General features: G+C 38.0%; 1 protein-coding gene across 4 annotated transcripts; it reads left to right on the top strand.

Annotated features, from left to right (window-relative positions):
• Positions 1 to 29,255: 29,255 nt before the first annotated feature.
• Vstm2a (V-set and transmembrane domain containing 2A) lies at positions 29,256 to 55,758 on the top strand. 4 transcript variants are annotated; one of them, XM_052734795.1, is made up of 5 exons: positions 29,256 to 29,608; positions 31,426 to 31,592; positions 32,990 to 33,040; positions 34,575 to 34,911; positions 53,235 to 53,365. In XM_052734795.1, the coding sequence occupies exons 1-5, from the start codon at positions 29,530 to 29,532 to the stop codon at positions 53,279 to 53,281; spliced, it is 681 nt and encodes a 226-aa protein (XP_052590755.1). In that variant the 5' UTR covers positions 29,256 to 29,529; the 3' UTR covers positions 53,282 to 53,365. The 4 variants fall into 4 exon arrangements, with proteins under 4 accessions (XP_052590755.1, XP_052590756.1, XP_052590754.1 ...); XM_052734796.1 differs by lacking the exon at positions 53,235 to 53,365 and adding an exon at positions 52,755 to 53,202; XM_052734794.1 differs by lacking the exon at positions 53,235 to 53,365 and adding an exon at positions 53,375 to 53,613 and having other exon boundaries at positions 29,257 to 29,608.
• Positions 55,759 to 72,089: the final 16,331 nt, after the last annotated feature.

The following is a 72,089-nucleotide window of genomic DNA, read 5'->3' as shown; positions in this document are numbered from 1 at the left end:
TCATACACTGTATTTTGATCATATTCAGAACTGTCCCCCAACTTCTCATAGGTCTCCCCTCCTCTCCTTACCAAAGAAACTCTGTGTCCCTTTCTTTTTTCCAGTCTACAAGTACAATTTGAGCTGCTCGTATACTCTTGAGTGTGTGGCCATTCAGGAGGATATGGTTGACCTTCCAGGGGCCACACCCTCAAATAAAAATGATTTTTGTTCTTCCACCATCTCAGTTTCCAATAGTTTCTCATCTGAGGATAAGACTTTGTGCCAACCATCCTGCCGTATTACTGGCATTTCCTCTGTCTTGTGTTTGTACAGGTCTTGTGCACACTGTCACAACTACTCTGGGTCCATATGCACAACTGCCCTTTTGTGTTCAGAAAACATTATTACATTGTAGTCATTCATTGCCACTATCTCTCACAACCCCCAACCCTTCTACAGATAGGTCAAACTGGGTAGGAAGGGGTGTGATAGATGTTACCCATTTAATATGATGCTTCCATGTCTCAGTCTCTGTACCTTAACTGGCTGTGGATTTCTATGTTAATCACCATACCTGTAAGCAGAACCTTCTCTGATGAGTGTTGAGAAATTCACTAACCTATGGGCACAATTATTTCATAAGGATGCAGTTGAACAATATGTCCATTTAGGAGAATAATAGCAGTAGATTCTCCCACACATAGAGCCCAATACTTATGTAGCCACTGGCTCTTGGCCTTGATAAACAATGTCAGGTATTAGTTTCATCTTGTGAAGCAGGCCTTAAATATAACCAGATAGTGGTGAATTACTCTCATAAAAGTTTCCCACTGCTGGACCAGTAGGCATGTCTTTCCAGTCTGGTTGTTACTATAGCTTTCAGAGGACATGGCTAAGTAAAGTTGCTAATTAAACTCTCTCCACTAATAGAATATGTAGCACCTTCCATCAATATAAAAGCTAGCCAGTAGAGCTGAAGCTTCCAGATTAGTACCAGCATTATTTCTCCATGTTGTGCCACTCAAAAACATGTCTTCACAATAGGAGCTTACAGCCATGTTTTGAAGGTAATCTAGAGAAATGGCAATAGCTTGTAATGTTTAGGTATATATGAGACCTAACAATAAAGCTCTGTTTAAAAAGTCAGATGAAAACTTACTACTGTAGAAGCTTCCTAAAATATATACACATACACATATTTTAAAAGCTTAAGTGGAGTTACCCTGTAATAGCATATGATGCCCCTCCTTGGCACCACAGAGAGAGAAATAAAAGGACCCTTTTTTACCTCTTTAGAGCAGAAGCTCTAAAGCAGAGTGTGGTTTATTATATCGCAGCTTGCAGCTGGTGAATTGGAATACACAAAATTCCACCACATGTTCAAAAACAGCTAGGAAAAGGCTGGGGGCATTTATTTGGAAATCAAAAATTCATCTGACCACGAGACAAATTGGAATGTGTGAAAATGAGGATCAATTTAATTTTTCCTTTAATTGGAAATAGATTTTTTTCTCAATACTACATCCTTATGACAGTTTTCCCTCCCTCTACTCCTTCCAGTTCCTGCCCACCTCCCATCCCATTCGGATCCACTTCCTTTCTATCTCTCCTTAAAAAGCAAAGAGGCTTCTAAGAGATAAAAATAAAATAGAATAAAACAAATCTAACACATAAGAATTGGACAAAATAAATAAACAAGAGAAAAAAAACAAGAGAAGACACAAAAAAAACAGAGACCCACTCTTTTATACAATCAGGAAACCCCTAAAAACACTAAACTGGAAGCCATAAAGCATACACAAAGAACCTGTGTGGCAAAAAGAGAGAAGAAAAATGTGTGTAAATAAAATAAAAATAAAATTAAGATAATTAAAAAAAAAAAAGGTAAAGCCCTGACATGACATAATGAGACAAGAAACTCCCAAAGATTTCATTGAGTTAATTTCTGTTGACCATTTACTGCTGGGCATGCAACTTACCCTTAAGTGTAGTTATTTTCCCCAATAAAACTCCCCTGAAGGACACTATTCATCTGCAAGTGGTTATCTATTAGTGATTGCTTCTGGGTTAGGAATATGTCTACCACTCCTTTGAGCTCTAGGGCTCCAGCTGCTGCAAACCCATTCAGGCCGTGTGCATGCTGCCTCGATGTCTCTGAGTTCATATGTGGATCTATGGAGTTGATTCAGAGGGCCTTGTTTTTTCATGTCCAGTATATCCTCTAGCTCTTAGACTCATTCTTCTTCCTCTTCCATGGGGTCCCCTAAGCTCTGAGGGAAGGGCCATGATGGAGACATCCCATTTGTGGCTGAACAATTTAAGATCTATCACTGTCTGCATAATGTCTGGCTGTAGGTCTCTGCACTTGTTCCCATCTGCTCCAGAAGGAAGCTCCTCTGATGATGGACTGGCACGACACTCATCTATGAGTATGGCAGAATGTCATTAGGAGTAATTTATTGCTACATTTTGTTTGTTTGTTTCTTTTAGTTAGTTTGTTGGGTTTTGTTTGTTTGATTTTCTTTTTTTTAAGAACAGTAGTATTAGGTTTTATCCTATTCCCTGAGCTATCTAGACTCAGGTTCTTGGTGCCCAAGCAGTGTTGGGTATGGCTTCAATTTCCTGGAGTGGGGCTTACGCCAAATCACATACTGGTTGGTTACTCCCACAAGTTTTGTGCCACCATTGCCCTACTATGTTTTACAAGCAGGACACAACTCTAGAACAACAATGGGTTTGTGGCCAGCTTGGTGTTTATGTTTCTCTTTTGGTAGTATGCATAGTACCTTCCCGTATCAGAGACTCGAGAATGTAGGCGTGAAGGTTCTAGCTAGGAACGAGCTTGACTTCTCTATATTCAGTGGGATGTGTACATGTTATCTTCAGCAATGGGACCTTGCTTTCAGTATGTAGAGAGCAACCTATATATAGTCTTGGAAATAGCCAAGGTTGTTCAAAGATTGCCATGGGATCCCTTTGGCCAACAACTCAATTAGATATAATCCAATCCTGGACTGGGATTTTTATTTGGTGACAAAGGATATTCAGTTGGGACTGTATCTCCCCATTATTTAGTAATTTTTCTCCAGCTATATATCTTAGGAAGATTCTACTGTGATAGGTTTTCTTAATACCCTTCATATATCCTATAAGCTTAGGTATGTTATATATTCTTTTTCATTCATTTCCAGAAAGTCTTTGATATTAGTTTGTAAGCTTTCTATTGTTTCTGTTGTTGTTTATATCCAGTTTTAATCCATGGTGGCCAGACAGGATTCAGGATGTTATTTCAATTTTCTTGTACTTATTGAGACTTGTTTCGTTTCTACATATGTAATCAGTTTTGAAGAAAGTTCCATGAGGTGCTGAGAAGAAGGTCTGTCTATTCTTTTGTGTTTGGGTGAAATGTTCTGTAAGTATGTTAGATCCATTTGGTTTATAACACCACTTATCTCTAGCATTTCTCTGTTTAGTTTTTGTCTGGATGACCCTTCTATTAGTGAGAGCTGAATACTGAAGCCTTCCACTGACAGTGTGTGAGGGTCAATATATGATTTAAGCTATAGTAGTGTTTCTTTTATGAACTGAGGATCAACTTTACTATAATTTAAACCCCACCTATTTACTTATATCAAAAGTCTAAATCTTTGAAACAATGGATAATTCACTCTTCTTTTCATTTCTGTTCAGAAAATTTTATCTGACAGTAGAAATATTTAATTCACTTGAAATTCATGTAATTACCCATGTAACTCTTTTATTCTACTCTTTTTATGTCCATTTTCTAATTATTCTCTTCAGATTATCTACTTTTCTTGCCTTGCCTTCTTTTGTATATTTACTATTTGTTTGACATTATATTTTTAACTACTGTTCTATTGATATTGTATAAGATTTCTGTGTTATTTCTTCCTTATTCCAAAAGTCATAAATGATTATAGCCATACATGACAGAGATGTACCCAGTGGGACATTTTATCATTCTGTGGACACTATAGAGTACTTTGAACAAATTAACACAAGGAAGATTTTTCAAGGTGATGCAATCTTTTGAGACCATTGTCTAAAATATCATATAGCTCATAATTGTGACTTTTCTTTGGTTGGCACACAAAGAACCTGGGTTCAATCCCCAGTAACATAGAAAGAAAGAAAGAAAGAAAGAAAGAAAGAAAGAAAGAAAGAAAGAAAGAAAGAAAGAAAGAAAGAAAGAAAGAAAGAGAGAGAGAAAAAGAAAGGAAGGAAGGAAGGAAGAAAGGAAGGAAGGGTAGCTGGAGAGTTTTTCTCTCTGGGTCCCACCAAGTCCCGCCAGTCCTGGAGCCCACTTATAAAATAAACACACAGAAGCTTACATTATTTAAACTGCTTGGCCATTAGCTTAGGCCTATCATTGTCTAGCTCTTACTTTTATATTTAGCCCATTTCTATTAATCTATACTTTGCCACGTGGCTCGTGGCTTACTGGTACCTTACATCTTGCTTGTCCTGGCGGTGGCTCCAGACAGTCTCCCTCTCTGCCTTCCTGTTCCCTCAATTCTCCTCTCTGTTAGTCCCGCCTATACTTCCTGTCTGGCTACTATCAGTGTTTATTTATACAGAGCAATATCCACAGCAAGGAAGGAAGGAAGGAAAGAAGGAAGGAAGGAAGGAAGGAAGGAAGGAAGGAAGGAAGGAAGGAAGGAAGGAAGGAAGGGGAAGGGAAGGGAAGGGAAAGAAAGGGAAGGGAAGAGAAAGGAAGGGAAAGGGGAGGGAGGGAGGAAGGGAGGGAGATGGAGGAGAAAGAGGGAAGGAAAGAAAACAAAAAAACTTTGAAAGCAGTGAAAATTGTGCCAATCACTTTGTGAAAGAAGATCCTGCAATATATATATATATATATATATATATATATATATATATATATATATATATATATATATAGTGTAAATAGCATAAACTTCACTAAATGTTGAATCTCTTTGCCATCCTTTTCTAGTTCATTTTACATCCGTCAGCCAATGTGTGATCATTTCAAGGCAGAATGTGTCTTAGAGGGATCAAACAAACTCATCTACATCCCTCCTTTTATAAGAGGATACTCACACTTGCCTTTCTTATCTTCCAGCATCAAATTATCAAATATCAAGTATATCTTAACATGACACAGGATCTACCAGACCAGTTTGCAATGTTTAAATATCCCCCTATACTTTAATTATAAAAATAAGTTACAAAGTGGATTTTATAAGATTGTAGAAGTATAAAAGTGGACAATTTCTGTAATTATTAAAGTCTCATAATTTGTTATTAATTACATTGATACAGGTTTTATGACAGCTTTAAAAAATGATTTGAAGGCTATTTGACTCTTCAAAAGATGTTGAATATTGACTAGTTCCATTTATTTTATTCAATTATCTGTTGTATATTTTCATATTTGTTACTCTCTAGAATTATCAAAATTATGCTCAAAAAACCCAAATCACTGTACAAAAAGTTGAAATTTTCACACAGAACTCTACTGTAAAGTTTCAAATCATGCAATTTTGTAAACCCCACATTTATAACTAATAATCAGAGGATAAAGCCACTGGGAGTTCTCCCTAGAAACTCCCTTATCCACAATAAACTGGGTCCTCTGTTTTCCACATCCTCAGTTGCACTGTCAAACCATTTCAGTATTTCTGGGGTGCCATCGGTGAGGTGAAATTGTTACAAGAAAAACTAAGGCAAAACAAATCATTCCATGCTCCTCAGTTTGTCATTCTCCATGAAAAGCATGGAGGTTATTCCTTCAACGTATCTAAATAGCTTTCAAATTTAAATGATCCTATAACTGTTCAGGCAGACTCAACATTGAATTTTTATACTGTTATTCATCCCAACCATAAAAACAAAAGGAAAAAAATCTCACTGAATTTGTTTCATACAGAAATGAATTTTATGTAACTAACCACCCAATCTAAAGGAAATAAGCCTGAAGGTTAGAGGGGACATGCAAAGAGAATTATATAAGTATCAAATTATCAAATACACTTTCCATTGGTATAGGATATTCTGCAGCATCACATTCAGCTGTCACTCTTCTGCATATACATGTTTTGTATGCAAAACATCAGCTATTGAAGAGCCTCCTTCCCTGCTGTTACTGTAGATACATAGACGTAAAGACAAGGGTTTATTTCTGAGTTTTCTGTACTGTAACTAATCTCCATATTTGGGATGAGTGTTGTTGTTGTTGTTAATTCATGTGTTTTGTCATAATTTCATCCACATAAAATATATTGACAATATACTTTGGTCATTTTTCCTGATTCTCCCCTCATATTCCTTTCTCCCTCTAACCAACCACCCTGTTCTTCCAAACAAGTCCCCCTCCAACTTAAATATCGGGTTTTTATTTTTATTTTTTGGTAACCCATTACACTTCACTAGAGTTGGTTTTGTGAGAATTCAGGGTGGGTTACAAGGACCTGTCCAGTGGCTATGCCACTCACTCCTCAAGCAAAAAAATGTTTGGTTTTTAATACCAAAATTATATTGCTTTACTTTGAAATCAGGTAATGTGATGTCCTTGGTTTTGTTATTGCTCTAGGTTGTTTTCGTTATTTAGGGATTCTGTGATACTATGTTATGGACTTTTTTTTTCCCGTACCATCACTTCTCACAGAAGTGACAAACCAAGGGCCATGGCATGACTTTCTCCTCTCAAAAAATTATGGTCTCTTCACACACACACACACACACACACACACACACACACACACACACACACACACACATTCTCATATACACATACACATACATACACACATTCTCATACACACACACATTCACACATACACACACACATTCTCATACACACACACACACATGCATACATTCTCATACACACACACACACACACACACACACACACACACACACACACACACACTGTTCAGTTTGTTTAATGTTACTTGCATGTATTTGATTTCAGGGCTGACCATTTATAACTAGATAACCAATCCCTAGGGTCTCTTACCTAAAGAAGACTACCCTGCTCCCTGCATTCCTTAGTTGCCTATGGTTCTTTGCCTATGATAGGGGTCCCATGAGAGTCCCCTTCTCAAGTTAGCATGTCTACTGGTGGTGTACTTCTCTAGTCTTGTTTAGCAGCCATGTTGTTGAGGTATCATGTATAGCTTCCCTATCATTTCTAGAAGACACATTCTCACATCAGATGTCCTGTTCTCTGGCTCTTACACTCTGCCGCCTCTCTCAAGATGTTCCCCGAGCCTTAGGTGGAGGAGTTGTGTTGCCAATGTATCATTTGGGGCTGGGTACCCCAGTTCACTTGTTTTCTGCTTTTTGACCAGTTGTGGTTTTCTATAATGATCATCTTCTTTTACAAATATTTAATGAGTGGTGAGAGCTAGTAACACTAAATGTCTGTTAAAAGCTACAAGGAATAATATTATTTATTTACCTAAAAATACATACAATAAAAAGAAGTCCATGTGTACCCATATTTAGTTTAAATGAAATTACACCACTTGAACTAACAAAGCTTCCCCTAAGAGTCATAGACAAACAAATATCCCAGTACCAGGCTTGAGAAACTTAATTTTGAATTGTCGGGCAGGGGAGTCCATGTGACCCCCAAAACTATATATGTGATTGCTATTGCCCTTAGTTGCCTCACAGAGGTTGAAGATAAGTCTCTATAGCTGAGGACACCATGCGCTTCTGGTACAAGACCCAGAGGATGCTGTGCTGGATCTAACCTGGATGCTTCCTCCCTGGGGACTAGCTTTCATAATACCAGAAGGTGTTGTGCAAGTTTCCAAAGGGAGGAAGCAACCAAAAATAGTATCTATGAATCTCACTGACCATCATGGCATGATAACCCTAAGACACAATAGTGGCACTAATATCTTAGGAATAGCCAACAGCTCTCTAATTGCATTTTAGTTCCATATTATTTTTAGCTTCTAATTTTGTTTATGTATCACTTTCCTGCTGTTATTTCTTGTCTGAATGCTGTGTTTCAACTCACAGAATTTCTTTGAGTGATTCTTTTAATTCTTTGTCAGGCAATTTTCAGGCCTCCATATTGTTCATTGAATAGTATGATGTTTTCACAATTATTTGTTGTCCTTGAGGCCTTGTGCTACTTCCATGCACTTATATACTTTTATAAATGCACTTATTGCTTCACACATTGATTTAAAAGAGGAAGTATATCAGCAGCACACCCACAGACCCTCACTAAGCTGGCTGAAAGAAAATGTGAATACACTTAACGGTTGGAAGTTCTTGGCTTTCTCTCCCAGCGTTTGGACCTATGGGTAAAGAATATGAAACTTGGGTCCATGTGGGTTTATCTAGTAACGAGTCCCATTAGTGTTACTGGTACCTGTCCCTGAAAGGGAAATTCTATATCATGGATTTGTGAGGAAATCCTGGAGGCTGGATCTGTGGAGACATCTTGGTGCTGCAGAAATCCTGCAGCATGATCGTAAAGCCAGATGAACAGAAGGCCTACATCCTAGCTCATCAAGAACTGGCCTATGGCAAGGAAAGTCCTTGAGTCTAAATCTGTAGACATGAACCTAACTGGGAGTTAGGAGATGGTGTGGAAGCTCAGTCTCTAAGGTTTTTTGTTGCAATTTATAGATAGATATTGGTAAATTACTGCCTGATATACTTTATCCAGATTGCTGGTTTTGCTTAATATCTTTTACTGTTACATATACCTTAATACATTCAGTTTTATCAAATTTTTCCAGGTCCTTTTTAGCCACAGCAATTTCTCAGATTTTCCATGTTTTAAATGGCCTTGGGAATTCTGAAGTGTACTTACCTGGTAAGTATGAAATATTTCACTCATATTTTATAAATAGCTTTCTCATGATTATGCTTAAGTTGTGGGTTTAAGGAAACAAAGCTCCAGGGATTTAACAAGGAGGAAAAGCAAAAGGAAATGAGGTGGGGGTTGTACCAGGTGAGTGTGCATTTAGTTTCAATATATTTATTTTACTCTTTGGTTTCTAAAACAATTCCCCCTATTTTTTGTTGTATTTGTTCAACTTTGATCATTGAGAATTCTTTCAATTAGTTCCTGCTACTGTGGCATGTCACCAATATTGTCTGTTGTTGCTTCACTGTCTTTACTTTGGGTACTGCAAGATACTCCAGACTCATCGTGTGTACCTTATGCTCTGTCCTAGCATTTCTCCAGGGACCCTGGTTACTCTTACTGGAGAAGGATATGAAAATCTGAGTTCTGTGAGGTAGAGAGTCTCATTGTTACTATGTTTTCTTTGTCCATTTGTGTCTTCTTAGCTGTAAAGTAAAGGTGTAAGCATTCTAACTCATGCAAGCATAAAAACCAATTTCTACATTAAACATAAAGTAATTACAATCCATTACTGCAAGGGTCATCCCTGCTTTCTCTCTTCAAATTGCAATTCTTCCACTCCAACAATGAGAAGCCTCGCTCCCCATTATCTTCCAATTAAACAATTAAATTTGTTCAATTTCAGTATGCATGTAATACTTTCAGGATTCTTCTCTCCTATTCTGTGGAAACAATTTTATTAAATAGGGAATAGTTTATGTCTATTTCTTTCCTTTTGATCTTGTAGACTCCAGTAATCTCCAAGGTTACCACAAGTCAACTGCTATTCGTCCACCTACTCAGTGAGATTATTTCATACTTGTGTATTGCATTATTATGTTCAGTATTGAATATGGACGGTTAAGGTTTGAATCTGAGATGTGCCTATTGGCTTATATTTTGGTTTCTCTGTCTGGTCATGTTGTTTGGAGAGGCAATGAAAATTTCATTCTTCTCCTTTGAATTCTTGGCATCTACTCACATAATTGGAATCATGATATCAATATTTACAGTTTGATTTCACTCAGTAACATTGATTTTAGATTCATCCATGCTGTTGTGTATATTAACAGTTCCTTTTTTGTCCTGCTGAAGAGCAACCAGTTTTATGAGTGTTCCTTGGTTTATTACTTATTCCACTACTGAAAGACATCCCGGGTGCTCCGGGCTCATACTAATGAATTTTCTGCTAGCATTTGTGTTGTTCATTGTGTAGAAGTGTATGTTCTCAAACATGCTAGTTAAGACAATGATTGACTGTGGGTCTCTACATCTGCTCCCATCAGTTGCTGGATGATCCCTTTCTGATGACAATTGGGCTAGGCACCAATCTGAGTATAGCAGACTATCATTAGGAATCATTTGATGCCAGTCATGTTTGGGTTATCCTGGGTCTCTGGTTCCTGGCCATCCAGGCAGTATTGGGGTATGGGCTCTCTCTTGTAGCATGGGCCTCAAGTTGGATCAGTCATGGTTGGCCACTCCCACAAGTTCTATGCCACCATTATCCCAGCACATCTTGCAGGCAGAACAGATTGTAGGTTGAAGGTTTTGCAGAGACTCATAGCCAAACACTAGGTGGAGACAGGGGAACCCTGAAGAAGAGGTGGAGAAAGGGTTGTAGGAGCCAGAAGGGTTGAGGACACCACAAGAACACAGACCACAGAATCAACTAAGCAGGGGGTATAGGGACTCACAGAGACTGAAGCAACAATCACAGACCCAATGTGGGTCTGAGGTAGGTCCTCTACATATACATTATACTTGTGTAGCTGGATGTTCTTATGGAACTCCCAAAAAAAGGAGTGGGGGCGGGTGTCTCCTACTCTTCTGCCTGCTCTTGGGACCCTAGTGGGTTGCTTCAACCAGCCTTGATGTGAGGGTTTGTGCCTAGTCTTATTGTAACTTGTTATTCCATGTTCAATTGATATCCCTGGGAGGCCTACTCTTTTATTTGAAGGGAAACAGAGGAGGAGTGGATCTGGGGGAGAGGAGATGTGGGGAGGGGAGGGACTGAGAGGAGTAGGGGGGAAACTGTGGTCAGGATGTAATGTATGAGAGAAAAATTAAAAAACAAAAGCAGAATACGTGCATTGTCTTAGTTTGAGTTTCTATTGCTGTGGAGAGACACCATGACCACCACAACTATTATAGAGGAAAACATTTAATTGGGGCTGACTTACAATTTCAGAGGTTTAATTATCATGGCAGGACATGGCAGCATGTAGGCAGACATGGTACTGGAGAAGTAGCTGATAGTTCTATGTCTTGATCTACAGGCAGCAGAAGGAGAGACTGCCATACTGGGCATGGCTTCAGCATATATGACACCTCAAAGCCTGCCTCCACGGTGACACACTTCCTCCAACAAAGCTACATATACTCCAACAGAGCTACACCTCCTAATGGTGCCACTTCCCATGGGCTAAGCATTCATACACATGAGTCTATGTGGGCCATTCCTATTCAAACTGCCACATACATGTATAGAAAAGTAACAGTGAAACCCATCAAAATTAATTAATTGATAATTATCATAATCAGTAGAAAGGATAAGGCATGTAAAAATAATGGACAATGATTAAGTCTGTAATAAGCTACCAAATTATTTTCCATTATGTACTATATTTTATCTCCACAATGACTGAGAATACCAATTGCCCTGAACACTCATCCAATTGCTATTAAAAAATTTTTAGCATTTAGGCAGCTGGTGAGATGGCTCAGCAGTTGGGAACACACATTGCTCTTCCCAAGGTCCTGAGTTCAATTCCCAGCAACTACATGGTGGCTCAAGATCATTTATGATGGGATCTGTTATCCTCTTCTAGAATGCAGGTATACATGTAGATAGAGCACTAAGACATAAAAAATACATGAATAAGTAAAATTTTTTAAATGTTCTTTAAATTTTTTTATCATTCTTTTATTTTTTGTTTTGGTCAACCTTCAATAATGAGGTACTACCACCCTTTATTCCTTCCAGTTCCTTCTACTTCTCTCCTCTGTACCCATTCCCTTTCTGTCTTGACAAAAGAACAAGCTTCTAAAAGATAATAATCTAACATTAAAAATGAAATATACTAAGATAAAGCAAAAATGATCATATCCAAGTTGGACAAGTCAATCCAACAGAAGGAAAAGAGTCCATGGACAGGCACATGAATCAGAGACATACTCATTCACACACTTAGTCCCACTAGCTAAAAGCTATAATATATACAGAGAAAACCTGGTGAAGATCTATGTAGGCCCTGTGCTTGCTGCTTTGGTCTCTGTGAGCTTGTATGAGCCTTGCTTAGTTGATACAGAAGGTCGTGTTTTTCTGGTGTTCTTCATCCCCTTTGGTCCTTGTATTCTTTCTGTCTCCTCTTATGCAGGGTTCTCTGAGCTCTGAGGGGAGGGATTAGGTAGAAACATCCCATTTAGACTCTTTCTGAGTAATGTCTGGCTGTTCCCATTTGCTGCTGGAAGAAGCTTCTCTGATAATGACTGAATAAGACACTGATGTATGAGTATAGCAAAATACCATTAGAAATCATTTTATTGATATATATTTTTAGATCAGTAGTGTTTGGTTTTACCCTAGGTCTCAGGTTACCTAGTCTCTGCTTCTTGGCTACCAAAACAGAATCAGGTATGGGTTCCGTCTAGTCAAGTTGGCCTTGAGTCAAATCAGACCTTGCTTGGTTACTTCATCAAGTTCTGTGCAACCTTTTCCCTAGCTTACATGCAGACAGGACAGATTGTAGGTCAAAGGTTTTGTGGCTGGGTTGTGTTTACATTTCCCTTTTGATAACCTACAGAGTATCTTCCAACACCAAAGACACTAGAACATAGGGGTGAAGGCTCTATGAAAATACCAGCTGGACTTCTCAGTGTTCACTGAGTTGTACGGGTGTTGTCCTGAACAATGGGGCCCCACTGTCAGTTTGTGGAGAGCAACCCATTGTCTTGGCAATAGCTTGGATTGTTTAAGGATTTTGATGTGACCTCCTTGGCCAACAATTCTATTGAATACAGCTCCGTCTTACTACTAGAACCCCGGTTTGGTAACAAGAGATGACCAGTTGAGACCCTATAGCCTCAGTTAAAATTGCCTTCATATATTTAGGAAGTTTACATGTGGTGGGCCCTGCCCATTTGTCTGTGGGAGGCCCCCCTTTGCATTTTACCCAGGGTACTCCTAAGGAGGGAGAAGTGAGAAATACTTAGATAGAAGGATAGAGGGGAGAGAAATAGATAGAAGCACAGGATAGCCTCAAGAAGGCCTGGATCATTATCCACTGGTCCCTTCTATCTCTTCTAAAGGGCTTTTTATAGGAATGCCAAGGGGTGGAGCAAAAGACCTTTTTCTAGCACAGTCAAGTGCAGACCTTTTTCAATCACCTGATAACCACATATTGGTCAAGCAATCCTCTAATGCAGCCCTGCACTTGGCTGAACAGCCAATAGGTAAGCAGGAGAGAGAAATAGGTCAGGCTGGGGGGCAGAGAGAATAAATAGGAGGAAAAATATAGGAAAGAAGGTGAGGAGCGAGAAAAGGAGGAGAGGAGGATTCCAGGGGCCAGCCACACAGTCACACAGCCAGCCACAAAGTAGGAAGGAAAGAAAGATATATAGAATAAAGAAAGGTAAAAAGTCCAGAAGCAAAACATAGTTAAAGAGAAATGGGATAATTTAAGTTAGAAAAGCTAGTGAGAAACAAGCCAAGATAAGGTCGGGTATTCATAAGAATAACTTTCCATGTATTTATTTGGGAGCTGGGTGACAGGCCCCCAAAGAGTAAAAAAAAAAAAAAAAAAAAAAACTACAGATAAGGATGTTGAACTTTTCTTAAGTGTTTCTCAGCTTTTTGAGTTTCATCTGTTGAGAATTCTCTCTTTAGAAGTGCACCTCATTTTTTTTTCTTTTTTTTTTATTTCTTTTTTTTTATTAATTTATTTTGCAATACAATTCAGTTCTACATATCAGCCACGGATTCCCTTGTTCTCCCCCCTCCCGTCCCCCTCACCTTCCCCCCAACCCCCCCCCCCCCCATTCCCATCTCCTCCAGGGCAAAGCCTTCCCCACAGTTGGGTTGTTTGAGTTTTTTGATATCTAGTTTCTTGAATTCTTTGTATATTTTGGATGTTAGACCACTATCAGATGTAGAGTTGGTAAAAAAAAAAACATAATTTCCCATTCTAAACACTGCCACCTTTTAACAAATGATGGCGTCCTTTGCCTTATAGAAGCTTTTCACTTTTGTGAGGTCCCATTTATTAATTGTTGAACTTAATGCCTTCACTAGTGGTGTTTTCAGGAAGTTGTCTCCTGTGCCAATCCATTCAAGGCTAATCCCCCACTTTCTCCTATATCAGGTTCATTGTAATTGGTTTTATGTTGAGGTCTTTGATTCACTTGGAATTAAGTTTTGTGCAGGGTGATAAATATACATCTATTTGCATTTTTCTACATGTAGAAATCCAGCTTGGCCACCAGCATTTGTTGAAGATCCTGTCTTTTCTCAAGTGTGTATTTCTAGATTCTTTATTTTAAAAAAATCAGGTGTCCGTATGCATGTGGTCTTATACATGGGTCTTCAATTTGATTATATTGATCAACATATCTGTTTCTATGCAAATACCATCTGATTTTTATTGTTATAGCTCTGTAGTATAATTTGAAATCAAAGATGGTAAGACCTCCCACAGTTCTTTTATTGTACAGAGTTGTTTTAGCTATCTCAGTTTTTTGTTTTTATATATGAAGTTAAGAATTGTCCTTTCAAGGTCTGTGAAGAATTGTGTTGGAATTTTGATGGGGATTGCCTTGAATTTGTAGATTGCTTTTGGTAGGACAGCCATTTTTACTATATTAATTCTACTGATCCACCAGCATGAAACATCTTTCCAACTTCTGATATCTTCTTGAATTTCTTTCTTCAAAGAATTGAAGTTTTTATCATACAAGTCTTCCACTTGCTTGGTTAGAGTTACCCTCAAGATATTTTATATTCTTTGAGGCTATTGTAAAATGTGTTGTTTTCCTGAATTCTTTCTCAATTTATCATTTGTATATAGGAGGGAGGAATACTGATTTTTGTGAGTTAATTTTGTATACTACTAATTTGCTGAAAGTGTTTATCAGCTGTAGGAGTTTTCTGGTAGAATTTTTAGGGTTACTTATGTATATTATCATATCATCAGTAAATAATGATACTTTGACTTCTTCCTCTCTAATTTGTATCCCTTTGATTCCCTTTAATTGTCTTATTGTTCTAACTAAGACTTCAAATAGTAAATTGAATAGCTATTAAGAGAGTGGACAGCCTTGTCATATTCCTGATTTTAGTGAAATCACTTTGAGTTTCTTTCCCTTTAATTTGGTGTTGGCTATGGGCTTCCTGTAAATCGCCTTTACTGTGTTTAGATATGTCTCTAAAATCCTTAATTTCTCTAAGACTTTTTATCCTGAAAGGGTGTTGGATTTTGTCAAAGGTCTTTTCTGCATCTAGTGAGATGAGCATGTGTTTTATTTTCTTTCAGTTTGTTTATATAGTAGATTACATTATATATGGATTTCCACATACTGAACCATCACCATCCCTGCAACTCTGGGATGAAGCCTACTTGATCATGGTGGATGATCTTTTTATATGTTCTTGGATTTGGTTTGAAAGTATGCTATTGAGTATTTTTGCACCCATGTTTATAACAGAAATTGATCTGTAATTTTCTTTCCTTATTGGGTCTTTATGTCACTCATGTATCAGGGTAAATATTACCTCACAAAATGAGCTGGGCAATGTTCCTTCTGTTTCTATTTTGTGGAATAATATGAAAAGTATTGGCTTTAATTCCTCTTTGAAAGTCTGGTAGAAGTTTGTACTAAACTCATCTGGCCCTTGGCTTTTTTTTTTTTTGATTGGTAGACTTTTAATGACTGCTTCTGTTTCATTTTGTTAGTGGCTATAGGTCTATTTAAGTTGTTTATCTGATTATGATTTTACTTTGTTAAGTTGAACTTATTGATAAAATTATCTATCTCTTTTAGATTTTTCAATTTGGTGGAGCACAGGTTTCTAAATTATGTTCTTAGTATTTTTTTGATTTCTTCTGTCTATTGTTATGTCCCTAGTTTCATTTCTGATTTCATTAAAATTGATATTCTTTCTCTGGCTTTCAGTTAGTTTGGACAAGGGTTTGTCCATTATGTTGACTTTCTCAAAGAACCAACTCTTTGTTTCATTAAATCTTTATATTGTTCTCTTCATTTGTATTTTATTGATTTCAGCCCTCATTTTGGTTATTTCTTACCATCCATTCCTTTTGGGTGTGATTACTTATTTTTATTCTAGAGCTTTCAGATGTGCTATTAAGTTGCTAGCATAAGATCTTTCATCTTTTTTATGAAGACTCTTAGTGCTATGACCTTGCCTTTAGAGTTGCTCTCATTGTATCCAGAAGTTTAGGTATGTTGTGTATTCATTTTCATTCATTTCTTGAGAGTCTTATTTTTTTTATTTCTATCTTGACCCATTTTTCATTCAATATAAATTGTTCAGTTTCCATAAGTTTATAAGCTTTCTGTTGTCTCTGTTGTTATTGATATCCAGCTTTAATGTGTGGTGGTTTGATAGGATACAGGGAGTTATTTTCATTTTCTTGTATCTGTTGAAATTTGCTTTGTGTCTAAGAATGTGGTCAATTTTGGAGAAAGTTCCATGAGATGCAGAGAAGAAAGTGTATTCTTTTGTGTTCAAGTGAGATGTGCTCTAAATATCTGTCAGGTTCATTTTGTGTAAAATGTCTCTTAGCTCCAGCATTCCTCTGTTTAGTTCTTGTCTGGATGATCTGCCCATTGGTGATAGTGAAGTATTGAAGTCTCCCACTATTGATGTGTGAAGGCCAATATGTAATTTAAGCTGTAGGAGTGCTTCTTTTACAAACATGGGTGCCCTTGTTGGCACATACATGTGAGACTTAAAATCTCATCTGGGTGAAGTTTTCCTTTGATGAGTGTGTAGTGTCCCTCCCTATCTCTCTTGTTTACTTTTGATTTGAAGTTTATTTTGTTTAGTTATTAAAATGGCAGCACCAGCTTGCTTCTTCGGTCGATTTGCTTGGAATATCTTTTTTTAACCTTTTACCCTGAGGCAATGTCTATCCTTGATGTTGAGGTGTGTTCCTTTGATTCAGCAGAAGAATGGGTTCTTTTTTCATATTCATTCTGTTTCTATTTTTTTATTGGGGAGACCATTTATATTGAGAGATACCAATGATCAATGATTATTGATTCCTGTTATTTTGGTAGTGGTGGTGGTTGGTGGTAGTGGTAATGGTAGTGGTAGTAGTGTTGATAATGGTGTGTTTTGTATGTGAGTGTGTATGTGTGTGTGTGTGTGTTACTTTTGTTTTATTTTACTGGTCTGAGACTATTTGTTACCTGTGTTTTTGTGGGTGTAGTATGGGTGTAGTTAATCTCCTTAGGTTGGAATTTTCATTCTAGCACCTTTTGTAGGGCTGGGTTTGTAGATAGACATTGTTCAAAGTTTTCCTTATCATGGAATATCTTATTTTCTCCATCTATGGTGATTGAAAGTTTTGTTGGATATAGTTTTCTGGACTGATATCTGAGGTCTCTTAGAGTCTGCAGCATATCTGTCCAAGCCCTTCTGGCTTTTAGAGTCTCTACTTAGAAGTCAGGTATAATTAATTCTAATATGTCTGCCATTATATGTTTTGGGTTTTTTTTTTTTTTTGCTTTTTTCCCTTTCTTTCTTTGTTCTGTATGTTTAGTATTTTGATTATTATGTAGTGAGGAGACTTTCTTTTCTGGTCCAGTTTATTTGGTGTTCTAAAAGCTTCTTGTACATTTAGAGGCATGTCCTTCTTTAGGTTAGAAAAATTTTCTTCTATGACTTTATTGAAAATAGTTTCTGGGTCTTTGAGCTGAAATTCTCCTTTCTCTGTTCCTATTATTCTTCAATTTAGTCTTTTCATAATGTCCCATATTTCCTAGATGTTTTGTGTTGGGGGTTTCTTTAGACTTAACATTTTCTTTAACTGATGTATTCATTTCTTCTATCTTTTCCTTAATGCTTGAGATTCTCTCTGTGTTTCTTGTATTTGGTCAGTGAAGCTTGCCTCTGTGGCTCCTCTTTGAATTCCTAAATTTTTTATTTCCAGAATTCCTTCAATTTGGGTTTTTCTTATTGATTCTGTTTCCATTTTCAGGTCTTGAGCAGTTTTATTAATTTCCTTTAACGATTTGTTTGTTGAAATTTTCTTGGATTGCTTTAATGATTTATTCATTTCTTCCCTTTTTTTGTTTGTTTGCTTGTGTTTTCCTGCATTTAACTAAGAGATTTATTCATTTCAACTTAGAAGATTGTGACTTGTAGAGATCAACAGGAAACTGAGGAGTGGGAGGTGGCCATTAAAGACAGTTATATTGAAATGTCTAGTCTAGTTAGGTAAGGAAATTATACATATATATGTATATATATATATATATATATATATATATATATATATATATATACATATATATATCCACTTGTTTTATTTTGAAAGTTTTCTACTCACCTTTTTGAAAAAGTTTTCAGTGAACTTTGTTGGCCCAATCCAGATTACGTTGGGTTAGTAGTGAAAGCAAATGATGCAGTGGGTGGTTTTCCTTGTGGGACCGTGCTGATATGGACACATTGGCTGCAGTGAAGACGGCAGCACCTCACAGAAGCTGTTCCCAGAAGACATATTACAAGGGAGAGAGAAAACAAACTGAAAACTACTTGGTTTTGGGTTTGGTTTGGTTTTGTGTGTGTGGGGGGGTGTTGTTTGTTTGTTTGTTTGTTTGTTCGTTGTTTGAGACAGGGTTTCTTCTGTAGCCCAGGCTTTCCTAGAACTCACTCTGTAGACCAGACTGGCCTCAAACTTTGAAATCCACCTGCCTCTGCCTCCCAAGTACTGGGACTAAAGGCGTGCGTGTGCCACAACATCCTGATGCTTGAAACTTTTCTAAATTGGCCTAATATGATGGTTGTGGAGAACAATGTGACCCATAAATTATCTGTGTGGCATGTGTTATAGAAAATTAGAAAAACTCATATCAGATCTAGATGACACTCTCATATAACACAGGTCTGCTTGCCTCTGTGTTTGTCCTCTGCCCTTTCCTTTCACCTACATGTCTGTCTAGTACTGTGTCCTTATTGAGACATCAGGACAAGGGCCACGCTCAGCCTCTGTTGGGGCTTAAAGAGTCGAATGTCCAGTGAGCCTTGATATATGGACCTCAGGTGCTGTATATGTGAAAGATAGACAGAGAAACAAGCACACTCTTGCTTGAGGCATTGCTATTTGTGGGTTTTATCACACATAAATTTTAATTATTACCAATAAACTTGCCTTCTAAAAATAACAACTTCAACTCTGTAGGCAAGTTTGTGTATTTTGTGACAAAGTGTTAGAAATAGTAACAAGGAAAATGTGAAGCAACCCAATCAGAAAAATGGAATGTTCACCTTTATTACTGTGAAAAAGAACAGCTGTAGGCATGACTGAGAAAACAAGTCAAAATTGATATTCATTGATAAAACTTTACTGATAGTGATTTCTAATTTCTTCTCATTTATTTTGTTTTTTTAATCTACAAAATTGATGTCCAGATCAATAAATGATCATGTAGAACACACCCACATCAAAAATAGAATATGATCATCTTCCTTTAACCCTCTTCTCTCTTCCCATTCTGATGTCTGGCACAGATCAACCAATTGGTTGATCAATCAACTTTATTGGATAGTACTAATCAGTGTGCATTCTTCTGGGTCTGACTTCTAGTGTTCAATGTGTTTATGTGCTTTATCAATTTTTATATATGGCTGTATTTGTTAGTTTTCCTTGCTATTTGATATTTCATTATATTAATACAACATAAACCATTTGCCATTCTACTGTAGATAGAGATCAACTTTATTTTGAGCTATTAAAATTTCTACTGTGAATTCTTAAAGGTAATTATTGTGACATTCTTAAACAAATTTTGTACTACACATATTCCCAAATTCTTCCTGATACGTACCCAGGAGTGAAAGTAGAGTTCTTAGTATAAATGTATGTATATCCAACAAACTATTATAAAGTTTTCTGAAATATCTGCACTTTAATTTGCATTTAGTAACTAATAGAATGACTAAACACCTTTTTAAGTATTCATTGACTAAAAGATAATGTCTTTGTGAACTGACTACAGTCATTTTTAAGTTGTATTTTTTCTTATTGATCTATAGAAAGTCTTTTTGTTTTGGATATGAGATATTTATTGATTATAGGTGTTCCAATTCTCTATGACACTGAACTACTATCATTCTTACTTAATTAATGATGTCTTTTAGTGAACAGAACTTAATAAGCTTAATGAAGTTCAATTTGTTAGCCTTTCCCTTTATTTCCTTTATAAATTATAAATGGTGGGGTTTGCACCATATTAAGTAATGTTTTTCTATGCTAAAATGAAAGATATTGTAGTTTGCATTATTCTCTAGAAATACTGACATTTTGAGTCCTTATTAAATAATGGTAAGCCTGAGTCATTTTCCTGCTCACCATAATTCAAGGATCATATCTTCCTTTATTTTCATACAGATAGTCTATTGATCAATTACCAGTTATACAAAAGGTCTTCTCCTGATCATTTACTTCAAATCTCACCGTTGCCCTATATAAAAGTTCACAAGTACACAAAGAGGTTTCTATATTTTCTATTTTAACATCACACCTGCATTTGTCTGTCTTCATGCTGATGTCACATCTTAACAATTCTTTCTACTAAATCTTATGAATGGAATTTGTATCTGATTTGGTTTGAACCTGTTATATCCTCCATATAACTATATTTTGAGCACTCGATATCCAATTTATACTGTTACTTGATGGCTGTGAAGCCTTTAGAAAGGGAAATTGGATGGTAGAAGTCAGTTACTAAGGGTGGGCTCTTGAAAGTTATGCCATCTCTAACTACTGCTTGAGAGGGCTCAGCAGACACCCCATTCATAGGATATGAAGAAGTGTCTCAGGGAATCAAAACAGCCCTGTGGCAGCAGTGCTGCAGTTCAAAAAGATGTTTCTATTTTTATGAAGATGATTGTTTGATGACAGTACTTAACAACAAAAGGACACTACTAAGCCAAAAGGATGCCTGAATAATTAGGAGAGATGTTGACATACAAGGATCTCGGTTGTAGCACACCAATTACAAAGACACTAGAAATTGAATGGATGATTATTTTTGAAAGTATTACCAGTCTACACAAGTAGAGAAAACAAAGAAAACATTAGCTTTTGCATGACTCAAGGCATTACACACACCAAAACAAACATCTTCTCACTATGCTCAGACACAGAGTATAAAAGACAGGGCCTCGCTCCACACTGGAGCCATTCCAAAGCATTTTGCTCAATGTAACTTTGTTAGAAAAGAGCTAAATCAAATATAAAACTCCAAACTGTTGTCTTGGTCCCTTTCTCATATATATCTCATGAACAAGTATCAAGAACCTACGGTAATTTTTATTTAGGCTTATTTTAAACTCACTCTTGTTTGTCTACAGATGTTAGACCATTTTGCTTCCAATACCCCCCCCCCCGCAAAATTGCAGTTGATCAGAAAGCATGTATGTTGAAAGAATATGTATATCCCCTTGAAATTCTCCAACCAATCAATGCTTAGGGTACAAAAGAGTCACCACCATTCATCATGCTGGAGGATTATGGAGGGCAACTCATAGTTGAAATTTGGTTCTCCTCAGTTCCCACACAAGATTTAACCCTAACTTCTGTGCTACAGGGAACCCATCCCCAGGATAGGTAAACATTCTTCGCCTCTCTCCTACACTATACTTTCACGTTATCTACATAAGGTGAACAAGATTCTCTACTCCATGAAGTTCTCTCTCTTGCATGCATATGCACAAAGAAACACCCACCCATACCCACAAACAGACACACATACATATATATTCCATCCTTAATAAAATGGCATGGTGTCTTTAGGAGCTTTACTCACCATGGCTGCATTCTAACCTCAAAATACTAGATATTAGAACTTCAAATCACGGTGTTCGGACCTTCAGCCACCTGTTGTTATTTGAAACTTATGTAGTTCAGCCTCAAACACAACAGTCTTTACTTTCAGATGATCTTACTTATTTGGTACTTTATCACTGAACAAAATATTCCATGACTCGCCATCATCCAATATTTACTTCAGCCTTCAGATGAGGATGATGCTTTAATAATTCTCAAAGCTCAAAATGTGAGGATGTTTTAATAATCTAAAATGGACATATTTCAACTTTAGACTTCATTGTCTCATTATATATTTTGATGTTTCTTAAAATTGTTGCAAGATAGAACTAACTCACTTAGATACTGTGTCACACTATTTTGTGTTTTCAACATGTTTTACTTATCTATATACCAGTGGTCCTGTGAGGTCCTCTGTTGGGATGACTATGCTGGCTCTCAGTTGTAATTTCTCCATATCTTATTATTACTTCTCTCTCTCCTCTTCCATTACATGTGTAAAGTTGATAGCCGTAGCACACCATGCTCCCTCCCTCTCCCTTTGCCACCACCCCGCACTTTTGAAAAGAGGGTATAACCTTCACTGTTAGCAAATGATGCCCTTCAAATACAGAGAAGACCCCCAGAACTTCTGAAAGTCTCCATTTCTATTTTTTTCCACCAATTTCTTAAATTGCTATGCATTTTTCCAAGGTTTAGTTTCCTGTATTCACATTTCGCTAAATCCGATGTGCTTTTGCTCCTTCTTAGCAATTATCCAGACTAAACTGATGATTCAGCCCAGACATCCACAGCTACTCCCACGTGGCCTAGTGGGCTCTCCAAAGAGAATGTGAACTGACTCTTACTCTCTGAATATAGAATAGTCTTACTGGGATCAAACTTTTCTTTCATCCAACCTCAAATAGCCTCACACTACTGAATCCTGACCTATTAAAGCAGTCTTACATTATCTTTCAGCTTGTACCTTGCAAGTTTCTCTGTCATGATCCTTAATTTAGTTCATCTAAGGCCCTCCCATTCCTCTTCAACTAGTACAGTTATACTATTTTTTTTTTAATCCAAAACAGACTGTACTCTGAAGCAAAGGTTCCGCTTCAATGCCTATGCTGGGGCAGTTGCCATGAATCAGGACCATCCCACTGGGTTCACAATATTTTAATTAACCTGAGATTTCAATGATAGTCCCTTAAGTCCTAGGCTTTTAGGAGTTCAAGCAGTTAAAGTTTTATGAAGCATAGACCCCTTATCCAAGTCACAGTTTTTCCCTACTTATCACTGTGTTAACTTTAGGAAAGCACATTACCAAACAAAATCACTTAATAGCTACTTACTAGCATCTCTGGCATAGCTTACCTGGGGACTAGGGGTAGAGGTTATGCTGCATTTATACTAAAGCCACACTAACACCCCTTCCCAATATAATTCTGTTCTTGAACATGACTAAGCTGAACATACAGCTATATTTTAAGAGTCCTTTTTCATCCACATCTAATGAATACAATTTTAAGACCCAAGTGTATTTTATTTAGTCTTTTGTTTGAGCTAATTTCTGTTTGGTTTTTTTTTCTGTTATGCAAATTCTTAATTACTCCTGTACCAACAGAATATAATTTTCCCTGTGTGCTTCTGGGGGGTCTCAGAATATTCCTATACAACATTCCTAAAGAGATCCCTCTATAAGTGTAGTGAGACTTCTTTAATTTCACATGAGTTTTATAAAACCTCAGCTCCATGAGTATTTACTGGATAGGTGACACTTTGTTTTATTTTTTATTAAAGCAACATAATGTATTATGTATCTTTATAATATCTTTGAACCAAGTGTGTTTTGGCATACCCACCCCACTTCTACTAAAAGAACCTAATTTAAAATCTGAAATGATAAAACTACTAGAGGAAAAGATAGGGAATGAACTTTAAGGAATAGGTTTACACAAGAACATGCTGAATGATACTCTAATAGCACAGGAACTGGCTTCAAGGATGCACAAATGGGGAAGAGAAGCTGTCAGCAGAGCAACCAGACAACCCCAGAACTCTAGGAAAGCTTTACCAGCTATTCTTCAGACAAGGGACTAGTATCCAGAATTTACTCTCTCTCTCTCTCTCTCTCACCAAAACTGTCATTAAACAAATGGGTTAATCTTGTAGGAGGGAATGGGGGGGGGTTGGGAGGGGGAGGCTGGAGGGGTGGGAGGAAGAAAGAGGGGGACCTTTGATTGGTGTGTAAAATGAATAAAAAATTTTCTTAATAAAAAAATTTAAAAAAAGGAAAAAAAAGCTAACCTAAAAAAATGAACAGATAATTCTCAAAAAAATATATAAATGACCAATGATTTTTTAAAAGTGACCAACATTTCTAGTTATTGGATCAATACAAATTAAAAGTACTATAGATGCCATCTCACAAGGGTTAGAACGGCCAGCATCAGGAAATCTGATATTCTCAAGTATGCACTATAATGATAAGTCGTGGTATGCATTTTCCTACTATATGAGCATGAAGTGGGAAACCGGAATTTTCATTTGCTGGAAAAATGGATAATGTCCAGGGAGTTTAAGTTACTCGTTAAGGTTATAAAATAACACATATTAAGAAAAACCTAATGCCAGAACTCTCAAAATGCATATTTAATTAGGAAACATACATACTTAAAATATTAGACCAGTTAAATGTCTACAAATTGCTTTGTCTCTTAAAAGGCTTTCCAAAAGCATAATTAAAACTTATATTTATTTTCATCCAAATTGTAAACATTGACACAGAAACATGGAAAAGCTTGGAAATTATAGATTCTACCAAAAAGTAATGCTTTTGTTCCTTTGCTTTCTTTTTTCAATTTAATTATCTGTTTCTCAAAATTAGGTGCATATTTTGGTTACTCACATCTAATCAAACCCCCTGAATTTGAAATGAAAACTTTAAAAAAAAAGATTGGATCTAGTAAATATTGAGTACAAGTTCTAAGCTGTAACTGAAGCAGAATTCTGAAGCAGGAACTCTCCTGAGAGAGCAACTTCAGAGGCAGAATCCTCAGCTTTTCTTCCTTGGTAGTTAAAGATGCTTTGAAGAGAAGATGTTAATTCTTTGCTAATGAAATTAACAGACATAACCCATGTTCATATAAAAATATTTTAAGGGAAAGAAAGTGAATGGGGGAAGCTAGAAAGAAATAAATTAATCTAAGCATGACAGTGTATGGGGCAGCCATTCAGATAGTGACAGAAACTTTTACAGAAAATGTGACTCTGTTCTTTGCTTTTTCCAGAGGTCGCCTGTAGGCCAGACATTACAGTTCTAAAATGACCTAAGACGACCTCATGAATAATTTGTATTCTAACGTCATGAACTCCAATTGCAAAGTTACACAGAATTTCCCAGCATAAAAGCCATCTCTACATTTTTGTCCCATACAAGAGGATGTACACCATCTGGGGGATCTGAATGAACAGTAGCTGTGCAGTAGGCAGTTGGCATCTTTGGGCCACCTGTGCCAAGCTTTGTCTCTTCCAAAGTCCACCAGCATTCTTGCTTCATAAACTGTTTGCAAAGCACAGTCCACAAGGCAACATGAAGTTGTATTGAAGAAAACTATCCTGAACTTGAATGCAAGTGACTTGCTAACCAATGTTAGGAAAGAATTGTGCTGTTTCAATGGGCCTTTTCTCAGCTGACTTGTAGGACCACACTCACTTCAGACATTCGAGATCTTAGTATCTTGGAGAAATAAAGCATGGGTTTGCTTTTGTAACACAGCCATGTGCTTGGACTGGTCCAGCATGAAGGGTTTGGAATCCCCAGAAGTTCAGAAGTAGACTCAGGTCTAATGATATGATCTTTACATGTGCAGAAAGAGACAGTTCCATCTCTTCTGCCATTACCGTCCATTTTTAACTTTATTATATCTTTCCATTTCTACATGCCAAGAAGACTGAACTGTGACATGACTTGGCTTGTAGTGTCCAGTGGAAGTCAAATTTTTAAAGTTCATTTTTGATAACTCTAAGTTAGTGACTCTCCTCTTGACTCTTACATTCTTCAGCTGAAATAAAATTTCTCTGTAACATTTTTTTTATGACACTTCAACATTTAAGCTTTGTAATACTTCTTTTTATTTTCCCAAGTAAGAAATAAATTAATGCAGGCATAAGATTGTGAGGGAAAATGTTTCTCAATACCCTGAAATATTCTTTCTTAAGCAGTTTTCATTATCTCCAAAGAAAGTGTTCAAGAACACCATAGTGAGCACCATCAGGGGTGCAGACAGGAAAGCATGTATACTCTGTTCAACTAAGTCAGAGAGATGCCAGCAAGGGAGGCAAAGGAAGGAGCTTATCTTCTTGAATCCACAGGGATTAACTTTTGGTTTTCCATGTGGCTATTTTAAATGTTTAAAAAGCTGTTTGTGAAGAAAATGTCTATTTTTCTGTCTTTAAATTATTCCAAACTTTTTTTTTTCAAAATTTCATTTGGTATCCAGGACTCAGTTTAGAAAAAAAAAAGAAAAAGTAAGTACAAAATGGAAAGTGAATGCACTATGTGCATATGAGAGCAGAATGTGAGGAATCCTTTCAAGTTCACTATGGGAAAATACCCCCCACACCTCTTAGGATAAAGAGATTACAATGTCCCTAGCCAGAGGCTGCTTAGGCCTTCCTCTCCCTTTGACTCAGTGATCAATAGCTCTGAAAGCTTATGCAGAAGCTTGCAAAGGAAACTTATTTGAAAGACAAAGTTACGCAACTTTCAATTTGCAAACAGTACATAAATGTAACCTAAATAAAAGGCTAGTGCAAGGCAATGGAAAGACTCGAAGGGACTGAATTATGTTCCAAGGAGGCACAACCATCTGCAGCACAAACTTTGGAGAAAAGGACAATTGTGGTAATACAAATGATTAAATTTTTAGAAAGCAAAATAGTGAATATTAAGTGACATTAAGAAGAAATTTACAGTCATTTCTATAAGACTACACATTATCCATGCTTTGGGAGAGGAAAAATGGAAAGGAAATGTTCCTTCCACATTTTGATGCAGAAAACTGGCCTTTCCTACAGTCTTGTAAAATATAGTGTACTACAATGACTGTTTCAGAATGGCCATTTGCTCTATTGGTTACATTTACTTTTTAACAAACTCATCTCCTTTTGAATCTTTAACATGTATTTAGTCTCTAATAAGGTAAATGCTCTATATTGAGTCATGCAAAGGTGTTTGCCAGCACTATTTGTACTCTTTGAGATGCAGGAATGAATATTTAAGAAAAACTTTGGCCTACATTGGAAAAACTGAAAGTAAAATATCTATGAGGTGATTTTCTCAGAAGAATCAAATGTTTTTCCAGTTTTACCTCCCTTCTGTTCTTTTCACTCCCTCCCTCTTTATATAACATAGATGGTGTAACTTCTTGGTCATGAATTTTGATGGTTTGTCTATCTAATAATAGCTCTTTTCTCTCTTTGCACTTTCAAGCTTTTCCCACTGAATGTTTGCAGCTAGTGATCAGTTTCTCCATTTAAAGCTATGTGCCTTGCTTCCGATGGGTGCTCTTTCTTGGTACTGGAAACTATTTGAACAACAGACAACCTTGAAGTCATTCTCAGGACACATTAAACTGTTTATGCTAAGTGCTGTAAAGAAACTTAAAACCCTGAAGTCCCCATATGACAATGTTAGGTGTAACATTTAAATTAGAAGACGACCTGCCAGATGAACACTTAATGCCTGTAATATATTGTTTGTTTTCCAAGAAATATTGCTTGATATGGAGGAGGTGCCCTGACCTTTGTTGGGTTTTTATATACTGAACACCTTCTCCAAGACAGAATGTTAGAACAAAAAATACCTTTTTTCAAGAATGACAAACTTCACCATCCTCTCCCCACTGACTGCAAAGGCAGATGTAAAGCATGCTTAACTTAACCGTGAACAGGCATAAAGTACTCCCCATGTCTGTCTGTAAATCTCCTATTCTGCATCTACCCACAATGGGAATAACTATATCTTCACAAAATAAATTATATTGTTATGAGGTTTTTGTGCCTTAATTTCTTGACATTTTAAGTTTCTGCTGCATTCAGCTGTAGGAAACAAGTGGTTTTAAAACCCTACAGGCACAGGCACGTTAGGGTTAAGTTTTTGTGGCAGGAAAGGAATCAGCCAAGCACAAACTCCTAACTTCGAAGATGAAAATACATAAGCTTCATTGGGTTTCTGGTAGCATTGTAAGACTAATGCATATTTCCAATTAATACTGAAGAACGGAGGTATATCTGCACAGGAAAAATAATGAAAATATTTTACATTATTCTGTGCTTTCTGTTGAAAAATAAATTTTAAGATGTAAACTCATTGAGTAATAATTAGATTTCACAAGATCTGACAAGTGTTTTGGGGGGTTTGTTTGTTTATTTAAGATCCTTAAATTTTAAAAATACAGTATACATCTCAAGCTTTCCCAAGACAAATGACCAGGCTTGTTCTAAGTTCTGAAACTTACTGGAGTTTTTGCCTTGTTTGGGGGCTTTGTTGTGCTTAAAATAATATTCTTTATTCATATAATCCTACAGACTATTATGTAATTACTGTTATGCAAAAGAAATTAAAAAAACAAAAATAAATCATTAATAGGACCTTAATAATTTGTAAAAACCCCTCCCCCACCAGAAATACTGTGGGAGGGAGGCAAAGCAAGCAATGAGAATAAGAATAAAAAGATGGTTCGCATTGCATGGTAGACTTTTCCTTCTGGAACATTCTCTCAATACATGACTTGAGTACTTTTTGTGCCTTCCATTTGCCAGCTGGAGTGATCCAGTGCCTGCACGAATGGCCTCTCCCGGGTTGCAAGCTGCTCACAATACATTCTGGTGAAATAATAGCATGTGATCGCTCTAGTTGGAGCAGTTAATAACTGGTTAAGCAGCATTTCCCTCCAAGGGCTGTTTTCATCGCCCCGAAGCAGTCACTCCCAACCAACCCATCCATCCCTCCTCTGTCTTTAACAATGCCTCAACTTCCTTCTCAAATTCCTCTCTCCTATCCCTGAACAAACGCCAAGACCCTATATTTGTCCTGTCCTCTTTGCAGAGGCGAAGCCCGAGATGGCTGATGGGGGTAAAGGCGGACCGGTGCATAGAAGTCTGGCAGGGACCCCTGGCCAGCAGGTGCGCAGCCCCGGCGCGCACAGAGTTAAAGGCATCATCGCAGCCATTAGAGGCAAAGTTGGGCTCCTCGCGAGCCCAGTCCGCGCCGCCCCGCGCCCGCTCCACTCGCCGCCGCCGGCTCGCTGGGCGTGGGGAGGGCGGCGAGCACGCAAGCCGAGCGGCTGACGTGGGACGAGCTGCCAGGTAGCGGAAGCAGCCAGCCGCCGGCGGAGACACTTCGCAGCGTGGCAGCCCGGGTCTGCGCCTGAAGCCTCCGGATCCCAGCCAGCTTTGGTCCAGCCCTCGCCAGTCGCAATCCCCAGTGCCCAAGCCAGTCTTCGCCGCGAGCGGCAGCATGCGTGCAGTGTCGCGCCCCGGGCTCTGAAAGCAGCCTGTGGACACGCTTGCTTGCCTGTCTTTTCAGGTTTTGGGGCTCTTGGCTACACGAATGTGCCTCCCTCCCTTGGCATGATGGGGATCTTTTTGGCGTCTGTTGGATTTGTGTTCTTTTCCGTGTTATATGTACAACAAGGGCTTTCTTCTCAAGGTAAGTCCATTGCTTGTAGTGTGTATGTGGTGCTGTGTGTGTGTGTGCGTGTGCTGTACCAACTGGAAGAATGGACAGACAGCTTGAGAGTGGCTCAAATCAAGCCAACAGTGGGTTTAGGTAATATGAATAGTCTTCGGCTTGGCTTTTTTTTTCCTTCAAAGTTTATTAATCACAAGCAAGCCAGGTTTCAAAGAAAATCTAGTAGACGCCAGACTGGCAATGGGCTGAGTTCTTCAGTGACACAGGTGTGGTGTGGTGTGGTGTGGTGTGGTGTGTGTGTCTGTCTGTCTGTCTTTCTGTCTGTCTGTGTGTGTGTCTGTGTCTGTGTGTGTTCCATGTGCATGAACAGGGCAACCACTCATGCACATGCAATCATTAGGAATACAGAGCTGATGGTTGGAAGGGATTTCTCTCTGCCAGTATTCCCTGTATGCAGAAAGCTTTAGTCTCCTTCTCTGGTCCCTGTGACTTCTTCCCCATGTGTGTTTACCAAAGAACCCACAAGCAGGTACTAATTGCATCATAAGCAGCAGCTGCCTGCTGGGCCCAGTTGTTCAGGACTTTGCAGGCTGCAGTGGATGCCTCGGCACCATGAGCAGATCACAGTGTTTGCCTCCTGAAGACTGCATCACTTCTGCAAGCAGAAATGCCCCATTCCGCTGGCTGATGTGAGCAGAAACCCTACTCAGATAGGCTGCCTTCTCATAGTGTCCATTTCCTTGAAACATAATCAGTTCCTTTGAGACTTCATAAATAGTGAAAAGAGCCACCCAGATTCACCATCTGTAAGAAATGAGCAGAAAGTAGCTGTAATCAGTCCTGCCATCCTTTCAACGACCCTCCTTTCCTATGTGTGATTGTGCCCTTCTATCAGCCACAAATAGAAGGTTTCTTCTAGAGGGCCATCAGCTCTTTGCAAAGTGCCCCTTAGAAAGGCTAAGAACAATCATCTAGTTAGCAAGAAAAACATCATCCCATGTTCAAGGAATGCCTCTAAGGAGGAAAGGGCATTTAATTTTTATGACTTTCACATGGATCTATTAATCTTACGAGCTGGCAGTGTCAAGGTTAACAAAAGGGCTAGACAGAGTCTCTGTATTGTCTTTCAAATAATCTTTGATCTGAACAAAACATGGATGTATGATTTTTTTTATATCCCCTGACATATGTCAATGTATAATGGCTTGAAGGGAACAAACGTGAAGGTTAACTTGTAGGGATGAAGCATATGCCTCTTAGGTAGTATACAACTTGTTTCACTACTTGGGCTCCAGAACAAAATTGCTAACCACTGTTTTGACAGATTAAGAATGTGGGTTGTACGAATATACTTACTACCTATTTCTAACATGAAACATCCCAGTTAGTCATAGATGGTTGAGAAACTTAAGAATCCAGAGGCTTTCTCATATCATATATCAATTGGACAGAAGGTCTAAAATGCACCTCGCTGGATCTCTCCGTAAGTTTTAGGGAATGCTGCAATCTGGCAAAAAGATGTTTGGATCTAACTCTGGGCTGCTTGGCTAGCAGAGAGAGCTATTGGCAAGCTCGTTAACCTCTCCATTATCTGGACTTGACCAAGAACAAAGTGATGTAGGCATGATACCAAGAACAAGGCACGCAGAGGCAAAGCAATGGGGAGAGGGAGCCCTGCAGAGATGTCATTGGGGTTGTTATTGCTGTTTTTATTTTCTCCTTTCAATGCCCACGAAAAAGGCTAAACAAACAAAAACTTGTGTCGAGTTCTCCAAGAAAGAGACATTAGCAAACCTGGTACAGACATACCAAAATGATGCATTTCTGTCTTGCAGCAAAATTTACCGAGTTCCCGCGGAACGTGACTGCGACCGAGGGACAAAATGTGGAAATGTCCTGTGCTTTCCAAAGCGGCTCTGCTTCAGTGTACCTGGAGATCCAGTGGTGGTTCCTTCGGGGACCAGAGGACCTGGAGCATGGGACTGAGGCAGCCGGCTCTCAGGTAGTCATGGCTTATAGCCCACAGAACCCCTGCACGTCACTTTCTTAGTTCTATGCATGTCTAACCAGCGCCAGGGTCCATGCGTCCAAGGGAACCTTCCCTGCTCTGTGAGAGTGAGCAAGGCTGAATTTGTCCCGGTTACAGTAAGTTAAAAGCACCTGGGAAGTCACACTAGCGGGGACTTTCCCGATTTAGACCAGAATTAACCAGCCCTTAATACCCGGAGCTGTCCAAACTGGCAATGTATCGCTGGTACAGACCAGGGCACCCTCCACCAGCCTTCCGTCTCCCCAGCATCAAGGATGAGGGGAGTCATATTCCTCTTCTAGGTTAGCGTTCTCTCTCTCTCTCTCTCTCTCTCTCTCTCTCTCTCTCTCTCTCTCTCTCTCTCTCTCTCTCTCACACACACACACACACACACACACACACACACACACACACACACACACGGCAGGGGGTTGAAGAGAAGAAGGGAGAGAAGGCGGGCGCACAGGAGGGAGGGAGGGAAGGAGAGACGGGGAGAAAGATGGGGATAGGGAGAGATGGGGGTAAGCATCAGAAAAGCAGGGAGAGGCCCTGGAATGGAGAAGAAAGTAGAGCAGGAGACAAAGGAGAAGGGAGAAAGCCAGAAGAGAAGGAAAACGTAAAGAAGCTAAAAAGAGTAGCGCCCTAAGAGCAGGAAAGAGACGCACCGAGCGATCGGACAGGAGATCCAGAGGACTGAGAAAGTCCGGTGAAGAGAACCTGGAGACTGACTGGTCAGCAGCAGGGAGGTCAGAGATGCAGAAATTTGTCCAGAAAACTTCCACCCACACTCCTGTTCCCTGTTGGGTTTACGCCTGTCCCTACCCTTCCCCGAGCCTGCAGGCAGGGCGGACTGAACTGAGAGGGAGAAGAACTATCCTGACTGTGACTCTAGCCGGGAGCCAGCAAGGGGAAGCACAGCCTGCGGGGCTGCAGGGACCACAGGGACTCTCCGGGAGTAACTAGGATAGAGGAGACCGCGGGGACCTCAGGGACGCTTGGAGACAACGAGGACTGTGGCGGCGACCACAGGAATGCTTGGGGACCACAGGGACTCTCTAGGGTATCACTTGGTTAGAGGGGGCCACGGGGACCTTAGGGAGTCTCAGGGAATGCTTGGAATCCAATGAGGGGAGAAGGGGACTTCAGGGATGCTCCAGGGAGGAGCATAGGCGGCAGTCCAGCCTGGCCTCAGGACTGAGTGCGGTAGGGACCTCCCTCGGGTCGTTCTTCTGCCTCTGAAATTCCCTTGGCTGAAGTGTTTCAAGACCAGAAGGCTGGGCTCTCTCCCAGTGGTTGCGCTGCTGCGGTAACGCGGTGCCTGGGACTGGAGGACTCGGGCGAGGTTGAGCATTTGCACTTTTGTCCCACAGGTGGAGCTCTTACCCGACAGAGACCCGGACAACGACGGGACCAAGATAAGTGTGAGTGTCACAGGGATAAGCCACAGGGCGCGCATGCTTCAGTAAATGGCCAAAAAGGCCCAAGGTGAACATTAGTACAAAACAGATTTTAGATTTAAATCCTTTTAATTCATTGAGCCCGAAGAGATAATTTTGTAAATTCAGGATGAAAGGCAGTTGTCTTTTTTTTACCTTATTAAAGACCTAAAAATTGAGCCCAAATTTAGAGTCCATGAATAAAATTGCATGTTTTAATCATATAAATAATTATAAATTGGCTAGACTATTAATTTGCTAGCTAATGGGATTATTGCACTGTTTTTTCTTGCTCTTTTTTTAGAGTTACCTAAGTGTAACAATGAAGGTCTGCAATATTTCAATATTAATAATGTTAATAATTCAAAGTAATGGGAGTACCAACTCTTAACAGGAAATAACAACCTCAGGAAAACAAAAATGAAACCATCCAATAGGCTTTTGAAATGTAATGAAACAATATGACTCAAGTTGGATATCATTCATAACTCATATAAAATATTTATAAATGTAGCATTCAAATAAATCACAAAAATATGAAAGCAAAGCAGATATCAATCTGCACTTGCTGTTAGGCCAGACTGACCTACTGACAGCATGAAGATGAGGCTAGTTTGTCATAATTACAACGGTAATAGCTAGAACATCCTTCTTCTTCACCCTTCATTTCTGTGTTTATAAAATCAATCAAATCCTTAAACTTGACAGATTTGTGTGATCTTCCAGTCCGTCAATCATGGATTGACAAATATATATGATATATATCAAATTAACTGCTCTGATGATATATATATATATATATATATATATATATATATATATTTCATATATATTAAATGGAATACATAGTACATATTTAATATTATACATTAGACCCATGATCTTATTATTAATCTGAGATAAAATTACTAGAATAAATAAAATTGACTTGTTTTAAAAATCAAATCATTGTTCAATTAATAGCATCACAAGTTTGTATAGTGACATAAGCATATACAACGAGCCTTGATTTCAGATGCCATTTCTCTGTAGCCTGAGCCCTGCAATAGGTAACTAAGAAGAAAAATATTACTATCCAAGTCTATTATCAGTGCCTTTGGTAAAGTGCACTCTGTTTTTAAATTGGTATGACCAACAATTTTTTTTTTTTTTGGCCCTGGTTTTGAGGGAGTTGTCTTGTAGCCATAAAAAAGAAAAATTTATCCAGAAATGGACTCCTTCCTCAATGTTTCATTCAGCTGAGTTAACCAGGCAGAGGCCAATCTCATGTTGAAAAATTGACAGGGCTATTAGGGGAATCTGGGAAATGTGGACAGCAGGGCCACTCTGGTACTGCTTAAATTGAGCTTATGATCAATAGAGTCTGTGGATGAGGCTGTTTGTAGAACAGGATGAATATGACCTTCAGATTTGTACTATGAAGCCATTAAGACCCTTTAATCCCAACATTAGCAAACTTAAGATAGTGTGAATAAAACCCTTTGATGTGAAACTTTGTTTTTCACCTGTGATTTTTCAGACAGTGAAAGTCCAAGGCAATGACATCTCCCACAAGCTTCAGATTTCCAAAGTGAGGAAAAAGGATGAAGGTTTATATGAGTGCAGGGTGACTGATGCCAACTACGGGGAGCTACAGGAACACAAGGCCCAGGCCTACCTGAAAGTCAATGCCAACAGCCATGCTCGGAGGATGCAGGCCTTTGAAGCCTCACCTATGTGGCTACAAGACATGAAGCCTCGAAAGAATGCATCATCAGTGGTTCCTAGCAGCATCCACAGCTCTGCCAACCAACGAACGCACTCCACCTCCAGCCCTCAAGCGGTAGCCAAAATCCCCAAACAAAGTCCACAATCAGGTATGGAAACCCATTTTGAGCCTTTCATTTTATCACTCACAAACCTCCCACCAAAAGGTCAGTTGAATAGCATAGACAGATTAATGTTAGATGGCTTTTCAAATAGGAGACCGAGCTCGATTGAAATGAGGAGACATGAGCCATTGAGAGCAGGAGGCTGGACGTTCAGGATGAGTTTGCTCCATTAGTCCCTGGCACTGGTTCATATCCAGGGAACTGAGAGCTGGACTCTTTTATTCTCCCCCTTCTTTCTGTATTTACACATTATAAGAACAATAAATCAAGTAATGTTGGTTACATTATAAAGGCATGTTCACTTTCTCTACAGATTTATGTATCAATAATGACCCAAATTAAGAGGCTTTCACTTAATCAAAATGGAAATGAAAAAGAGTCATCATAATCATCCATATATTTAGTGACCTATGGCTTTAAGCAGAACTATTCTCCAAGGGCTTTTGATTTTGAAAGGGAAACTTCAGCTGCCTGTGATGAAATTGATGGTGATAATGGCAGGAAGTGAGGGGGGGAGGAAGTGGTGCAGAGATAAGGCAGCTCCTACAAATGTGCCATGGGTGCCAATTTGGAAGCTTAGTCACACGTCTCTCGAGTCAGCTGTGCAAGTTAAAGTGATTCTGAATGGCGTTAACTTATACAATCATTCCACCAATGGAAACTCACTGAACTTCTAACCTTGATGTGGGATCAAGGCTTTCGGGACTGAGCAGTTGTGTACAAAGACCCCCTGTCCTATTTTCTCAAATGCTTTGCCTAACTTATACAATCATTCCACCAATGGAAACTCACTGAACTTCTAACCTTGATGTGGGATCAAGGCTGTCGGGATTGAGCAGTTGTGTACAAAGACCCCCGTCCTATTTTCTCAAATGCTTTGCCTAATTTAGGATTAGAGCAACATCCTTTTTTAAGCACGCATCTGATACAATGGAGTCACTTGATGTGGTGATTTATTGTTTTTTTTTCTCCTGCAATTTTTCAGACAGTGAAGTCAAAAATAATAATTCCCACCCAAACCTTCAGATTTCTGAAGTGGGGCAGAAGGGTGAGGGTCTGTAGGAGTGCAGGGTGGCTGGTGCCAATTATAAGGAGGTAGAGCAGCACAGGTTCAGGCCACCGGAAAGTCATTGGCAATAATAGGCAATGCACACCTCTAAATCCTTGCTTGTTAACAATATTTAAAAAATAGATGTGCCAGGTCTGGGGGTATAACTCAGTGGTATAACACTTGATTAGTTTGTATAAAACCCTGGATTCAATCTCTAGCATCATAGAAAAATAAAACGACCAATCAATCAATAAAAACTAATAAAATAATACATGCCAACATGCATTTACTCTTTATATGTTTTGTTTGAATAAATGTGATGTAGATTCTGCAGGATGCTCAGCTAGGGTCCTGTGCATTCCTATTACTTTAAATGCTGCAGAGACTCTTCCTGTTAGGTTTTAGTCCTGGTAACATACAGTCTGCTAAGTGACAACTAAGCCTTTCTGAAGTCCAGTTCTTTGTGGTTTTGTCTCATTTCTCTCCTTGTGATCTCCTTTGTTTTCCAAATTCAAGAACAAAGCTAGCAGAACTACTGTTTTTTATTGTATATGGGAGTATACAAATGCCTATATATCAATTACAAGTTTTCACTATTATTATTTTTCAAAGATTTCATGCCTATTGAAGTTGTGACCCTTTCATCTTCTTTTACGTTATAACACCAAGAAGCTAAACACTGCCTGTAGAATTACAGAGCGTCCTCAGCAGTCAAGTTACAACATAATTAGTGAGAACTCCAAACGCTGAAAGAGAAGTTATTAGCATACGTAGACTATTCCGAGCTAGACACCATAAATCCATCTATGAGATTAAGTCAAATGGAGCAATTAGTCCATGTGAATGACTAAAGAGAATGAAGTGTTCTCTTTCTAAAATATCTTATTCACTTCATGGTATAAAATAATATATTTTAAAAATATCTACTTGATTTTGCTATGTCTCCTAGAGCTATGATGGAAACTAAATTTTCAAGTACAGTTCTGCTCATTTTGCACCTTCCCATCAGTCTTCTTAGGTACAAAATTGTTTTTCCTAAAAGTTAAAGGGAGAGGAGGATTTTGTCTCCTGGAAACCTCCATCCACTAAAAGCTTTGTGCACCACCCACTTCCTGATTGTAGCAAAGATGGGCATAAAATATATCAAAACATTCAACATTTCTTTCTCTACCAGACGATATTGGAAAATCTTTCATGTATTTCTATCAACATTCTCTAACATCTCGTTCAGCAGTTAAGGTTTCCCCGTCACTCTAGCATATTGTGCAAGTTTTATGCTTTTAAGATCATTTTATATAATACAGTAATTGGCATGATAATTACATATTACATACATTATACATGTGATGGCCATATCCCAGTTGATAATAAAACTTATTTCAATTCTTCATTTTTTTATTCACTTATTTACCTCTCATCTCTTCAAGACATGACAAACACAGGAACACAAAAATGAAAGGCACACTTCCTCCCTCTACTGTTCAGTTTGACGTAAAAAAGGATACTCATTGACTCAATATAGTGTGCAATTTTTATGGTGAAGACATAAAAATTAAAATCTTGCTCTGAGTGGCAAAGGGCTATGCTAGCCTTTCATATTTTATCAACTGATACAAGGGGGCCTAGCATATATGGTATGGTCATATTAACCTGTGCTATAATAAACTAATTTATTCAGCCCTTTATTTTTATTACATTCTTTGGCTCAATTGGCTAGATTCACAAACTCATCTCTAAATTCATACTATTTTCCTGTCAAATAATTTCTATATCTTTATGAAGGAAACATATTTGCTGAAAATAGCTTTATATAAAATCTTCAAATTGTCTTAAAAATTCATTTAATTCTGAAGCAAAATTATCATGAAAAGGAAGAGGGAAAAGATAATTCCTTATGCAACCAGATATAGGTTTGATAATAATTTAGTGTGACTAGTCCTGGTTTGTTTGTTTTTTGTTTTTCAAAAATTCCCCAAAGCTAGTGATTATATGCTGTCCTTGCTTGCTTGTAACCATTTTCTTTCTCTTTATAAATTGTGTTATAAATGATAAATAATTATAAATCTCTAACATTTAACGTTCCTTAAATTTTATTTTCATTTAATAATCAGCAATTAGAACAAATCAGCAAAAAGAAAATATAATGCAGATAGATAAACAAAACTTTCTTACAAATTTCTCACCTTCAGTTCTTTGGAGTCCCCTCCAGTTCTGTGTGCCCAGGACAGAAGTAGTTCGTATCAAACCCATCATATTTTTGTCCTGTTCTGTTTGTTTTTATTATACACAAAGCTTGCAAAGAAAAAAAAGCTATCAAATATAATACATGAGACAATCAAAGCATGGAATTAGAATTTAAAGAAATGTTCTACAGCTGTTCTGAGGAGGAAGGAGGCCTCTTTCTTCCTGTCTGAATCAACAAAGGCTCCCTGGGACTTCTCTGACAGGAGAATGGGGGGACCAGAATGGGAAATCTGGGACCTCTGTCAGGGTAGCAGGGCTTAGCTCCACGTTCCAGGAAGTTGAAGACTTACTCTAGCTCCCTCCTCCCTCCACCATATCCCTGAATAATCAAGCACACTAACCTTGCTTTGTTTTTGCACCCTGTCTCCTCCATACCTCACCCCCAGTCCTTCAGAAGCTAACCTTCTCCTACACTGACCAAGTCCGCTTGCCTCATTTCTCCTGTTTCCTTATCTTCTGCTGACCATTCCAAGCCACCCGACATACAGGCAAATAAAGCCAGCAGGAAGGCATGCCCTGCTTCCACCAGGCAGAGCCAGATCTCTGAGTGTTTGCCCAGCTGATGCCAGTTCCTCCCAGAAGGGTAGTACTATGCTCTGTCCCCTTCTCTGACCTCAGTTCCGTGGATTACTGCTCCTTTGTTAATGCTACTGCTGATGTCTCCTGAGAAGTTAATGATGTCTATTGAAGATTCCTTTGTAACTCATTCTTTCCAACATCTAGACAGCACTGCTTTCCACCCATTTCTGACATTCTGACCTCTCTTGCACAGAGACTGGCTCCCTGTTCCTTGCCCCCTGCTTTATTTTCTCTCTTGCATCAATTAGTTCCCTTCGTAATGCTATTCTTTTATCATTCATAACCTCTTGACTTTATCTTGTAGTTTAGATTGCTAATTTTCCTTAGAAAATATTTCCATTCACATTTCTCCTTCCGATTTCTTTCAGCAGACCCAGACAAGCGTTCATAATTGTCTCCCAAACATCCCTGAATGTGGGTCTTCAACACCTTGTGGAAAATATAAGCTAGGGGCACATTTATTGATACTCCACTGCTGAGTAGAGTCTGTTTTCCTTCAACTGGAGTTTGCATTAGCCTGGGACCATATGACTAACAAAGTTTGGGGAAGTTATGCTATTCCAATTCCAGGCCTTACAAGGTCCCAAAGCCTCTGTCCTCACCTCTTGGTAGCTAATCACCATGAGGAAGCCATCTTGAACATCCATCATCCCCAGCCAATATCTAACCTCAGCTCTAATTCTATCTCCTGACAAGAACTGTCCAGCTCAGCCCAGACATCATACACAGCAGTAAGAGATAATAATTAACTGCCATTTTTTTCAAGACTGGGCATGCGGGGGGGGGGGGGGGATTCTTTCACAGTAGTAGATACCCACATAGGCCACTGAAACTCAGGTGTTCAGAGCTATCTGTTATTATCTGATCTTATTCACTAAAAAGAAATGCTCTTCCTCTTGTTTCCGAACATCTAATAGTATCATCCTAATGGTGGCTCCTGGGAAAACTTTGGAAATATCTTCTCTCTCTCTCTTTCAGTTGCCAGTTCAATTCATCATTTTGTCCCAGTTACTTTCTCCCCAAGATGGACTCCTGAAAATTGCATTTTTTTTCTATTCTACAAACATTGATTTTATTTTGAACATGCCCTCCTTGCTTTCTTTATCCTAAAGCTCTTACAAGCCTCTGTGTTTCAATTCCAATGTAAAGAATGTATCACAACAGTTCGTGTGTTATTTCTAAGAGCCATCATTTCTACAAAAAAAAAAAAAATATTTCTGAAGTGCCCACCACTAACTTTTATAGTCTCATTTCCTGTTTCTTAAGTCAGAATCCTGGCCCTTGCTCTTCATGCTTAGTGTTTCCTGAGTGTTTCCAGGTATTCTCTTGCCTCTATAACCCTGCAAATGTTTTTTTTTTTTTTTCCTCTGTATGGGTCTTTCCTTGATTGTGAATTCCTATGTTATCCCTCTATACTACTCTATCCTGCCCCCATCAGGAAATAAACTACATTGTTTCCCCAGGCAGTTCTCCTCCATCACATTGGTCAGACTTGCTGTGAAGCCAATGCTGTACTTTATATTGCAAAACATGCCTCTTTCAGCTCTGTAAGTCTCATGTTCAGGCCAACTAGGACATGTGCTACACTAACTGTAACTTGGCAACAGATAGCAGATCCTGCAAGAATTTAAGAGGAATTGGCATGCCTAGAAGAAGTGAATATTTATACCACAATCTCGCAAATGATGTAGACTATTAACAATGATTCTTGAAGTGAATCCTGCACCCTCTACATGCAAGAGCCCACAAGAGAGCTTGTCACACTTTCCTGTACTAACACCCCATCTAGCACCTCACTTACAGCGTCTGAGGATGGGACCAGAAAGGAGTAGCTTTATGTTTGTAAACTATGAGAATGACTAGTTTTCAAAAGCCTTTTGAAACAAGCAGAAAATTATAACTCTATCCGGTGATGAGAGTGGCATCTCAAAATACTCATAGAGCCTTTACTTTGGCTACTGTATTTTTCTCGTGTTGACAGGGACTTGCAAAGCTCTTTTCTTTGCTCCCGGGTTGAACAGCTGGGAGTGGGAAGAAAGCCGACAGACAGTGGTTAAGGATGCTGCTAGTTTTGTTGCTACACATGAAGCCTCTAGTCACTCGATGGGAATGCTGGTTCTCTGAACTCTGAAACATGATTTTTGTGGTTCCACCATGATATTATCCTTAGAGCCTAGAGTCAGCTGCTGCTAATAGCTGCCAGAAACCCAGGGCTCACTGGAGCTCCTCTGCTGCTGATAAACATGGCAGCTCTCCAAGAGTAGCTGGGTTCAAACGTCCTTAAGTCAAAATTTCAGAGTAATTGGGTAGATGGGATTTAAAGTTGAGGGCCTTTCATGAAGATTGATGTAATGTATGAGTAAGTGCTGTTCCACACTGAGGTACAGAGCCATCACATAACCCAGATGTTATGTTGATGTTTAGGGTAGGTTAATTTGATCATTGTTATTCCATCAACTAAATGACTGCCATGTAAATGGATGGTAAATGAATAAGGAGAAAAACAGATGAGAAGTAATGATTTGGATACCACAGGACAGAGAATCTTCTAGAGCTGTTAGAATAGGAATTGTGTAGATGAGGAGTCTGTACTGGTAAACTTCTACAGAAAACGTTAGCAAATTTTACTAACTGAAACTCAGTATCTTCTGCCTGGATAGGCTTTTCAGATCATGGTGAAGGTTCACTTGTGATTACTAGGCCATCTGTGACTGAGGAGACATGAAACCGAATCTGTCAGTGTTCTAGGCTGTATCTCAAATGGTGTGTCTCACAGATCTTAGAACTTAGAAGCTGCTGTTGTAATATGAGCATCTTCCTGGGTAGATGACCAAGAAGTTAGAAAGCTGCTGGAAATAACTTACCTTATGGGTCAAAGGTACAAACATCCTAAAAGAGAAATGAAAAGCAGCATTACTCCTCCAAGAAATCCTGCTGCTGTGAAGAAAAGATAATATACAGCTAGTGTTTGTCTCAAATGGGAAGGCCAAGGGGCTGAACTTCTTGCCTGGCCTCTGCTGCCAGCAGAGGAAGAGTGTACAGCAGTAAAGACCAGGCCATGATCAAGCATGGATAGCTCTATGATTCTATCTATTCATTCTCTGAAAGAGAACTACAGCACAATCCTCAGACTTCTGAGAATTATACATTAAAGTCTTGGCATTTAACTTCTAAATAAACGATAGTCAATTACAGTGTAGGCATGACTTTCATTGCATGTAATTGCATGTTATTCCCAGCAAAAAGCAATGAGAGCACACTTGGCCATTCTAATCTATAGGGGATAGATTCCAGGACTCATGAAACTTCAGATAACGGGAACCCTATAAATGCTGTTCTCTTCCTTTGTGTACCTACTGATCACACAGTTTAATTTGTAAATAGGGCATAAGAAGAGATTACCAAAAATAATCACAAAGTTAGAGCAACTATAAAAAAAAAAGCCATGGCAATGTGGTCTCTCTAGAAAGTGAAGACAAGTATTTTTAGTATTTTTCCTTTATTTTTTTTTTATGTATATGGGAAGGTTGACTGCGTGTATATCTGTGCATCACATGAATACAGTTCCCACAGAGAGCAGAAAAGAGGGATGGATTCCATGGGACTAGAGTTTCAGATGGTTGTGAGTTCTATGTGGGTTTTGGAAGTCAAACCCTGGAAGTGCTCTTAGCCACTAAAAAAAAAAATATCTCTAGGCACATAAGACAAACATCTTGTTGTTGTTGTTGTTGTTGTTGTTGAGAGTAGTTGACTTTAGGTGACTGAGATATAGAAAGAGAAACTATACATTAGGAAAAAGGCTGTAAGTGTCTGAGTCTACTTGTATGAAGCAAATATTTTCCTTTGGGAGCATAGAGATGTGATAAGTTAAAGAGGGAAGACTGTCTTCATGTCTTGTCACCTGTCATTTCCAAGCTTTCTTTCCCCTTCTGTTGCGATGCCATTAATTAATGGTAGGTTTCTCTCTATAGAACCACATCATATTGACCAGCAGATGTTTTTCCCAAGGTTGTAATTAGATCCTTATTTTAAACTGAAATAAATTTCCAAAGAACTTTAAGAAATGGACCTGAATAAGCAGCAAGGCTTCTATTGTCAAAATTAGATTAAAGCTTTCAAAACAGCCTTTGAAAGAATTTACGTGATTAGAGATGCAGCTAAAAAATGTTTTTTGAAAATATTTTCAAAAGCTTTAACAGTAAAAAAAAAATGTAAAAGCCAATAATGAAAGATAATGAAAGTCTAGTTCGTGATCCTGGGTGGATAGAGATTGATTGCTAGACTCACAATCTACCAGCTTCTTCTTGTGAATGAATTGCCCACAGAATCTCTCTGAACTTTAGAAATGCTCTTGTTTATAAAAACTGAAATGGCAATGCTCATCTCCCAGGTCATTTCTCAGCCTTGAGTGAAATCGTGAATCGTAAACATTTAACAAGTAAACTTACCCTGTGGGTGAGGTCAGTGCCCTCTACCCTCTTTGTCTTTCCTAAAAGACTATCACAAACTATGGGTGAGGTCAGTGCCACCTACCCTCTTTGTCTTTCCTGAAAGACTATCACATAGCCACCCTTTAAGAATAAATCAAAGGAAGACAAATATGAACAGAGAAAACAAAGATTGGAAAATTCTAAAATTGTGTTAAGCAATATAAATTAGAAATAAACATTGGAAAGAAATTAAAAGAAGCAAAAAGGAAACATTTTTCCATGATTTAGTATCTATTTCCAAATGAAAATAAAACCAAAAATAGGAATGTCAAATCAGAGATCTGAGGCTTAGGAATAGTTTGCAGATGAAAATGACATTTTACTATAAGTAATATAAATGTTTAAAAATTTAGTGAAAATTTGCATCAATGTGCAAGGTAATATTTTTGTATAACTCTTAGGGAAGGAAGGAAGCATGTCAATAGAGAAATGTGCTATGACTGTGGCCCACTCAGCAGGGGATCATGTGACATGGATTAAAAACTAGACTAACATATAAATTCAATTCAATCTTCTATCTAGATACAATATCCAGGGAGGAAAAAGTCAGAACATAATGCAAAATCCTCAGTAGTTTCCAAAAGGAAAAGATGTAAAAGAGTCATTTTTGAAAAATATAACAAATAATAATGGATCACACAGATGTGAATAGAGCAACTTATTGAGATAATTTAGGGTTGAGTAAATGAACACGCTGTTCACTGGGTCGTTAGACTCAGTACTGCAATTGTCAGACTTATTACAGGTATTCACATGTTTAATGAAGTTAAAAATCCCTAGTAATTTTTCTAAAACTTGACAGACGTGATTGTAGCACATACTGCTTATAATAATGAGATTATCAAGGTCACAATGAGTTGGACGTCCCACCACTCTGCACTGAGATGGAACATCCCTTCCCAAGGACAATTTGACTTGATAGGGAAGGTCAAACATAGGGCTTTAGATCCATGTTCTCTGAAATTGTACTTGTGGAAAGAAATTTCTAGATCAGTAGTGAATCATATGTGTACTTCTGACCAGTTATATTCATGACAGATTTTCATATGACTTAAAATACACTAAAGTGACTAAAACCAAAATAGTCAACTATGAATTATTAAAGCATATATTAAATATTATGCAGCTTCTAGAACCATATTTTAAAGAATATTTAATGAGAATAGGAATATTCAATATCTAATATAACATGAGAAACTATAGGAAACAAACCCTTAAGTAAAAACACATCATATGTAAAACTTTAAATCCATCTGATCTATGATCATAGAAGACTAATAAAAATGATACATGAAAATGTGCATCAAAATGTCAAGATGGTAACATTTGAATTTGTATTTATACAGTTAGTATAATAACTTGATACTTTGCTATAAAAAACAATTTAATGTTTAAAATGTGCCTGGTTCAAAAATAAAAGTAGACATCTCATGACAGTACAATAAATGAAGAAAATAATACTGTCATGTGACTGTGGAGTTCATGACAAAATTAAAATAGATGCAGGGATGTACATGTTTACAATGAAGCACTGTTATGAAAATGTGATACTGAGAAATTTGATGTAGGATAAAATTAGGAACATTTTATCCACATAATATTTTACACATATGCAACACCATACTTTCTGGACACCAAATAGATAATATGACTATCAAGTCATTGTTTCTAAGCAAGAAGACTTGAGCCTGATGAATGCATAAGTCAAGCACACATAATATCCATAAATAAAATATTCAGTCTTATGCTCTCTCGATACGGTTCAGCCTCACAATTCAAAGGAATATTAAGATCTTAGGTGATGTGTCATTATTGGAAATATCAAAAGTTACCAAGCACAGAAAGACTTATAAACAAGGAACATTAGTACTAAACCTGACTGCTTCACAGTCTCCACGTTTGACTCAAAGTAAACTGTGAAGCCAGGATTTCCAATTCCTTGTTCTATTAGGCAGACAACTATGGAACTATGGAGAAAATAAAAACAGAAAATGAAATTAAAGGAAGCAATTTTATCTTCAAAGTCAATAACATTTTAGTGAAGATTAAATAATGTAGTCAGATACTCTCGAATGCCTCTATGTAAAGGTGTATATAGAGCTGTGACAGAGTATACTGCTACATCAGCCATTCCTTGTATCATTTAGATGTCTTAGAGACAAATATGTAGAAGTGTCATTGGTAGCTTGTAAAATATTTCACTTTTAAATTTTCTCATCAAACAAATTCATGTGGGTTGAAGGTAATGTTCTTATTTCCAGTCTTTAAATAAGTAATGTGGACAAATGCTGCATTAAAGGAGTGATCAATAGAATTACAACCACTTAAAAAAAAAGCTTACCAAATTTGAAAATTCTATTTCAACCATCTAAAACAGAAGTTCTCAACCTGTGTGTCACAACCTTTCTGGGAGATCAAATGACCCTTTTACAGGGATCCCCCAAGACCATCAGAAAACACAGATATTTATATTCTTATTCATAACAATAGCAAAATTACAGTTATAAAATAACAACAAAAATAAATTTGTGGTTGGGGATCACTACAACATAAGAAACTGTATTAAAGAGTCACAGAATTAGGAAGGTTGAGAAATGTTGATCTAAAATGTTATAGAATATTTGGGGCTATGAATTATGTCTTAGTGCTTTTAATGCTATTGTAGTCCCTGTTTAGCTGATAAAATTAGGGTAAAATGAATGCTTAAGATTTGAATATTTGTGTTTTAGTTTATCTGCAATGCAAACCATAAAAGTACATTATTGTTAAGAAGATGCATACATTTTATATAAGTTGGTTAATACTTAAGAAAACAAATTCAGACCACTTATATAGTGATGGACAGAGAAAATTGGAAAATAGTGCTTGGACCACCCTTCATTATATGCTTAGTGATAAAAGTCACACCCGTGTTTCAAGTGATACTTAATAACAAGTTGTGTCTAGGAAGTTGGATGTATATTCTCTGATACCAAAATGTGTTGATTCTTTGATTTATATGACTTGATAAGGAGCAATTTTTAAAAATATTTGCATTAGAATCTCTAATACTGACAGCTAAGAAGATTATCCAAGTCCCTGTTTTACAAATACCTTATAAAATATCTTAATTCAGAAAATTTTGAACCACTAGATTCATAAAATGGTAAATCATTAGCACTAACCTGAAAAATGAGTTCATAAAATCTTACCCTTTTGCTTTATGTTGAAGAAGTGTATTGTTAAAGACACAAGACTGATGGTTTCTTTGTCTTGTTGGCATTGGGTCTTCCAATAGTTGCCACCTCAAAACCAAAAATTGCTGAACAGCAAAAAATAAATTTTAAGTTGTACAAAATTATCACTTTCCAAATTATGGTGACATAATTTCAATTTATTTAAGAAGACAAACTTATATTTCATCAGTGCAGGCATCATTAAAATACATTTCTCTGACCGCTACCGTTAGCATTCAGCCACTCTAGCTGTGGAGTATCTTGTATTGGCCTCCTAACTCAAGGTCCATAGTCTTGCTGCTCTTGGTAGGTGAATCATGGGCATTGTTCCTGTCATCGCACTCCAATGCCAATTGTCCTGATTTGTCTCTATTTCATTACCCGTTTTGAAGGCATTTATTTAATCCCTTCATTAAATTTGGAACTATTCAATATTATCAGTGTAGGAAAACTGCATGTGTAGAACTTGATTATCAAAAGAACCTGGATTGTTATCTACCTTCACATTATAAAACAGTTTGCTAACTAATAATGAAAGCATATACACAGACATTATAAATTCTATGAGTAAATAGTTTTAAACACATTAGCAGCATTTACTCATATGCCAGGAAACAGAGTATTAATTATGTGTAATACTTATTTATGTATTAGAATTGTTATTAAAGTATGATATTCTAACTTCCCTCTTTGGAACCTTTTGATTATCTACCAAGTCTCATTCTTTTTGCTTCCATTTTGTAAAAGCCACTCATATTCCCCTCTATTTTTAACAGTCAGAATTGAGAAAGTTTAGCGTTTTCGGGTATGAGAAACTACCAGATGAAATTATGGGATGCATAATTATGTATTAACTGTCAGCATCTGAGTTCTAAAGTTAACATAACCTGGATTGGAACTCAGTGCACTGACTACCAGCTGAGTAAACCTGAACAAATTTCACAAACCCTTTCAATAAGGGGCTATGGCAAGTTCACATGTTCAAAGTCAGAGGTAAAAGAAGTACTCAAGAAGTATTAGCTTGTCCTGCCATAATCTGTCATGTCAAAGTTACAAGACTGATAAGGTCATTTTTGCTTGGGTGGGGACATCACCATGAAAATGTGCTTAGTTAAGATGCCCTATGACAGCAGCCTGGGAGTTGGCTGAGTAATTAAACTATTTCTGTACAAGTGTAAAACACAGAGTTCAGGACTGGGGAACTGGCTCTCTGGATAGAAGTGCTTCCCATGTAAACATGTATCAGTATCCACATAAGTGCCAGGTGGACTGTGACAGCCTCTTATAATCCCAACACATTGGAATTAGAAACAGGGGAAACTTGGGACAAGCTGGCTCTTTAAATTAGCTGAATCTGTGAGCTCTAGGCTTAATATACAAGGTAAAAAGTGATGGAGGAATATGCCCTCTGGCCTCCACATACATGTGCACACACAATCTCTTGTACACATGTCCATGCGCATGCGCGCACACACACTGAATACATAGATAAACATTATAAAAGATGTATTATAATCTTAGTTGGAGGGACACAACATTCCTCTTACAGTTCCAGTCTTCATTAGAAAATAAATATCTAGAAACATTGACATGACCAATTATTTTAAGCAAGGAGAAAGTCTGGAACATTCTGTGGTGACTAGAGTATCATCCAAATGCCTTGTTATTTATACCTGGAATGGAGGGGCAGCTACCCTTTCTCCATGGTCCTCAATACAAAGCCCTCTAACTAGAAGAGGACTGTAATTTGCTGACCAAAGGAAAGCAGGAAAAGCTGCTACTGCCAACATGCCAGGGCACAGCAAAGTTAGTGATTCAGATATTTTGTCAAAATGATACTAACTTCTTTATAAAAGCTAGATTTCTAAAAGAAATTGTCCCTGGACCCTTAGGATTTCTAATAAAAACGTATTCTTCTAAAAAAAAAGTTTACGATAAAATCATACTATTATTTGATCTTTCCTGTTAGTAGTGATTTATCATAAGCTAACCTGAATAAAATTTTCATCAAAAGTTAGCTCAGATTTTCTTCCACTGCCGTTTCTTTTCACTTCTTAGAGCTGACATCTGTAATAAAGAAAAGTAATTCAAAGAGGCCTGTCTGCTATGGGGCTTAAAGGACATGGAGACACTGACTTCACAGACAGCAGAGTACCAGGCTATTGTTGCGTTTATCCTAGAGGAGTTCTGATCATACAATGAGCATCTCCGATATTCATTCTTGCAAAATAAGTATTCTACTAGTGGAGCCACCCAGGGAGAGAATGTCTTTCTTCTTTTTTCTTGTTCCTTTTGATGATATTAGGTGGTCAGGGAGAAAAAGAAGGGGAGAGGCTCTCAGTCATCACACGTGGAGTGTCCCACAGACGCTTTCCGTAGGGGGGCTTCTTGTTCCTACACCAAGTAAAAGGCATGTGTGCATAAGAAAGTAATGCATAAAATATTCGGAGTCAAAAGAAAGCAGATATTTAAATAAACTTTGCATGAGTTCAAATTTGAGATACTTCTTTCCACTTCCCACTTGGTTATTTGATACTCATACTGGTGATATTTCCTCCAAACCATGAACTTTGCTATTCCTTCCACCGCAGCCTACTAATGATGACATCTTCAACACTTGACCTACCGTTCCATTATCTTAAATCAAAACCTTGGGAAAAAAATTCTTAGCTAAGGTGATGTCAGAATAATGGTGAACCCACAGCTCACTCAAACACTTAAGAGATTTTGAGGAAACTTTGAACTCCAAAAGTTTATGATTTGAAAAGTTCAAAACATTGTATCAGTGCTACCTGGTAACATTGAGCTCAATAAAAGTTCACTTATTACCTGGTGATATTTCTATTTCTGGTGTTTATCAGTCCATAGCTAGAGAAAAGTAAACTTTGTGTGAACTCGGTTTGCCTCTCAAGCATACTCTCCAAATGATGACCTCACACAGGTGAAAATCTGGAAGTCGGGCCACTCCCCCACGGTGCAAGCAGGAGCATATCAGGGCTCTTTGCTGGCACCACACTTGGGCATCACACTTAGGCCTTTGCCTCACTGTTTTCTGTGTAACTCAGAGTGAGTGGCTTTCTGTCTGAGTATTGTTTTCTTCATCTGTGCATTAAGCACCTGGGATTGTTCTGAGGAATGAGACTGTGTCTTTAATTATTTGCTGTACTATACATAGCAGTTCCCCCATACATCCTGAGCCACTTTAGAGATCACAAGCATAGCTAGACATGCAGTACAAATAAATGCTAAATGGAAAGTATGGGGAAGCTAAATGCTTCCATCTGGCAGAGGACAGTGGCAAGGGATAAGAAGAAGGAGACAATTTAACTGCTTCTAACAAATGAGAGGAAGATGGAGGCCAAACTTCTTTATGAATGTGATTCCAGTTGATGACCTGGGACAGAGCATAGCTGTCAGGACAGATGATATTAGCAGTCTATGTAACACATATCATTTCTGGTTCAACTGATGGAGTTTGCCAAGTCTTGACTACTGAGCTTGGATTGTTTTTAATTTTACTTAAAAACAAACAAGTGAAATTTCTATTATATTATGTGGTGATGATGATGGAATTGTTGAGGCTTTTGTGTAGTGCTGGTTAGTCAGACTCATTTCTCACATTCTTGAGAATTGTGTGTTTGTCTTTGTCCCTGGAAACAATGCCAAAACCATGAGGCGTCAGAGGAGATAAGAAATGGAAGCGAGGGTTGGAGAGATGGCTCAGAGGTTAAGAGCACTGACTGATCTTCCAGAGGTCCTGAGCTCAACTCCCAGCAACCACATGGTGGCTCACAACCATCTGTAATGAGATCTGGTGCCCTCTTCTGGTCATACATGCTGTATACAAAATAAATAACTAAATCTTTAAAAAAAAAAAAGAAAGAAAGAAAGAAAGAAAGAAAGAAAGAAAGAAAGAAAGAAAGAAATGAAAGCTAGACTTCTGCATTACACAGGCTTTTGAGATTTCTTGAGCACTTCTTTTCTACTTACAGTAGAGAAAATATCTCTACCAGCTTCACAGATATGGGGATGACACCCAACAGTGGCCTATGTACATCTTTAAGCCCTGAGGGGTGGGGACAGGTGCCACTATTGGTTAGCTACAAGCCAATGGACATAACTAGATGCATTCTGAACCTGGAAGAAAACTCTTTATCAGATCTGGCCTATCTCATCCTAGACATACTACCTGCACATTTTCTTCCAGCAGTTAGATAATAACATCTCTCTCCTTCACAGAGTATTTTATGTTAGAGGCAAAAGTTTAAAACCTCTAAAGGCTTTATTTTTTTTATATGAACAGTATGCTTAGCAATTACTTTAAAGAATTCAGAACTTTGCTTTTAATGGATTGTGGTCAGTGAGATAATATATAAACATAATTAATTGCAAACAATATTAACTATATGAAGGCACAAGAGAAGCATAACCAAAATACTTGAAAATTTCAGAATATAAAGTGAGTCCCATTTTCTGGAGAAAAAAAAAGATAATGTGGACCTCAGGTCTTCTGAGGGCAATGATTGCTGAAATGTATAATGCTTTAGGGCAAGTGATGAGTTACATGATTGACCTGGCAAGAGAGGGAAAGAAACTAAATTAAACAAAGTAGGTGAATGTGTCCTATGGCAGATCTGACTTACTAATATGAAAAGGCCAAAACAATCATAATCCATTCGTAGTTAGGCTGATTTTAGAAAGCATAGAATAAGTAAGTGTATCACTTGAAGTCTCAGAAGTGGATGGCAACAGAAATTGGAAATCAAGGCTTCTAACTGCAAACTTGGCTTACTGTTTCCACAAAAGTGAAATGTTTCTGTATGGGGAAAAAGAGGGTGCCTGGAGAGCTGCTGGTTTGTTCTTGATGAAAAACAATGCTTCTGATATTTATATGTAATAAACAAGAGTATGTTGGCTGACAATATTGTTTTCTGAAAAATAGTATGAATTTTAATGAAACAGCAATGTTGGTAATTTAGTACAATTACGTAAGACAGACTCCAGCATTTTAGAGACTCAAATTTCACTCTCTTGGAGGCTGCAAAAAGATCAGTCTATCTCTCCTCTCTTGGGACACAAATAAAAACCAAACAAGAAGTGAAAACAACTTTGTGATATGATGAAACAGAACGTAGAATTTACCACCTAGAACAAAGTCTATGGTTGTCCTGGCATCAATAAATTCATTGAATTAGAAATGTGTTAGTGAATGCATGCAACTTGAGTGGATGAAAGAGTCCAACCAGGAAAAAAGAAAGTTCTGTGTTCCAATGGTGGATTGTGCATCTGAAGGCAATTTAAATTTCCAGTGCCTTTCAAACATGTTCAACTATATCAGACTGGCTTGATTTCCCATGAAAACATTCATGTAAATTATGCTTTAACTTGCACGTGCTAGACATATGACAGGAAATGCTGAGTCGAAATGAAGCAGCTGTTTCTTCATTAATATGTGAGAGGTATGATGGGCCAGGCATGTTCTGGAAAGAGTACATCTAAGAAGGGATCACCGAGAATGAGTAATTTCAGTTAGAACCCAATTTCTAACACTCACTGGAGAAGGAAACTGCTCCATCACAAAATAACTCCTGGAGTGAAGCCTTTTCCAAAGATTTTGCTACTTTCATCATTTTTAAATTTCTCTTGGTAGCATATATATTTCTGTCAAATCAAGTGCAATCAGCTATTTAGAGAACTGGGTAGTAATTTGTCTTTTTCTTTCTGTCAAAAAATCTTACTTCAAAATCTAACATGAATACATGCTTAGCTACAAGCAGTTAGTGGGTTAGAATACATGTTTGATTTGCATGTTCTCTGTACTTAGAGCCACATGGGGACTGAGAGTATCTTTTGGGTCTCAGAACGTTTTCACAGAAGCTAAAGTTGCATACAGGGCACTTACTGGGTCTCCAGTCCTTAGTTGATGGAAGGAGATTCCATGCAACATGTACAGGCCACCTCCCAGAAAAGCAAATCAGAATCAGCACCAAAGCAACCTGACCAAAAAAGCAGACACGTTGGTCTTTCAACAGGCCATTCCAAAGTCTTACATGTCTAGAATACAGCAGCTCTTTGAGTGCATCAGTTTCTATCATTGGGATTAAGGAATCAACCTGGTTTAGCTGAAATATTGAACAATTCGAAGTTGCACCCCTTTTCCTTTTCAATTCTTTATAACCATTCTCCAACTAAACAAAGAAAAAAAAAGAGTGTTTTTGTCCCTCACGATTTTTTGGTTTTTACTACTAGTTGCTGATATGTCATCAAGCCAGAAGTTGACTGGATAATAAAGGAAGCATTATGACAGCACAATTTCATCGCCTCCCCACCATATACAACTAGTTTCAGGGCTTGTTCAGTTCCTAGCATTGATAATTCTTCTCCAGACATGAGGGATAAAAGCTTGAGAAGGGTCATACTCAGAAAGTAATCCCCAAGAGGTGGCTGCCTCCACCACAGCCCTCAGCACTGAGCAGCACGGTGCTCTTAAGCTTTGGATTTCTTCCGCACTTTTACACTCACACACTAGTGAAATAGGAAGTGTGCTCTCAGGGACAAGGGTGGGAACAACCAAATGATCACAAGAAGTGGGATTCATGCCATTTCTTAAGGGAAACATGTTTGGATTCATTTGCTCTCTGAGTTCCCAGCCGTGGGATGGCATTGTGTAAAAACAGACACCACCAGCTTCTTGGGACTGAAATGTTTTGTATGTGTTGTTGTTTGCAGTGCATGCCAAGACATTCATGAGCACCAGAGCCAAGCTGGCGAGCTAATTAAATATATATATATGTATATGTTTAAAACAGCCTAATAAGGAGCATTGGAAATCTTCAAGATGAGCGAATATCTTATAACTTCTTCCGCAGGTGCGAGGATAGCTACAAGCCATGGACTTTCTGTCCTGCTTCTTGTTTGTGGCTTTGTGAAGGGTGCTTTGCTTTAATCTAAAGTGCTGACTTTTTTCCAATATCACTTTCTCTTCTTAAAGCAAAGAGCAAATCGCCTGTAAAATCTACGGAGCGGACAGCAAAGTTGACCCTAAACTCCAAGCACCATTCTGCACCCCTGTACTCTAGTTACCTACACAAGGAGCGTCAGCTTCCGGAAGCATAAGTGAAGAGGCTGACACACGCTTTATTGATAGTATTTTCTTTGGGAAGTGGCTGATCTTTTATTTGAAGAGAATTAATGTGAAGCGATAGGACATTTTCTAATAACAAGATCTATTTTTTCCCTCTTCTTTCAACAAATAAAATCTACATTTCACTGACTGCTCAAGAGTTGGCCTGAAAGTCATCAGTATAGTAAATATTTCCATGGATTTCACCAATTTCCTACCAAGGGACACATAATCTGAATGAAGCAAACAAAGATGGAAAGCCTAAGAAATGTAAACTATCTTCAAACAGCACCCCAGCTGGGGGAAAACAAAAAAACAAAAAACAAAATGCTGGACACTGCAAATCAACAACAGGCAACCTTTATTTTACATAAGGAAGAATCAAAAGCAAGTTTTGATTTTTTGGTTTTTTTTTTTTAACTTCTTTTTCCCCTTGGAATTTTCCTTGGAGTTTCCCTTCTTTTCCTCAATCGCCGTCCTTGTTCCGTGGTAGCAAGTGCCAATTATGGCCAATTCTAGTCAATCCTGAGAGGCTTATATTCATACACATTGAGTGTGCTATATTTCAATGTATTTTAATTCATTTTGCAATTTCTGTGTATGCAAACCTGGCAAATTCTGTAAATTGCTTATAGTATGTGTGATATGACTTCAAGGTAGATAGATATGACCCTCATGCAAGCTAACTTTCTTCATTCTATATACAAATATATACATGAGCATATATTAGGCTGCCAACTTCTTTTCCTAAAGCATTATTTTTCATCTGTAACTCATGTATTGTGTGAGTTTTATAGTGTGTTTCTCTGTTCCACTGGTTTGACAGCTAAGGTTTGTCTCTGTTGTCCTCTGCTTCCTCCTGGAAAATGCATATTTAAATTGTATATGTCTCTGATAAATGAATTAATTTTGTTGTGTGTATGCCATGTTGGAATTTGCTGCGTTCCTTTATATGTGTGTTTATTGAGGTTTGGGGATCTCAAGTCTGAAGAATGCACATCCTGGTTTTGACAGATCTCGTCATGTTATCAATATTCTATCTCAGAAATAGAATGAGGCCAAGTGGGAATGCTGAAGAAGACATTTTGACTCCTCAGGTTCCTGGAAGAGCACTTCACACTCAGAGTAAATAACGCTGCTTCCTTGGTTCTTCAAGAATTTTTGTAGCTTTGTCATTCTGTTATTTGCTGCTAATTATATTTCAATGTCTACTAATTAAAATTTAAAATGTGATTGTTGGCTGAATATAATATGCAAATGACTGCAAAGCCCATACTGAAGAAGATAGGTGTTCAATCTTCACTCATTAATTATAATTTTAAATATTCCATGGTTATTTTTGACTTTATGATATTTTGTTTAGACCTATTCCAAATAAATCTTTCTCTGGCAAAGAAAGATAGAACAACTAATACAATCCTTCCTCCAAAATATAATAGTTATGGCTTGAGAAAGAATGCATCCAGATAGTCTTCCAGAAAGATTACTTTATTTACTTTTATTATAAATTCAGAACACCATCTATTTAGGAATGGTCCATTCCCAGCTTAAGGTCCTAAAGTGAAGCTTAAAGGCTATGAATACCTTTGATTATTTTAAGGTAAAGGGCTGGACTCTGCCATTCACTTATAAGCAATGTGCATATTTTTATAACATTCTTGACATTTTCTTTTAAGAAATATTGCTTCATGCTAAATCTTTCCTTGCCATTTTTCTTATTTCATTTGATTCATTATTTCATTCTAATGAGAAAAATAAAGGTTTAATTGTGATACTTTATTAACATACAAATGTATTTTCTTTCAAAGTTAAATATCTGAAAGTTGTATAAAATGATGATAGGTAAATATTGCCTGTTAAGTCTCTTTGAGCTTTAAGAGTTCCATACATTGAGGCATATATTAATATACTAATTTAACATCAACCAAACTGGGAAAAACCATCATGTATTATATTTTTACTCAATGTCCAGTTAATGATATCAGCCAATTCTACAGTAAGCCAAACTTGTACCCACATCAGTAATGTTCATCATGCTTGTAATAAAAGAGCACATGCTAGTTTGGGAAGAATGCTCACTAGATTCATTGTATCAGTGTCCAAAATAATAAAGACCTGTTTATCACTGTGTGACCAAAGTCTAGCCCATCATCCACTTTGAAAAGAGAATATGGCATACTATCTGTTTGTTCCAAACTCAAAAAGGAGTATGGAACTTTAAACATTAGAACAGAAAATACAGCTGTCAATGAGAATTTCTAAACATCCTAAATATATTATATTCCTTTGGGATTATAATTTTTATGTAGCCATGACTGTGGAAGTGAATAGAAATGCAAAAGTAAAGTATTTGGCTTCCTCAACCTTGTTTCCAAGGTAATATAGTATCTTTTTATAAGACAGAATTATAAAAAGCTGAAATTTCTTACATGAGTTTAAGTTAGATACTTTATTCCTTAAAGACTTATGGGCAGTTAACAAAGTAAAGGAGGCAAATGAAATTACTCCTGAACAAAATAAGATAATAGAATTCTCTAGAACAGAAGCTGTACTCTGAGTTAGTAAGTAAGCTTCATAGGGTCTAGGAACCAGCCCTGTTTACAGTCAGCCCTACATGTCCTTAAACAGCACACTGTAGCAATCATCTGCATGGTGTTTGTGCTGTATTAGGCATAGCAATCAGAGATGATTTAGCGTACAGGAGGCTGTGTGTATCATGTTCAAATACTATTCCATTTTATCTAAAAGACTTGAGTACTCACACATTCTGATAGCCAATGATTGGCTTGTACAGCCATCTATCTACAGATGCTAGGTGGAGAGCTATACATGTATGGTTTTACCGATATTCATTTTATGGAGATAATCCTTGGCATGAATTACTTCTGAAAAGCAATTTAATCGTGATTTCCTTGCCTGAGAAAGAAATATATAAATGATTTTAAGAACCTAAGAAGTCCTCATTACTATGTTTTTGAAGTGGTTTACCTTGAAGTTCTCAGAAACAAAGGTGTTCAGATAAATATATTAGTATACACACATACACACATATTTGGCAAATAAAATGTATATTTTTAAGCCTAGAAAATTTTTTAAATTTATTATACATGGGATGGAATAATAAATATAGAATAATATATGTTGACTTTTTACAACAGATGCTAATAAAAAAAAAAAAGGAATGGTGGCACATTCCTGTAACCACAAGACTCAGGAGGTTGGAATAGGAAAAACACGAGTTCAAGCCCCACCTGTCTACAACCTGAATCATTAAAAAAATAAAATAAAATATGCTAGTTTAATTTTGAAAAAAACCTCACACAGATATTATTCCTATATTAACCCTATATAGGAAATAAAATATTGAGTGTAGTGTTAATTTGTATAAAAAAAATCACAAGAGGTAAAAGCAATCTTTCTTGAGATAATATATAAACTGATGATTGTATCATAGAATTAAGACTATGAAGTTAAAAACTGAATGCTCTAAGTTTCAAGTGTTTATACCAAGCAATTTTATTTTTAGAACTGTTCATTAGTAAAGGGAGTTCTCTGTCATTCAGGAAATGTCAGCCATGACATAGATAAGGTCTTTCCCTGTATGTAGTGAGAGACAAGAGGAAAGCATTCAAAAGCAATAAAATGTGTGATGCCAATAATTTCTGTGAAGACCCAATCAGAGGAGATAAAGGGGAGTGACTGGGACGTCACAGGAGGTTACTCTAGGGGTGCAGTTATGCAATCCTAAATGATAAGAAGCAGAAGATTTGGGAGATATATCGTCAGGGAGAGGGAATAGCCCATGCCAATCACCTGGAGCAAACTTCAGGTAGAGTTGTCCAAGGCATAGTCTGTGAACATGGGCATGCAGAAAAAGAGAGGCAGGAGAGGGACCTGAAAGAGAGCCTGAGGCAGGATTACATAAGGGATCTTCAGAAGGTAATGAGGCCAGAGGAGCCAACAAAGCAGAGCTAGATCTTGCGAAGATCTCACTTCAAGGTTTGATTCTGCCCTCAGGAGACAGGCTTTTTCTGCCATCCTGAAGTTTAGTCAGTTAATCATGTTAGGTTAGCAACACTCTTTGGAAAGAACACTGAAGTTTCCAAATTATGTGTGTGTGTGTGTGTGTGTGTGTGTGTGTGTGTGTGTGTGTGTGTGTGTGTGTGTGTGACTGTGTGTCTGGCTGTGTGTTCATGTGTGCATATTGAGGACAGAGGATTATGCCAGGAGTCATGTTCTGTCATTCTCCACCTTATTCCGTTGGGACAGGGTCACTCACTGAACCTGGAACCTGGTTGGAAGACAGCAGACCCCGGAATCCTCCCATCTCCTGTGTTTACAGGCATTCTCAGCCACACCCATACTTGTGCAGCATGTGATTTTACCCACAGAAACTTCTTCATAGTCCCAAATTGGTTACTTTTATACTGATACTGTGGGAATTCAGGAGCTGTGAGATATTAACATGTTTTAAATGCTAATATACAGTTGAAACTTTTCAGGGGCAAGACAGGGGATTGAAAAGATAATTGGGACTGTTTGGAATATGGTAAGGAACTAGTGACTGTAACTGCATTCATGATTTAAAATAAAAGCATGGGTCCATTTGCCTCCCTCTAGTTTAAGTTATCTGCTGTTAGCCATACTTTGAAAATAGCCAATGGAAGCCTCCCAAACAATTCATGAATTTACAGTGTATGTTGCTCTGAGTAGTGTAATAAACTGCACATCACTCTATGAATCAATCTTTTATTCAAGAACCACATACTATACATACCCATTAGGTACTTAGTAGCCATCCCAGTTAGCAGGTGCACTGTGGTGGTATCCTGGGGCTTGTGTTCAACTGACCACTGTCACAAGAGAAGTGATGACAGCAATTCCATTATAACAAAAAGCAACTGTGAAATGCTTACTCTAAATAGAATGATGAAAGTTCTCAACTACATCAAAGATAAATACATATAGAAAAAACAGTCTATAGATTATTCTGTACTACCTGTGACATCAGGCATCTGCTGGGGGGTTTGGAACATATCCCACTCCGTAACGAAGAAGAGGGGAGGGACTACCTTATTCTAATGGAAAGGGCAGACAGATTGGAAGAACAGACACTCCTAGACATTTATTGGAAAGACTGTTTTTTAAAAAGTAGAAAGAGGCCGGGCGGTGGTGGCGCACGCCTTTAATCCCAGCACTCGGGAGGCAGAGGCAGGCGGATCTCTGTGAGTTCGAGGCCAGCCTGGTCTACAGAGCGAGATCCAGGAAAGGCGCAAAGCTACACAGAGAAACCCTGTCTCGAAAAAAACCAAAAAAATAAATAAATAAATTTAAAAAAAAAGTAGAAAGAGGAGAATTTATTATACCACATGTCCATGCATACATATACCCACAAACTTATTTTTAAATATAAGAAATTAAGATCTTGGAGTTCTCCACAACAAAAATTTCAGAAGACAATAGAGTAAATGGTAAGGAGCTTGGAGTGCTAGCCAGGTGTGCATGCCTGGAGACTAGGCAGGAAGATCACAAGTTCATAGCCAGCCTAAACTTGAAAATGAAAACCTTGTCTAAACAAACAAAATGGAAGATTACAGTGTTTTCAAAAGAAAATTTGTCTCAAAACCATCTTACATTGTATTGTATTTTCACTGTGAACACAATAAAATCATTCTGAGGTAGACAAAGTTCTTTAAAAAAATAAGATGTATGGACTTTTTAAAGATTTAATTATGTGTGTGTGTCTGTGGGGTGTATGTGTGTGTGTGTGTGTGTTTGTGTGTGTGTGTGTGCACGTTGTGTGTGTGTCTGCGGGGTGTGTGTGTGTGTGTACACATTTGAGCGAAGATGCCCATGAAAGACAGAAGAGGTCTTTGGACCTTCTGGAGCTTGAGTTACAGGTGGTTGTCAGCTGCCCCAAGTGGGTACTGAGCACCAAACTCAGGTCTTCTGTAATATCACTGCACATTCTTAACTCTTGTGTCATCTTGCCAGCCCCAGATGTGTGAACACTTACAAGCAATGCTTCCCTGTGTACCCCAACTGCAGCAATAATCAAACATAAAGCTATAAGTGAATACCTATAACATAAACTGTAAACCATAGGAAATTTGAAATTATGTTAAATATAAATTATAATAAAGTATTTTATTCTATTTCACTATATACAAAAAGATTTATAAAATAATACCATTATTTTGTTCATGCCTTTTAGTACTTTCAGTTTTGTTCTGTTTTATTCATGTTGATTATCACACATTAATTTGAATTTACAGACATACTTTACAAAACAATCACAGGTATATTTCATTCCAAAGAACAATTCAATGTCAAATATAATCTAAACTCACATTATGTTATTCAAAAATGGACAGTCAAAGATGAACCACAGACAAAGAAATGCTCCCAGTTCTCTGCTGGTGACTGTAACCAGGGCTGGGGTTCTCTTTCATGCTTGCAGTCTTTGTGTGTCATTTGGGTTCTGTTCCAGGCTGCTAAGCTAAATCTAGTTGGCAGCAGACCTTTCCTGTAAGATTTGAGGAGCACCTGGGTGAGCAGTACCGCAGCACTCAAGCCTGCTTCCATCCTGCCCCTGGAAACACAGAAGTCAGTACTTAGTCATCCTGTGACCTAGTTTGAATGGTGGATTGATTGTGGAGTCTTGAAGTAAGCAGAAGGATGCCTTTCTCGAATCTTCACTTGATTTCCATGACCTAATAAAAATCCTCCATTCCTTGAAAGCAGATGTCTAAACACTATAAAGTCATAGTCCACCACCAAAGTCATTATAAAGTCACAGCTCCACTCAAGTCCACCACCAAAGTCATCATAAAGACACAGCCCCACCCAAGTCCACCACCAAAGTCATCATAAAGACACAGTCGCACCCAAGTCCACCACCAAAGTCATCATAAAGACACAATCCCACCCAAGTCCACCACCAAAGTCATTGTAAAGTCATATCCCCACTCAAGTCCTCCACCAAAGTCATCATAAAGACACAGCCCCACCCAAGTCCACCACCAAAGTCATTGTAAAGACACAGTCCCACCCAAGTCCACCACCAAAGTCATCATAAAGACACAGCCCCACTCAATACACCACCAAAATCATTGTAAAGTCATAGCCCCACCCAAGTCCACCACCAAAGTCATCATAAAGACACAGCCCCACTCAAGCCCACCACCAAAACCCTCATAAAGTCACAGCCCCACCCAAGTCCACCACCAAAATCATTTCATGGACCTGTGGAAGAAAGCACTGATCCTAAAAATATTTTATGACCCTCCTAACAGAAATATTTCTGTCAGCCTTACTTGAAATTGAAGCTTTTTAAGAAAAATACCAAAAAGGAGAAATGCCCATATCTTACTGCGTGCACATTCTATGGGCTCTGGGGCACTCTACAGTGACTTGGGGGATATTTGAGAGTTGTTGTGGGCCTGATGAGGCCACTGTGTCTATGAGCAGTCATTCCTCCAGCTTGTAACACACAGCTGAAATATGTAGCTTTAGAAATGGAAAAAAAAAAATCCACATAGATTTTTCTGTCCTACCAGGCAGTGACTACAATTCTAGAAAAGACCCAGAAATTTCTCCTCTATACCAAAATTGTCCACAGAAAACAATTCATTTTTTCCTGAGAAAATAAAGAACCATGATTCTATCAAGGATAAGGCTTTCATATCTGTCCTTGGTGATAGGAAAGGCAGCTGAGTCTTGAGTATGGATAATCATAGCATAATCATGGGCTGCATACAATTATAGCTGCTGGTCCAGGTGTGGATTACTTCCTGGGGAAAATGAGCAGCATTCTCAACACCTGCCATGAAGTCAATCATTGAGTAACCTTCTACTTTGTTGTAATTAGAATTTTAAAAAAGAAGATATTTTTAAACTTGGCAGGTATACAATTATTACCTCTTTATCATTTATTTCACCTCAAAGTTGCATTGACTCTTGGCCACACAGTAGTCTGCTTGGCCACATCCTAAGATAACATACTAAAGACATCCAGAAATCAGGAAAATATAGCACCCTAGAGGCCTCATAATACATATACAGCCTATAAGATAGTAGATAAGCTCTATAAAAATATGGACAAGAGTTGACTTCAAATTCATCTTTAAATATCCAACAAAGTATTAATTCTACTCTTATACAAACTAACAAAGTGAATACAGAATTATCGTACATTCCCCAAGTTCTGTTGGAAGACCTTACTGGTCAGAGGCCACAGTCTATCATGGCCTGGCAGCTTTTTCCAAAGCCTGAGGACATGGGAACTCCCTCTCTGGGGACACTTCCTGCTCTCTACCTGCCCTTATCTGGAGTATGTTCCTGGGCATGGAGGACTGACCTTTTCTGAAAGCTGTTTCTAAGCCTGGATGCCTGATTTATCTTTAGCATGACCCTTGGCCCAGTTCCCTGCTGGAAGCCTCCCCTGCTGCACATAATGGTAACTAAGAGTTATGCTAAGAGCTTTGCTATTGGACCCTACTGTCACATAGGAAGCCTTATGATAGGAGCATGTCACTTAATGCAAATTAGGTGATGCCCCAGCCACTGCCCCCAGAGTTGTAACATTTAAATCATTTCCCCAGAGCACTGACTCACAAGCCATCCTACCCTGTTCACTTGCTTCAGCTCCCTCCCCCGTCACTGAGGGTGGCTGGCAATCAGAGAAAGAAGCAAAGGGACAATTTCATTTGTGAAATTAACATTAACTTGCTAGAAAATTTGACAATGACAGTGTGAAAAAAATGGAAATTACTACTCATTCTAGTTTATGACTATAGGTGCTAAACCCCATAGAAACATAACAAAACAAAACCAGCAAAATACAATAATCATATAAAATGAACATGGTACATTCTAGAAAAGTAAATTGGAAAAGCCACCAATGGCGTTCTCAGTAGTCTTAGAAAAGATTACTGCAGAGTAGACACAAGATGAGAGCTTATTTCTAATTAATTTATTTAGCAAGTTCAGGACCATGCATAGAAGAAGAAGAAATACATAGACAGAATGTATTAGCAAAGGTATTTTACCTCAGGGGAACCACAGATAGTATAAATTCCACTGTCCTTGTACAGAGCACAGCAAGTCCTTCCAAGACTACATTCAGTAAAAGGATTGCAGACTTTGACAGCTGGAGATATGTTTGCACATAATGAACTGCTAAGGTAGATATGAGCTATGGCAGTTCTTGCTGCAACAATCATTCCCACAACCGATGAGAAAATCAGACATATATCCTAGAGAAGTAAAAAACACATTTGATGAAGTTAAATATTTGTTCTTGATTAGATACTTGCCCTTTATAAACAAAAATGAAGAAGATGCTAAGGATGTTCAGTTCCTATATCTATGGGAAGCATTTATTTAATGAAACCTAGTCAAAATAAAAGCATAGAGGACCAATATAGGAGAGCATACAAACCATAGGTTTGTTTACCAAATAGAAACTGGAAAGCAAAAATAAATAAACAGATAAATATATAAGTAAATATATAATAAGGACTATGTACATAAATTATCCATAAATTATGGATGAATTTTAAAGTCATTTTTAAAGCCATAAAGAAATATACATATTCTGGTTTAATTTGCACATTTCTGGATTCTCTCTCTCTCCTCTCTCTCTCTCTCTGTCTGTGTGTGCATGTGAGTTTGTGGGCATATATACATATGCACACTGGATTCCTGTTTTTATTTTTTCTAATCAAACAGAAATACAACTGAGGAGATTGCTCCATTGGTAAAGTGCCTACCATGCAAGCACAAGGGCCTGAGTTCATATTCTCAGAAGCCACATTAAAAGCCAGGCAAGATGTAAATCCCACCCTGATAGGGCAGGGCAGAGTGGTAGATTCCTGAAGCTCATTGGCTACCCTATCTAACCGAACCCATGAGTTTGGGGTTCAATTAAAGATCCTTTCGAAGGAAAGAAAGAAAGAGAGAGAGAGAGAGAGAGAGAGAGAGAGAGAGAGAGAGAGAGAGGAAGGAAGGAAGGAAGGAAGGAAGGAAGGAAGGAAGGAAGGAAGGAAGGAAGGAAGGAAGGGAAGAAAAAGAAAGAAAGAAAGAAAGAAAGAAAGAAAGAAAGAAAGAAAGAAAGAAAGAAAGAAAGAAAGAAAGAAAGAAAGAAAGAAAGAAAGCAAAGACACCCAACATCACCTACCATGGGTTTCCACACATATTTCATATCTGTGCATATGAACCCACAAGCTCACACTCACCCACCTTCACCCATCTTTACACACACACACACACACACACACACACACACACACACACACACACACACACGAGAGAGAGAGAGAGAGAGAGAGAGAGAGAGAGAGAGAGAGAGAGAGAGAGAAATAGAGAGAAAACCAGAATCATGCAAATTAAATCAGATACTGAAGCAAGTCTGAAAACTCCTTCCCCAAGCAGAGATTCCTGGCATCTTATTTGCTCCACTACTAAAAGTAGATGTGCATTTACGCTTCCCTGTGGATTCTGGAAAAATATGTACCACCATCAGGTGAATGTTTGGTTTGTTTTCTGGAGACATGAAAGCTTGCCATCTTTCAATGTAAAACAGAAGAAAAAGGATCGTGAACCTGGCCCAAGTCATGATAAAAATATGATAGGGTAGGTGCTATGGAGTTCAACATGTCTCATTAGCAATAATGACAAACTAACCAAGGCCACTGAAATCTTCATAAAAACATGACTGAAGACAAGAGCACTTTTGTATCACAGTCCTGTTTCTGCAGCAAGTAACTGACGTACCTTAAAAAACACCATAGCACTGTTGTTCGTTAAGAAGTAAACAGCAGGTAGATGTCAAGGTACACATAGTTTTCACAAATAGGCACAAGCCTCAGAGTATCTATGCCTATTACACTGTCAGTCCTGAGGCAGTCTGCCCTATAGCACTGTGAAAACTAGCTATGTATGAAGAAAAAGTCATAAACCTGACCTACCAATGGGTTTGCAAGCAGAAAATTCTCTTATTTTAAAATATCTAGAGGATATATAAAATGTGACATAATACCAAACAGATCTTAAACAAACATTGGAATATGGGGGTGAGAAAGAGGAAGAGAGCAAGAAAATAATTAATGAGAACATCTCAAATGACTGAGGAAAATTGTTGTATAAGTTAACCCTGTAGTAATTGACTATTTGTGGGGGAGGAGGAATTGAAGAAAGGGAAAAGTGAGTAAGAAAAGATGAAGTCACAGTGTAACCGATCTTGGGACCTTAGCATGACTGAGGCCATGTTGAAGGCACCATTTTGATCTTAGAACTGTCCAGGTAGGCCCCGGCATCTGTCAAAATGGTAATAAAGACCTAATCCATCAAAGACCTAGTCAGGTAGTCCCAGGATCCAGGAAAGTCCCTAAACATACTAATCTTGCTTTTTAGCTTCTGTAGTTTTGCTTCCAGCTAACTTTTCTCTCTAACTGAAGTATGTCAACCGGATATGTGTTTTGTGCACAAAATACAAAAAATGAAGGCTCAGTAATGCATGAATTGGGAAAGTTTCCTGTGTAGCCACCAGGCAGAGATAAAGACTTCTATTCCACTTCAAGAGTGTCCATGAGTGTTCTCTGGTGGAGTTATTTCTCAACAACAGGGCAGAACTTAAATTTTAGATAACGAATCAAATTCAAAGGTGAATTAAAAAGAAAAGTCCTCTTCAGTACACATGATTATCCCAAAATCAATATCCAGCACATTTTTAAATGTAATTTAGGACACAAGTTACCTCAGTTACTTAAACAATGGGCAAATGATTTTAATTTTTAAGAAGCATAAATAATCAACATAGATGTACATGAACATGAAAATGTTCAACCTCATTGAAACAAAAGAAACCAACTACAACTATATTATGATGGATAAGTATTTGTTTTCTTTCATTTTGTAACTACAGTATGAGATGATGAAGTCAGAGCCCCATGGATGGGGTTAGTGCCCTTTATACAGGAGACCTGAAAGAGTGTATCCTTCTCCACACCAGCAACCTCCACATACTGTGAGGACACAACAGAAGATAGCCTTATCTGACTCAGGAAGCAACCCTCCCAAACATCATCTTTGATGCCACTCCCTCCAGAACTATGAAGGATAAACCCTTATGGTTAAAATCATCCAGTCTAGCATTCTTAACAGCCCAAATGGAGTGAGAAAAAAAACTATGCTTTGCATATAGAAATTGGAATTTCAGAAAAATAGATATTCTCAAGCATTTTGGTATCAAAAAAGGAAGTTGTGTAAGTCATATTTCTATCCAAGAAGGTTAAAAAAAACAGTTAAGTGAAAAAGAACATAAAAAGAAATAATAATAATAATAATAATAATAATAATAATAAAAGAGCTCAAAATAATGAATTGTGCTATAGAAAATCTCCAGGAGTAAATATAAGACAAAATTTATAAAGCAACTAATAAGCATAATTTCTAACAATATAATATACCCAAGAAAAAAGTGGATGAAAAATATATGTTTAAATCAATAAGAGATAAGACACAAATAACATCAAATTATATGATTACATATTATGATAACCTACAATAGATTTTATGGTGTCAGGAGCTCAAAGGGCAGATAGCAATCCTAACTTGTGTTCCAGTAAACTCTTTTCCACTTGATGGAGAGAGACATACGTGTCCTGAGAGGTAAGACTCTGTCTCTGAGCCTACACACTTGTTTTATTTTAAGACTAGAAAAGATTTTAATAAGGCTAAAATATAGTGATTGCTTTTACAGACAAGACATGAAACTTATATATAGTTCAAAATTCGCCAAACACACACACACACACACACACACACACACACACACACACACACACACTTTCTTAATTTGAATTTGAATTTCAAGCTCTCACCAAGGCAAAAGAAATATGCCTTAAGCTGACATTTAGACACTATGAACAGTTTTACTCAGCTTCGAAACCTACCCGGGATCACCAATACTATTTAAAATATAATAGTTACCTGATCATTGAACCAGTACAAATGACAAAAGGAGGAAAAAATAAACAACTAGAAAGAATATACTTATCACAAGTTCAAGTGGGAATAAGTGACAGATGAAAAATATAAGATAAACTGACAACTTTTAAAACTAGTAGTTGACCATATGGGAAAAGATAGAATATTAATATACCAAATACAGCTTTTCTGTGTTAAAGAAACATAGTGGAAATGAAAACGTGTACAGAAACAAACAACAATAATAATATCAACAGTAAAAGTTATTCATAGCTCCTTGAAGAATGTCGTGAGTTGCTTCCTCAGCTATGAGAGGGGAAGTCAGAATTTTTTCAGGGATGTGACCCCTGGGACGCTATAGGTCATCTAGTACATGGTCCTACTCCCATGTCCATATACATAGCACTAAGTGGATTTGATAGGTTTAAAACCAAAACACATGAATTGATGGGTGGGAGTGGTTGGATGGATAGAGGAAGAAGTGGAAAGGAAGGAATAAGGAGTAGACTTGATTAAAATATATTCTATCAAAGCATGAAATTCTCAAATAATAGAAAAGAATAAAAATAACAAGAAATATGCCAGACCTAAAGGAGGAAAATTTCTACCACTCATGCAAAGAGAACACAAAATATTATTAGTCACTGGAAAATCTTCCAGAATGAGTCTTTATTCAGACAGCATTCCTTGTCACAGCTGAAACACATCCTAGGTTGTTAGTAGAAGAACTTGATCTTGGAGAAGAAATGAAGGAAAGTACAAGGTAGAAAGACAGCTGAAAGTTTGATCATTAAAACAATGTGACCCTGGCCCATTATCCACACACAGGGACCTGGATGTCCAGAAGAGCAGGACAGGCAAAAATCAAAGCATGTACAACCTGGACTAGCACCAGGGTAATGAAACAGAGGATCCACCAAGGTGACAAGTGATCTCACTTTCTTACATCTCCACCCAGCTCAACGCCTACAACTCTTCCTTATCTACCATTGATTGAAGTGTAAAGCTAATTAATCTTACTGATTAAAAACCAGGAGTCAGATATCAGGGTAAAATCCTGAAAGATCAGAGAAGCAGGGGAGAAACCACCAATGACTTCCTATCTCTTCCATTCCTCTGACCAAAAGGGCTGAGATCTTGTCTCAGCCCCTCCTTATCACTTCCTGTCCCTCTCTCTACAGTCCTCCAGACCTCTATGGTTAACTAGTGGCTAGCTCCATCCTCTGACTCCAAGAAAGCTTTATTTGTTAGAACGCAAACAAAATATCACACAACAAGTGATTTCCATTCTCTAGCACCCCTTCCCCTGAATAGCTATTGCCTGCTCATATAATACTAGTTCAAGGTAGGAGGTCAACACTCTCCCTGGCTGCCCATCCCTTGTTACCATTTTGTACCCTCTCCTCTTTTTCTCACTCTCTCTCCTCTTTTTCCTTTCACTTTCTCCACACCCATTCTTCTTACTATTACACCTCCCAAAGCCCCAAAGCTGATCTGACTTACAATATCTGCATACATATCTTTACCCCTTTTGGAAGCTTGACCGTGAATCAAAACTCCACATCTCCACTTCAGTTTTTCCCCTTCACGCCTCTAACAACCTAACATCTAGTCTCACCATGATTGCCAACCTCTTCTTTTCTTTTCCTTCTGGCTCATCCTAATATATCAGCACACTGAGTACTATCTGGGCCCCTTTGCTAGCTAAACCAATTGCTACTTAACAAATATCTGTACTTGTACTCGGTTATCAGGGTGGGTTAACTGCTGAGTAGTGATTATTGCTGCAAACAGTATTCAATCACTAAGGATGCATGTGTGATAGATCCTGGTGCCTGGAACACTAGTCTTCTATATGAAGTCATAATCTTTTCTCAACATTGCAAATATGTCTACTGAATGAAAAGAGCCTGAATTAAGTAACAAAAAAAAGTCTTAACTAACTAGGGGAGTAACAAACCACTTTTATTTTTTAAGGCATTTAAAGCATCTCACTCCATGATGGAAGCCATACCTGACACTGATAAAGGGGCCAGGAACCTGAGACTAAATAGGTGACAGGTATATGGGAAAGCTAACACTATTATCTGATCTATAGGTACACTCAGACATCATCAGAGAAGAGATGAGAACTAATAGAAGCAATAGATGAGAGCTAATACAGAGACCCTCAAGTGGAAGCATGCAGAATGCAAAACTTTGGAGCACTCAGTCCTAAACGAGATGTCTTCATCAAACTCCTCCCCTCAAGGGTCTGGGATCTATGAGGAAGAGGAGACAGAAAGATTGTAAAAGCCAGAGAGGATGGATAACTCCAAGGAAACTGTCTTCCACACAAAACAGAACTGGTGCACATATAAACTCACAGAGACTGTGACGGCCTGCATAAGACCTGCACAGTTTCAAGCCAGATGGAGTCCCAGCACTGAGAGGAAGAAGGACACTTGGGCTCCTACCTCTAACCATGAAGCTATCTGTCACTGATACTCACTGACAACAGAAAAGTATTTTTTTTTCCCCAATGAAATGTCACTGAGAGTATCAATCACAATTCAGGGCAGGCCCCATACCCAGGAGTAGTTTAGCAACGTAAAACTAATTCAATTGTCTTTGTGTGGACTTTTTGTTGTTTTGCAGTTTGTTGTTGTTGTTATATTAATTTTTTACTTGTTTGTTGTGGTTTTTGTTTTAAGGGGAGAGATTGTTTATTTCTTTCTTGTTATCATTTTTTGTTTCCTGTTTTTTAAGAGGGAGAGGGAAAAATAAAGTTGCAGTCAACACACACACACACATTCTCTCTCTCTCTCTCTCTCTCTCTCTCTCTCTCTCTCTCTCTCTCTCCCTCTCTCCCTCTCTCTCTCTCTCTCTCTCTCTCTCTCTCTCTCTCTCTCTCTCTCTCTCTCTCTCTCTCTCACACACACACACACACACACACACACACACAAAACTTTCCCCTTTTTCTCTTTCTCATTTCCTACACTCATTCCTCATCCTCACCTCTCAAAGCCCAGAAGTTGATCTGGTTTACAATGTCTGGATATATTTCTTTACTTTTTTTTTTTTTGAAGTGAGAGAGAACAAGAACATAAAGTTGGCTGGGTAGGGAGATAGGGAGGACCTGAATAGAGTTGGGAGAATAAAGAAACATGATAAAAATATATGAAAATTTTTTAATTAAAAAAAGAAAAGTAGCTGAGTGTAGCAGGAATCTTAACAGTTCTTATTAATAAGATCAAACCCGGGGCCAGTTGTTGGGGTGAAATGCTGGATGGTCAGAGAGACAGAACAAACCACAGCTATCTCACCTTGCCAATTCCTCAGCTGGTCCTGTTTCCTCAGACTGGAAGCCTCTCTGTCCTCATCTCAATGGCTCTCAGCTGAACTGCTGCTAGAAGCCTGAATGCTTAACCAGCCTGAATGCTTAACCAGTCAAAATGCTTAACCAGGCCAAATGCTTCTAGTTTCTGGTCTTCATGCCTTATAAACCTTTCTGCTTTCTACCACCACTCCCTGGGATTAAAGACTGCTTTCTAGGATTAAAGTGAGTCACCATGCCTGGCTGTTTCCAATGCGGCCTTGAACTCACAGAGATCCAGAGGGATTTCTGTCTCTGGAATGCTAGGATTAAAGGCGTGTGCTAAAATTTTCTAGCCTAAGTATCTTGTGGCTTTTCTGTTCTCTGACCCCAGATAAGTTTATTAAGGTACACAATATTTTGGGGAACACAATACCACCACAGCTGAGCATGAGTCAGTGAACCAGCAAGCAACATTCCCACATGGTTTGTGCTTAACTTCCTGTTTACATTCTGCCCTGCTTCCCCTGTGCTGGACTATGACCTGGGATGTAAGCCAAATAAATCCATTCTCAAAAAACAAACCAACAAAACAACAACAACATAACAAACAATCTAAAATCTAGGTGGGCAGATCGCAGCTAAAAGGCACAAGTGACATAAAAACCAAGGTAACTCGTCTCCTCAAGAACTTACCAATCCTAGAGCAACGAAGCTATAAAAACAAAGTGGACAAAATTCCAGACATAGAACTCAAAGAAAAAGATTATGAATACAGTCAAACAACTAAAGATACAAGCATTTCCAATAAAACACAAATAGCTTCACAAAAAAAAGGGATGTCCATTCAAGATTCAAAATTAAAATTTAATAAAGAGCTAGAATTGCTCAAGAAAGCCAAACTGAAATGACGATGGAAATGAAAGCCACAACAGCTCAAATAAAAAGTTCAATGGATAGCTGGGCGGTGGTGGCGCACGCCTTTAATCCCAGCACTCAGGAGGCAGAGCCAGGTGGATCTCTGTGAGTTCGAGGCCAGCCTGGGCTACCAAGTGAGTCCCAGGAAAGGCGCAAAGCTACACAGAGAAACCCTGTCTCGAAAAACCAAAAAAAAAAAAAAAAAAAAAAAAAAAAAGTTCAATGGAAAACCTTGAAGGGTTTGAACTTTCCCACTTTTACAACTGAATTTAGATTTCAGGTCTCTGAGAAGGGCAAGCAGGTGTCTCTCCCAACAAATTTATCAACAAATTACATTCAGGGATGAGGAAGAGAGCATGAACAAGGCCTGTGTCAGCCCCACAATGTCTCAAGGATAGTTCCTGCAACCCCCTTGAAACTTAACCAAGGATGACCAAAGATAAAAACCTCAGCCAGTCAAAAATGTACTAATGTAACTGCTGCTTGCTTAACCAATCATATTTGAGATGACCTAGCTGTTCCTGAAATTCCCCTAGCTGCGCTTAGAAGGAGCCCACATGCTCCTCTTGGGGTCATGGCCATTTTGTACAAGTGAACAACCAGGAATATGCTGGCAAATAAACACTCTTTGCTTTTGCGTACTAGTTGAGTCTGGGGTCTTCCTTCAGTGTTTTCTGGGACCCATACAACTTCACCAATGGAATGTAGAAGACAAAATATCAAGATACAAAAAGAAGGAATTAGATCATTCAGGCAAGGTCTTCAGACACAATTAAAATAAAAACTTACAAATTAAAGGGAACAAATTCATGTAAAAGGAATACAAAATATTTTTAATAAACCATAGACAAAAACCTTCTTAATAAGAGAAAGAAAAGCCACTCAGAAACAGGGGATACATGAAACACCAAACAAATATACAGGGCCAAAAAATAAACTGTCCATGTCATAATATATTTAAAACATTCAATGTACAGAATAAAGAAAGTACCTTGAAAACTGCAAAACAAACAAACAAACAAAAAGCCAAATCACCTCTAAAGGCAAGCCTATCCAAATGATGCTGGCGTTTCAGTCCAAACTAAGAGAGTAAGGGGCTTGTAATGCTGCATTTCCAACTCTGACAGAAGATATTGTCAGCACCATCTAATACACTAGACAGACCATAATAACTAAAGGTGAGTCTACAACTTCACTTGGTAAAAGCAGGTAGGGAATGTATGCCGACCAAGCAAACTGACAGAAGATACTGGAAGGA

The sequence above is a fragment of the Peromyscus californicus genome, unplaced genomic scaffold (assembly GCF_007827085.1).
Source record: "Peromyscus californicus insignis strain IS unplaced genomic scaffold, ASM782708v3 Scaffold_13__1_contigs__length_99412109, whole genome shotgun sequence".
In the NCBI taxonomy this organism is placed as follows: Eukaryota; Metazoa; Chordata; class Mammalia; order Rodentia; family Cricetidae; genus Peromyscus; species Peromyscus californicus.
Note: the sequence above shows the minus strand (reverse complement) of the source record. Positions and strands in the feature narration are given on the sequence as shown.

Bases quoted from the DNA above. Each gene is read 5' to 3' on its own strand.
- Vstm2a (XM_052734793.1), top strand. From the start codon at position 29,530: ATGATGGGGATCTTTTTGGCGTCTGTTGGATTTGTGTTCTTTTCCGTG. The intron at 33,041-34,574 runs GTGAGTGTCACA...GTGATTTTTCAG, and splicing joins ACGACGGGACCAAGATAAGT to ACAGTGAAAGTCCAAGGCAA. The intron at 34,912-53,496 runs GTATGGAAACCC...CTCTTCTTAAAG, and splicing joins CAAACAAAGTCCACAATCAG to CAAAGAGCAAATCGCCTGTA.